Genomic DNA, 72,089 nt, shown 5'->3' with positions numbered 1-72,089 from the left:
ACATTTGCTAAAAGCAAACTCTGTCTACTTAGATTTACCTTTTGACAAGATGCTCGTTCATACTTCCTGATTATATCAGCTATCTCCGAACATTCCTGTAGAATTTCCCTCGCAGACTATCATCGGCAAAAAACAAATGAGAGACTCTAGGGGCGCCATTGCATATTTTGGCCCCATGAATTTTGTCCTCCATAGATGCTTTTGCTAAAAGAGTAGAAAAAGCGTCAACACATAGCAAAAAAATAAATACGGAGAAATTGGTTCGCCTTAACGACGATTCTAGAAGGACATACATTCCCTGTAATGGTGCCATTTATCTTAAAAGAGAAAGAAAGGGAAGCCAGGCAATCCATTATTCTACGCACCCAATTCACATACCCTTTCCAGAATGACCTACTACACTCTATCATGTGCTTTGCTTATATCTAACTTCAAAGCCACCGACCCTTCCCTACCTTCACCATTCTTCTTCATCGCATGAAATATCTTAAAAGCCACAAGAGCATTGTCCATAATTAGGCGACCCGGACAAAAGCACTCTAATTTATAGAAATAATCTTGTCAAAAATCTACTTCAATTACTAGATTAAATGGATCAAATTATGGAGATAATTAAGTTCGTTCATTTGAGTCGTCTTTATATCATAGCTAGAGGTACCAACGATCTTTGTGCTAGTAAAATAGGCACAAGCCCAATTGAACGGATCCTATAAGGTTACATAAAGGGCTTAGATCGAGCACGAGAGGACGAGGCCCATGATGGGCCTCATCCCCTAGTATGGCCGACCATATGGAGGAATAAGGACGATTTTTGGCTTCGTGACTTAGTCTAATTATAATAGGATTATAAATAGACTAACTGCCTAGGGTTTTAGACATAACATTTTATGATCAGTTTTGATCAAACCCTAATTAAAAAACACGAGACCAAACCCTTCTCAAACTCTCTCTTTCTCACGACTCTCTCCTCCCCTCGGTGCCGGTTATGGTGGTTTGTGGTGGCGGTGGTTCGTGGTGGTCGGCTTTGTCCATTAAAGGTAGTGATCGCAGTTTTCCTCTTTCACTTGACCAATCTAGTATTGGTGGACGGCTTGTTCGAGTCCCGTGGACTAAGTAGAGGAGCAACGCTTGGGGATCTGCTCTCTCCCTGATTTTCCAGTCGAATTGCTTTATGGAGATCACGCTTCAAAGGTATGATTATGTGTCTTGTGTTTCAATCATGTGATCTTGGGATTAGGTGCTTAATGAATATGATTCATGTTTTCCGCATTATAGTACCTAATAAAGTCCTAAAGTGGTATCAGTTAGCCTCATGCATGAAAACGCTTGATGATAATAATACGATTATTTGAACTCCATGTTCTTAATTTTATAATCAATCAAGAGGGAGAAATTAATTTAATTATGGTTCAATTATTATATTTAATGTGATTAAACTTTTGGAATTGATTAAATGCGATTTAATTATACTCAAATATCCATGAAGAGGACCGAAAATTTTCTCTAAATTGCTCGAAAATTTCGAATACCCTAACCTTAAATTTCAAATTATTCGAATATTTTAAGCCCTCAAATATGATTTTGTGCTTGATTTTTGATTTAATTTGAATTGTTTTATGTCTTATAATTTTAATTGGATTGATTTGTGCATAAAAATGTTTTGTGTATGATCATAAATTTAATTTTAAGAGTTAGAATTAAATTGGGATTAATTTTATGATGAACCCTAACTTTAAAATTAAATGATGATTTTATTTTATTTGAGGACTGATTTAATTTAACTTTGATAAATGTTATTTTAATTAAATTGAAAACTAAAAAAACATATATGTTTAAGGCCGGCAGCCGCGATTGGGTAGCGCAACCACGACGGCTGCCCACCAGGTAGCGGTCTAAGAGGGAGGGGAAGGGGAGGACAGAGGTCCGGGGTGGCTAGGCAGCAGCTGTGCAAGCGTTGCACACTGCTGCTGTGGCTTCCACTGCTACTGCTTGTTGTTGCCTTGTGACAAGGGTTGCCACTGCTACTGCTTGCTGCTGCATTGCGGTAGTGGATGATGTGAGCCACCGTGGCTAGCCAACCATGGTGGCCAAAAGTCGTAAAGTACACAGTTTTAAAAAAATACTTTATTTTAAATTATTTCAAGATAAATACAATTTATTTTGGGATAAATTAAAATTGATTTGAGATAAAATCTTTTGATTAGGATAAAATCAAATCTTTCAAAAGTTTTTATATTTGATATTGTCCATATTTAATTTGTTAAATTTGGTGTTTATCCATAATTAAAGTATTTAATTTTGGATAATATTGATTAGGATATTCTGAGCATATTAAAAAAGGATAATAATTAATTTAAATAATGTGATAATCCTATAATTAGATTAGGATATAATTGATTCTAAAATTATTTGATTGGCTAATAATTAATTAATTAAGATAGAATCTCCTAAAGTGCTTAGGATAATCATAGAAGATTAATGATTTATTTTTCAATATTAAAGTATGATTTGATTCTATCTAATGCCTAAATTAAAATCTATGATATTTTATAATTGGTCATGAATAATATGTGATATTAAATTATCTAATTATGATTTAAAATATGAGATATTTAGAAAATGCGTTGCTTTAATTATGAACATTCGATGTTGCAGTTTAGACAAGCATGTTGAGTGATTTATTACATGGCACTTTTAAAAAATATATGATATTATCTTGCTATATATAGACTAGTATGACCTATAGATTCCAAATACGATCTGCGCATCGTGATATATTTTTGTAATCTAAATACGGTTTACAAACTGTTAAGTATTTTTGTAACTTTTATTTAGAGTAAATAAATTAGTTATTTAAATAGTTTAGTCCAAAGAAGCTCATGAAGTGAAGGCCCAAAGGAGCAAGGTGGATAGAGATCCATGATGGTTCAAGTGGGAGCATTTTCATTTCTAGTTTTTTTTGGACTAAGGGGACATATTATGTCTTGTTTTATTGCATAAGTAGATTATGCATGTTAGATTTTATTTATGTTGATTGATGATGCACCGAATTTCACTAAAATAATCACAAGATAATAAATTTTTGTCCCAGTAATATTGAGATTGCTTTTCCAATTTAAAAACCCAATAAACCTTTGATATTTATGATAGATAATGCCAAAGCTGGGTGTCATTTTATATCTTGGGAAAATTGGGGTAAATCAAGTTTTACAATTTTAATTGGTTATGCTCAAGCTCAACAAGGTTACCTAAAGCATTTGAAACCTTGAAGCAAAGGGTAATAATTAAACATGTGATGGTTAATTATTCATCCAAGAATTACAAGAGTTGTAATCAGTAAAGAGTTTACTCACCTTGAAAATGTAATGGTTGATGGTAGGGCCAAAGTCCAGTCAATTATTGCACGAATAAAGGATCTTAGAATCACTTAAAATTCAAATGAGATAATTTAATATTGAATAAAGTGCCTTTAAAAGTTTCCAATTTAATTCTTTTATGGTACTTTAATTTTAATGACACATAATTATTAAACTTTGCCTTATTTTGACATAGATGGGTAGCCGTAACAATGATGACAGTAATGCTTTACCACCAACAATGAATACAAGGCTTAATTTTCTCAACTTCAACAATTGGGAAAGTGAACTTAGAAGTGTTATAAGGAAGGAAAACCTCGAATTTCGTTTAGACTTACCAATCAAGGGCAGATTTAGTCTAGGCATGACTCCTGAGAAACATTTAAGAAATGTTTCAAAATCTAAGAGTCACATATGTCATGTTGTCTTCTATTCCAGAGGATTGGGCTAGAAGATTCATGGACTATGAACCTTATCTTTTATTCAAATGCTTACATGATGTTTGTAATGGATTACTGAATTCCCATGTTGATGGGGGATTGGATGGAAACGTCGAGGAAATCATTAACATGGTTCCCAAGAATAACGACTCTTGGATTGGAAATATTAGGTTTGAAACCTATGATATTAATGGTGAGATTATTAATTAAAAATTCATGCCAAGGACAGTCAGTACAAATTCATGTTGACATGATGGTTCAACTATTCAACCCCACATGAGTATGTTAGGGAGACCATTCAAAAATAATGAGGTTCATGTCTGTAGACACCCATTTGTGTCTCCCCAAAACCAAACCCAGTGATGAGTACCTTTCACGTCGACTCATAATCGAATGATGTGAAAGTGTGGAAAGTCTAGTGTTGCGGTTAGTTTTTATTTTTCTCTTTCTCTCTTTTTTTGAAAACCTATTTTCAGAAAACAGCCAATCCATTTTGTCTTGATCCATGGCATGGGTCCAATAGTAGTGTAGTTGGGTCGGGTTTGGAAAGATCTTTCCAACGATATATTATAAGCCCTATTCCGATGAATAATAAGGAAGTTATGACCAAATTATTAAACTGAGCCCGGTTTGATATTTATATGCGGCCCAATGATCTAGAGGAGGGCCTAATATTGATTTATCATTCCTAATGCAATTACAATTGATTATAGTCTTCTAGATTCTTCTAGAAGGTTCTTTTCATTTCTAATTTAATTAACATTGATAAATTGACTTTGGTTGACTTTTTAGAGTTTTAATCAGAATAAAAGAAGTGTTTTAAGGAAAATACGATTTTGCCCTTGTAGACACCCATTTGTGTCTCCCCAAAACCAAACCCGATGATGAGAACCTTACCCGTCGAATCATAATCGAATGAAGTGAAAGTGTAGAATTGAAAGTCTAGTGTTGCGGATAGTTTTAATTTCTTTTCTCTTCTCTCAGTTTTTGAAAACCTATTTTAAGAAAATAGCCAATCCAGTTTGGTTGGTCCATAATACGGATCCAATAGTAGTGTAGTTGGATAAGGCTTGAAAAGAGCTTTCCAACGATATATTATAAGCCTAATTCCGATGAATAATGAGGAAGTTATGGCCAAATTAATAAACTGGGCCCGATTTGAGCCTTATATGCGGCCCAATGATCTAGAGGAGGGCCTAATATGGATTTATCATTCCTAATGCAATTAGGAATGGTTTTAGTCTTCTAGATTCTTCTAGAAGGTTCTTTTCATTCCTAATTTAATTAGCATTGATAAATTGACTTTTGTTGACTTTTTAGAGTTTTAATCAGAATAAAAGAATGTTTTTGAGGAAAATACGATTTTATCCTCCTGTACGGTTAATTTATATATGATTTTTAGAAAACGCGTCAGAAATTTAATTAGCGCCAAATAACGCCAGCATTAGCGCCTGACGCTAAGCTTGGCGCCTGGCGCTAACCTTGTTTTTGCGCGTCAGAACGCTGTTTTGATTTTCTATCTTTTTGGCTGATTATCTCTATAAATAGCCTTCTAAAATCTCCGTTTTCATTCATCTACAATCTACAACCATCAAATTTTCTCTAAGCTAAAGCTTCTCTCTCTCTTTTCTAAACCTACCCTCTTTCTTACAAAATTCCGCATTCACAAGACCTAGATACACCTAGCATTATTCGAAGTTACCTTCGCCCTAGACGTGAAAGGTTTTAATTTCTGAGGGTTTGGTCCCAAATCTCTGTTTCAATTATTTAATTTAATTTGTTTGTTTATTATTTTCCTTGAAATTACTAACGCGTGTATTTTGTTATTAGAAAGAGGTACGAGGCATCCAAGTAAGTGCTTTAATTGATTTATTGATATTATGATATAGAAATCATGTTTAGATTGTTATTTTGATTCCTAGTATCATGTTAGTATGTTTTATTGATTTCTAGTATCATGTTTAGGGTAACAACTATAACTTTAATATCAAATATGACAATTATGATTCCTGTGATGCTTCCTATTTTCTTTCCTAATATTCATGTTAGTATCATGTTAGGGTTGAAGATTTGATTTGTAATGTTTAGTGACATGCTAGGGTTTATTATTAATCTTGTTAGTATCATGCCTAGGATCTTACTATTATTATGCTTTTATATGATTATTATAATTATTATAATAATTATTATTATGATTATTACTATGTTGCTTGGTTATATTTATTGTTATTGCTTGATCACACCTTTTATGCATGTTAAAGGGAATTTTTACTTGTAATCATGCTTAATAAGGTAATTAATAATCTTGTTTGTGGTTAATTTGATTATAATTCAAGTGATTTCCAATAATAGTTTGTTTGTGCATTAATATTCAACCAACATAGATGAACAAGTTTAGGGCTAAACCTATTGATTGCATGTTAGTCAGAAAGCGCACATGAATACGATCAGAATAAAGTAAAGGCCTATAATTAGGGCAAGTTCAATCTCTTTTAGGTTGGATTTGTACCTTCATCCCCGAACTACCAGTCATGGTTCCAGACCTATTGGAGTTAACGATCTCCTGGATCGTTAAGGGGTGTAACCTTCACCCTGTGAACGGTTTACAAGTTCCTAAAACTAGTTGGCGACTTTTTTGCTCTATCTTCTTTCCCTTTGAATGCCACCGTACTTTAGTGTATGATCACAGTGGGGTTCAAGTTTGGGGTAATGCTTGAAATATTCCCTACAGTTTTTGGCGACTCCACTGGGGAGGATTTCTATTTTAATTCCTAAAATTATTTCGGGAATGATTTAGAATGAGTGGATGAGACTCAAAAAGTTCTAATTATCTCATGTGCGTAATTTTGATTAACATTATTGTCATATGCATAAAAAAGATCTCATTGGAAAGACCATCCGTATTGAGTTAAAACATAGGATTATTACACGTAGGAAATTTGAGGAATATCTTTCACAACTAGGATCGAAATAACACTGCGCGAAACTGAAAAATTTTATAGAGTACAGAAAGCTGCTGAGGCATGTAGGAACTACGTCAGCAAACAAAGATTAGCGCCAGTATTTTGACTTTAGTGCCAGACGACAGCCTCTGTCGCCAGGCGCTAAATCCAAAAAGTGGCGCTGGCCTCTGTTTGCTGGCGCCAAGTTCTTCCAATACCGAGCTAGAAATATGCGTTCTAATTTCGACCAGTTTTTAGCATTGTTTGCTCGATCCTACTTCGTGATTAAGTTTTTTCTCACTTTTCTGAAACCCTTATGTGTTCTACATTTGGACATAACCCTCTGGGAATTCATGCTACTGATTGAACGCTCTGAGCAACAAAGGATACATCCGAGAATGTTGAATTCACCAAACCATGGAAGCGAGTTTTTCTAAACTCGCGGTTCCCATCCACTCGCGCCAACCCTTCACGGTTAGGCTTCCGCACGGTGCATCTGGACAATTAACCATGGACCCTCTTTGACTAACCTATATCCCGAACTTTAGAGAACTAGAGCCATGGTTAGGTTGCAAAATCATTGCATCATATTGTGCCTACTTGACTAACTGTGCATTATTTGTTGTGCATACTCTATGTGTTTTTCCTAACCATTTGTTTGACTTGTGTTAAGACTAAATAAACTACTTAATGGCTAAAAAGACTTTGCTTAATTAATTAATTAATTTTGGTTATTAGAGTCTAATAATTTAATCAGAGTTGACTTAGTACGACTTTAGGTATACCCTGTAGAGATCAACGAAAGCAGTGCCACTCTGTGGAGTGTAGCGCCTGGCGGAAGCTCTGTCTTCTGGCGCTACACTACACAGTGCGGCGCTAGTCTTGTCATTTTGGCGACAGTTCGGTATATTGCTCGAGTCATCACTTTGTGTCTAATTGAACAGTTTGCTAATCAATTCGATTATTTTTTATTAATAATAATGTCTCATTCAGTCTTTAATTGAATTTAGTCACATGGTCTAGCCACATGGTCATGACACGAGTCTTAGCATGTCACCTACACTCACTAGTCTTAGCACACACTTTGTACATACTTTTTTCACACCATGACCATGTCTTAGGTTCATGCATGAGTCGGTTTTTTCCGTCGTGCGAGTTGAGGGTACATTCTATTCCTAATTTCTTCATATCTCTCCATCTACATCATTTTTCTTCACATCACAATCATCTTTCTTCACTTTCTCCATCCATTGCATGTTGAATAGAGTTTGAGTCAAATAATTAACAATGGATATCTCCAAATTCCTTTTCCACAGTACTTGGTCGTGGAGAGAAGGGAGATTAATCAAGGACAACCTCTTTGTTCAAGTCTTACTTTTTGATAAACCGATTCGTCAAAAGAGGAAAGCTAAAAAGATAATGGCAACTCAAGAAGAAGTCAACGAACTTAAAAATCAATTGACTACCGTGACTAAGGCATTGAAGGTTTTAACCCTAAAAATTAATGACCCTATGAAGCAACAACAGATGGACCTCATGCAAGAAAGTTTGAGCAAGTTGTCTAGTGACTAAAAGTTTCAAGGCATTAATTCACAAGGGGTCTTGGTGGACAAAGAACTTCTTCCACATAAGTTCAATGCTAACGACATCCCAATATTCAAGGCAACAGATAATCCTTACCTTCACTTAAGAGCCTTTGAAACTATGATGAACATTAAGGGGATTGATAAGAAAGTCTTTCATTTCTTGTTTTCCTTATCTCTTGAAACCGTTTGACAACAATGGTTCTTCTCCCTGGACATAGAGAAAACCTCTACCTGGGAATCGATGGTAAACGCTTTCATTGATAGGTATAAATGCAATATCAAAGTCGAAACTGATTATAGACAACTTGAAATTCTAAGACAAAAAAAGAATGAAGGCTTTACTTCTTTCTTCAATAAATGGAGGGAAACTTCCGCTAAGATGATTGAGGTCCCCACCGAAAAAGAGTATGTGAGGATGTTTATCAAAAAATCTCCAAGAAAATTATTCAAAGCACTTAAAATATCAACACAACTTGAATACTTTCAGAGCCGTCTATGACATAGGTATCGAAATCGAAGACGACCTCGCGAAGAAAAAAACTACTAACAATAGTAACCACGGTGGCTGGAAAGGAAAGAAGAACGACAATCTTTCTTCTTCCGAAAAAGCCCACTCTAGTAACAATGTTAGTACCTTTGATCTCAGTGAAGTTTTAGCCATGGATAACCAAGGATCTAAGAAGCAACTAAGGAAAGACTTCACCTCCCATTGGGATGAGCTACAATACTGCCTTCGATCGACTCCATGCCAAAGGACTCATTACTCCCATTGGACCTATTCAAGATCCCGCACCTGAAAAGAGATTGCCTAATGAACACTGCAAGTACCATCAAGGTAGGGGTTATGCTACTGAGAGCTGTTGGAAGCTAAAAGAGGCTATCCAACATTTGATTGATAATAACAAGCTTCCCATGCCTCCATCTAACAAGAAGAGCGAGTGATGATAAAGCAAACGACACAAGACAAGAAGCGAGCTTCAACGACAAGATCTCGTGACCTCTTTTTCTATCTCTTCATTATTTACCCTTTCCCCAATAAGTCTAGCATAGGCACCTTTTTATTCCCCTTAGATTAATTTTGTAGATTCTTTCTTTTTTCCTTTTAATAAAATGAGCATTTAATTTCTTGCATATGATCATTTCATTACATTGCATCAAAAAAAAAAATCCATGTCAAACTAAGCACAAGGTATACCAATGATTTGAGGCACCCCTTGTAGCCACATAATATTGCCTTTCACCACTACCACAAAATTAGGAATAAGTAACACACTATACACAACTGTCAAGTTACATAGGTGTTCTCTAGAATTATACAGAACGCCTATGTAAGATAAACGCTTAGTATATTAAATCTATAGAGCGCCTATCAAAGTTAACCGCTCTATTTGATATATGCAAAATTTTAACTAGACAATATAGAGCGCCTCTCCTGGTTAACCATTCTATAAGTAAAAAAAAAAAAAAAAAAAAAAAAAAAAAAAAAAAACCTTGTATACCACTAAGTCACTAACCCTAACTTCTTTCCTCTCAATCAAGCCGTCACTTCTCTAATTTCTTATTTCATTCCACATCTCCCTCCTCTAACCCTTACTCCTTCTCTGAGTTCTCTCTCCTCTAAGTTCTAACTTCATCCCTCAATTACACCATGTTCTATTGCCATCATCACCTCCAAGGCTCCAACCCGCAGTAGATTAAAGCAAATCAAAACCCTCGTTCATCACCATCATGGCAGCCCCTTCAACCTTGGTTTGTCTGAGGTGGGTTGATCTAATTCTTTCCACGAACTAACACCGTCGATCGATTCGGAGAACCCTAATTTTGTGTTCGAATTTCGATGTACAAATGTTGCAATAAAACTCATTGAGAAGTGTATAGATGCAATAAGGTATATCAAGATTAGTCTCATTTGTGTTCTAATTTCAATGTTCAAATTCATTTTTGGCTGTTTTAAAGTGATTGATATGATTTTTTTTGGCTTATTTTCCAATCTAAAGTTCATGATTTCATTCTTTTTCAGATATCTGATCTGATTTTCATTTTAATATTTCGTTTTACTTCTCAATTGTTTTAGATCTGTTGGTTTTTGGTGCGGTTTCTCTGTGGGTTTGGTTTTCAAGTTATAACCTCTGATTTTATCAATTTTCTATCGATATTTTACTTTAGATTTTATTCTAATTTGAATTTCTGTTTTTCACTTTATCATTTCGTTTTAAGTATCCATTGTTAATTTTAAATCTCAAACTTCTGATTTACACCTTTAGATTTGGTTTAATTTTTATTTTTTATTAAGTAAATTGGAGTACTCACAATAGGAATAATTATGTATCATTTTTTTTAATTGCAGTGCTGATTCTTGGTTGTTTTGATTTTTGGGTGGTTGATTCGTGAGCAGGGGTGTGGGTTGCGGCTGCTCTGATTAAAGTGGTGGTTGTCTGAATTGTTGCTGGATAAATTAGACGCGGGTGCAAAGGAGGTGGTTGTATCGCTGATTGGGGCGGTGCTCGGAGGTGTTGCTGGCTTTTGGTGTTATATTAACTGTTAATAGCAGTGGTGGTCGTCTAAAATTGTATTAGCATTAAAATTGTTTTATAATTCATTATGGTGTTTTTATTAATTTTCCATGTGTAATATACTAATATAGCTTAATTGTATCAATATTCCTTTTTTTTTTAATGTAATAAATATTTCGTATGATTTTTTTATTAAACGATGTAATCAAATGCGATTTGAGTATCATACTTCGTATATACAAGTACTAGTCTTTTATTTATCACTGAATGCAGTTATTATTGTTATTACTAATTATTAATTAATTAATAAATAATAATATTATTAATATTAGTATTAATATTATTATTATTTTTAATAAAAAATAAGGAAAACAAAACTGTCATCTACTATAGGCGTTCTGAAACCATACAAATAGAGAACGCTTTTCTTAAGATGACAGTTCTATTTTCCATGTTGTTTATATATTTTGTACATAGTATAAGAATCGTCTATTCAAGATAGGCATTTTGTATTGTAATGTATACAGAACGCCTCAAATAGGCGTCTAGTATACTTTATAAGGCACCCTAGTTGAAGAACGCCTCTAAAGTGTTCTATATTGCCTAATGCCTATTTCAGGCGTTCTCTTTTGCGTATTTTGTGGTAGTGCACCCTTCTAATTTACAATCCTTTCTTCATAAATCACTTTGAGCCTCGTCTAACGATAGACCTTTCATTTTTCAACCTACAACTACCTAAACTTGGGATGGGATGTTGTGTGACTTATGTAACTTCAAAAGCTTGAGTGAATTCAATAAATAAAAAAATAATAAATAAAAGTGTACAAAAGGGCAAGTGTTCCAATGTCTTTGACATGAACATGCCTTTGATATGAACACGTCTCAGATTGCGTCTCTTATCGAGTGCTCGGTACCGTGCCTGAGAAACATGAATGCCAAGTGAGTGATAGACCGCATGATCGGGATCGCCCACACTTATAAAAATAAAATAGATGCTAAAGCAAAAGAGAAAAGAGAGTTAAAAAAGAGTTAAAAGCCTCAAGCATAAAATATAAAGATTCAAAAGCAAGGTTGCACACCTTGGGGGCTTATCGAGGGTCTTGAGCCTTTATTCCCTTCTTCTATAACCTTTAGCCTAACCACGTTACAACCCTTAAAAAGAATTTTTTGAGGTATACACACACTTGTGCGAGGTTCGGCTAGAGCTACGTTAGGCCTGATTCTTAACGGATACGTAGGCAACCTCACATCGAGGTGCGGCCGTAATAAACATGCATTCATATTCACATTCACATTCACATTCACACATCATGGTCATATCGAGGGATCTCCTATGCTCATCCCTATTTACTTAGATCTAGAATTGGGGGCTTCATCCCTACATCATTAGCTTACCTAGCCTAAGAGTCACCACCATTTGACTCTTTTCAATATATTTTCCCACACACTTAGCCCTTGCGGCCGAACTTTAGTATCACTTTCACACACCTCACAGATACATGAACAAATATACTTCCCTTAGGAACCCGTTGTCATGGAATCTTAACACAACGCTGAAGCATGCCTTGTCATGTCAAAATCGCTCATCAATCATAATTGTCATTGCATCACGAAATATGAAGTGCTTAGCCTCCGTGCCTAAGTTACCCAAATACTTTCATCATTGAGTCAACCATTGAGATAGCCTAGGATGGATTAATCCTTGCACCTTGAGAGATAGTATCAAACAACATTTAACTAAGCTCATTCAACATGCATTCGAAAACTTCGATTCTTTTTTCGCGTCTTTCTTTTTCGGGAGAAAGTCGGTACCCTCCACAAAAATGATGGAAATTTTTTGCTTTTTTTTTGCATTTTCGAGTCGCATGATCACATTACAATGCACACACGAGTCATGTACACGTCGAGTCATGTCGTGTCATATCACCTTGATTTGAGTCTAACACATGTGTCAAACACTTTGAGTTGAGTCAACCTCGAGTCAGTCAATTAGCGATCTAGTTTATTCCTTGAGTCATTCAAGTCAATGAGTCAAGAGACACTAATCCTTAGGTCAACTCTAAGATAATTTAAGAGATTATCAAATCCTATAGTCAAAGATATAAATGCAGGTGTATCCTAGCAGGCGGGGACATTCCCGGATTTTTTTTTTGAAAAAAATCGCGAATATGACACAGGAGATTCCTCCAAGATAAGAGGAATTACATTGATCAATAAATTAGAGATGAAGAGCTTCAATTTACAAAATACTTGAGCGGACTTGGTTGAAAGGAAACGACCAAGCTCAAAGTTTGGAGCAAAACCGAGCAACAGCGGCAAAAAGCAGAATAGGGAAGACTCGACTCCAGCGCCAGACAACGACATCCAGCGTCTAGCCATAGATTTCAGCGCTTGGCGCTAGATCCCAGCGTTTGGCGACAGAGAAAAATTGCGGCGCCAGAGATATTTCAACAGCGACAGAGCTCGAAGCCTCGTACAACAATTTCAGGTTCCTTGGTACGCCAGTTAGCCCCTATAAGCAATTTGACATGTTGAGTAGTCGATTTGATTACAACCGCAAATAAGTGATCGACCAGATGAAAGATCGTCTCACTTAGCTTAAAGCGCCTAAACATTGGCTCATCACAAAGGCACCGACATACGGGTTCAGAAGCACCGACGTAATGGTTCACAGCATAGACATACAGGTTCACAATTTAAAGTACCGACATACTGGTTTACAAGCAGCAGAAGCGCCGACGCACCGGCTAAAGCAAAGTTCAAGCGAACTTTTAAGGATCAACAAACATTGGTCTTCGGTAGTTTTCTTTGGAATATTATCGCAGCAACTAAGGGTGACTTCAAGAGAGGTTATTTTTCGACGACATTCGCTAAGATTGTGGAGGTTGTCACCAAGATTTGAGAATACAACACGAGATAGGCTGTCTTCGACGGCATTCTCTTAGATTGTGGAGGTTGTCACCGAGATTTGAGAAGATAGCACGAGATAGGCGGTCTTCGACGACATTCTCTTAGATTGTGGAGGTTGTCACCGAGATTTGAGAAGATAGCGTGAGATGGGCGGTCTTCGACGGCATTCGCTAAGATTGTGGAGGTTGTCACCGAGATTTTTGAAGAGCGGTTCCTGATGAGGCGGTCTTCGACGACTTTTGCTATGATTGGAAAGGTTGTCACTATGATTCAAGAAAAATCTCAAGATGTAGCAACATTGATTGACGGCGTTCCCTAGATAGCGGAAGATCGTCAAAACAAGCAACAAGATGGCGTTCCATATAGTGGAAGGTTGTCACAACAGCAATGCAGCAACAAATTGGTTACTTTCAGAGACGTGTGCTCGACGGTGCAAGATACGCGTTTCTTAACTCTCTTATCTGTTTAAATAACGCTAGTTTGCAGGTATCGGCGTTACAAGAATGATTAAGGATCGCCGAACGTTCTGAATCATTCTCCGTCCCTATCAATACTTTGACTTTTTTTTCGAAACTTGCGTTTCTCCAAACTCAGTTAAAGTGGGGGCTTTTGTAGACACCCATTTGTGTCTCCCCTAAACCAAACCCGGTGATGAGTACCTTTCACGTAGAATCATATTCGAATGAAGTGAAAGTGTAGAAAGTCAAGTGTTGCAGATAGTTTTAATTTCTTTTTTCTTCTCTCTGTTTTTGAAAATCTATTTTAAGAAAATAGCCAATCCAGTTTGGTTGGTCCATGATACAGGTCCAATATTAGTGTAGTTGGATAAGGCTTGAAAAGAGCTTTCCAACGATATATTATAAGCCCAATTCCGATGAATAATGAGGAAGTTATGGCCAAATTACTAAACTGGGCCCGATTTGAGCCTTATATGCGGTCAAATGATCTAGAGGAGGTCCTAATATGGATTTATCATTCCTAATGCAATTAGGAATGATTTTAGTCTTCTAGATTCTTCTAGAAAGTTCTTTTCATTCCTAATTTAATTAGCATTGATAAATTGACTTTTGTTGACTTTTTAGAGTTTTAATCAGAATAAAAGAGTGTTTTTGAGGAAAATACGATTTTATCCTCCTGTACGATTAATTTCTATATGATTTTTAGAAAACGCGTCAGAAATTTAATTAGCGCCAAACGCCAGCATTAGCGCCTGACGCTAAGCTTGGCGCCTGACGCTAAGCTTGGCGCCTGGCGCTAACCTTGTTTTTGCGCGTCAGAACTCTGTTTTGATTTTCTATCTTTTTGGCTGATTTTCTCTATATATAGCCTTCTAAAAACTCCGTTTTCATTGATCTACAATCTACAACCATAAACTTTTCTCTAAGCTAAAGCTTCTCTCTCTCTTTTCTAAACCTACCCCCATTCTTACAAAAATCCGCATTCACAAGACCTAGATACACCTAGCATTATTCGAAGTTACCTTCGCCCTAGACGTGAAAGGTTTTAATTTCTGAGGGTTTGGTCCCAAATCTCTGTTTCAATTATTTAATTTAATTTGTTTGTTTATTATTTTCCTTGAAGTTACTAACGCGTGTATTTTGTTATTAGAAAGAGGTACGAGGCATCCAAGTAAGTGCTTTAATTGATTTATTGATATTATGATATAGAAATCATGTTTAGATTGCTATTTTGATTTCTAATATCATGTTAGGATGTTTTATTGATTTCTAGTATCATATTTAGGGTAACAACTATAACTTTAATATCAAATATGACAATTATGATTCCTGTGATGCTTCCTATTTTCTTTCCTAATATTCATGTTAGTATCATGTTAGGGTTGAAGATTTGATTTTTAATGTTTAGTGACATACTAGGGTTTGTTATTAATCTTGTTAGTATCATGCCTAGGATCTTACTATTATTATGCTTTAATATGATTATTATAATTATTATAATAATTATTATTATGACTATTATTATGTTGCTTCGTTATATTTATTGTTATTGCTTGATCACACCTTTTATGCATGTTTTAAGGGAATTTTTACTTGTAATCATGCTTAATAAGATAATTAATAATCTTGTTTGTGGTTAATTTGATTATAATTCAAGTGATCGCCAATAATAGTTTGTTTGTGCATTAATATTCAACCAACATAGATAAACAGGTTTAGGGCTAAACCTATTGATTGCATGTTAGTCAGAAAGCGCACATGAATACGATCAGAATAAAGTAGAGGTCTATTATTAGGGCAGGTTCAATCTCTTTTAGGTTGGATTTGTACCTTCATCCCCAAACTACCAGTCATGGTTCCAGACCTATTGGAGTTAACGATCTCCTGGATCGTTAAGAGGTGTAACCTTCACCCTGTGAACGGTTTACAAGTTCCTAAAACTTGTTGGCGACTTTTTTGCTCTATCTTCTTTCCCTTTGAACGCCACCGTACTTTGGTGTATGATCACAGTGGGGTTCAAGTTTGGGGTAATTCTTGAAATATTCCCTACAGCCCTCCTATATGGTTAAAATTTATCAAATTAAGAAAACGCGTGGAAACTGTTGTTTAGCGTTTGACGACAGAACTAGCGCCAGGATTGGCGTCTGGCGCTAGGCTTGGCGTCTGACGCTAATGTTTGGCGTCTGGTGCCAATTCGTTTTATTTTCTTCGAAACTCTGATTCGTTTTTTTTTATCCATCCGACTGATTTTCTCTATAAATAGCCTCCTAAAACCTCCATTTTCAATCATCAACAACAAACAATTCTCTAATTCTCTTCTCTCTCTAAGCTAAAGCTTATTCTCTCTCTCTCTCTCTTTTCTAAACTAGCCTTTTGCATACACAATTCCGCATTCACAAGATCTAGAAACACCTAGCCAAGTTTGAAGTTGCCTTTGCCCTAAACGTGAAAGGTTTTAATTTTTGAGGGTTTGGTCCCAAATCTCTATTATTTAATTTAATTGTTTATTTTTATATTTTCCTTGAAGTTACTAATGTGTGTATTTTGTTTATTGCTTTCTAGTATCATGTTTAGGGTAAAAACTATAATTTCTAATATCAAATATATCAATTGTGATTCCAGCGATGCTTCCTATTTTCTTTCTTAATAGCATGTTAGTATCATGTTAGGGCTATATATTTGATCTTTATTGTTTAGTGACATGCTAGGCTTTGTTATTAATCTTGTTACTATCATGCCTAGGATCTTACTCTTATTATGCTTTAACATGATTATTTTAATTATGATTATAATTGTTATAATTTATTATGATTATTTAAATTATTATTGTTATGATTATGTTGCTTGATGATTATTATTGTTATTGCTTGATCGCACCTTTTATGCATGTTTAATGGGAATTGGTCATTGTAATCACGCTTAATAAGATAATTAATAATCTTGTTTAGGGTTAATTTGATTATAATTCAAGTGATCGCCAATAATAGTTTTGTTTGTGCATTAATATTCAACCAACATAGATTAAACAGGTTTAGGGTTAATCCTATTTATTGCATGATAGTCAGAAAGCGCCCATGAATACGAGAAGAATAAAGTAGAGGCCTATTATTAGGGCTGGTTCAATCTATTTTAGGTTGGATTTGTACCTTCATCCCTGAACTACCAGTCATGGTTCCAGACCTATTGGAGTTGACGATCTCCTGGATCGTTAAGGGGTGTAACCTTCACCCCGTGAACGGTTTACAAGTTCCTAAAACTTGTTGGCGACTCTTTTGCTCTAGCTTCTTTCCCTTTGGACGCCACCATACTTTAGTGTATGATCACAGTGGGGTTCAAGCTTGGGGTAATGCTTGAAATATTCCCTACAGTGACATAATTTTGCATTCTCTACATGATGGTTTTGACCATGAGAAACTTTCTCAAGATGATGAGGATTCTATAGTCAAGCTAGTTGATTTACTCAAAAATCATGTAGAGAATTATCTGAAAGGAGAATAAGCAAGTGCTTGAACAAGGATATCCTCACTAAGATGAAGTGACAGGTAAGAGTTACCTGATATTCTTGTTATAAACTTTTTAACTTTCACTTAGGGTATGCGATATCAAGTTGCAGTGCTTAACATTATTAATGTTGTACATAAGCAGCAAAGAAGTGAGGCTAGCAAGGAAATGGAGCTAACGGGTGCACAAGAAGTATTTGAGTGGCCAAAGTTAGCTTCATAGTTTTAAAATATGATTGTTTTATGATGATTTTAGACTATTTCTGGTTTTTCATGAAATAATATTTCGGTTTTCTTGTTGAGATACTGATTTGGTTTACTTAGCTTGGACAAGTGTTGATCCATGACCAAGATAATAAATTGTTTTCATTTTATTGCTAGATAGGAGTTAATTTTGTTTTATGACATTCATATAAGTAGATCATAAAACCAAAATTAGATGATTTAAGACAAACTTAATTAAAACAAATTAAGACTAGGTTACATAAACTATTTGCACATCCAAAATTACAAATGGCTGAACTCTTATTATTATTTGATTGTGAATCATTTGAGAATTAAAAGTCATGCTTGATAAGGTAAAATGACTGAGTCGCCTTTTAGTTGAAAGGGTGAAAGAGCTAATGACCTTTTGGAACTCATACATATGATGTGTGTTGACCAATAAAATCAAGAAGTAGCAAAGAGATTTAACTATTTCATTGCTTTTACTAACGATTTAAGTAAATATATCCATAATTACTTACTGAAGTAAAGCATGGATTTATTGAATTTAAAGTTCCAAAATGAAATGTAAAATCAATTTGAGATAAACAATTAACACCACAATGTGATTGTTGTGAAAATAATTTAACTCAAAATCAATGATCATCTAAAGGGAATTGTTTAATTAATTCATAATTCAGGAACACTACAATGTGTGTTGAAAGTAAGAATCAAACTTTGCTTGTTATGGTTCAATCTAATATTTAATGATTTACAAATATCGTTTTGAGGATATACATTAGAACAACAATTGCGTATATACTAAACAGAAACTCAACCAAAGCAATTGAAAAGATGTCATAAGAGTTATGAATTGAAAATGTTCCAAAAGTTGTCTTTTCTAAACAAGATTGAGGGCTATGAAATATGTGTAAAATATTTACAAAGATGACATAATGCACCCTAAATCAGATAAATAAGTTTTCGTGGGTTTTTCCATAGAACCTAAGAGGTATTATTCCTACAATCGCATAGATAACAAAGTGTTTGTTGCTCACGATTGTCTTTATAGAAAGAAATCTTTTCCTACAAAGCCAAGTGGGAGTAAAGTTAGATCTCGATGAGATTCGAGACTAGCAAAAATGGATGTGGATAACACTACATCAAAGACGAGGGCGTATGAAATCAACTAATTTGATAAATACATGTGTCGAAGCAAGCTAATTCAAATAGCGAAGCTTCTATCGTCCTACTTGAATGAAAAGCTTCAAAGAGTTGAAGAAAATAATTCTATTGTTGCTTATAGTTATGGAGGCCACTGAGAAAATGGAATCACAAACAGTGGGATTCTTTGAAGTGAGAGATCAGATAAAGGAAAGAAAAAAAAATAGAAAGTTAAAAATCAAATATACAATTAAATATTGTATATCTGCTTTAACGTTACCTTAAAATGCTCAAAAATTACCTTATAATGATGTAAGTTACCCAGATATAATAAAAGTTATTTAAGCTTAGCTTTAAGGACAAAATTTACCCTAAATTCAACAAAAGTTACCTCGATCTACAGTAATATTACTGTACATCGGATATATTCTAAAATCTTTGTTGTTGTATTTAACCTTGATCTTTTAGATTTTAGTTTTATTTGTTTTATTTTTATTGGATTAAATCTATTAGATTATTACTTGGTATTATATTATGTGTAATGTGAGTAAATATATAAGAGTTTACTAATGTCTAATGTCTATGTATTCGATTCTACAATACTATGTATGGACTAATTCCTCACAATTTGAGGATATTCGTGGTGATTTCACTTTTCATTTGTTTAGTTAATGATAATTAAATGAGATTAATGCTTCGTAATATGTCAATTTTGTAACTCAATAACAAGTTTCTCACCACCGGATCAATTGAATTGTTTAGTTAAAATACTAAATTAAAAATTGTTATTTTGTTATGGTTGTTAATAATTTTTAATGTTTTGTTAATTATTATAATTGAAATCTGTATTTACACATTATTCTAAGCTTTGTAGTTTTTAAAAAACGACTTGGTAATTGATTAATATTTTTCAATACAATTTAACTATGAAATGTAAAATAGTTCATCTAATTCGAACATGTCTAAGCAATGAGAACTCGACCCAATCTCTATCAATTCATGTTTATAAGAATGAAACTGTAAAATTATGTAATTATTTTTCATCTTTCTTTGATCGTATGACTAAGCTTTTGGGATTTTAGGCTTTTAACTTTTAAGTAATAAACATTTTATGAGGTTAAGGATTTTTTAAAAAATATTTTTCTCAAATTTTGGACGTTTGTAGTTCGTACCCTGGTTGAAAATCTTGGCTCCGCCACTTCCCCTACCCTACTTCTAGCCCCCACGCCTTACATACGCTCATGTGCCTCCATTACCACACCCCCCACTCTCCTCATTGCCCCACTCATGCACCACCAGGTGCCCTTGTAGGATTTTATAGGTACTATAAAGCGGAAAATCATGAATCATATTTATAAAGCACCTAATCCCAAGATCGCATGCATAACACACAAGACACATAATCATACCTTTAAAGCGTGAATTCCACGAATCTATTTGACAGACAAACCAGGGAGAGAATAAAGCCCCAAGCGTTGCTCCTCTACTTAGTCCACGAGGTTCGAACCAGCCGTCCACCAATACTAGATTGGCCGAGTGAAAGGGAAAACTGTAGTCACCACCTTTAATGGACTAACTGACCACCACAAAAGACCACCACCACGAACAACCTTGAGAGGCACCGAGGGAGGAGAGAGAGCCGTGAGAGAGAGGGAAGTTTGAGAGGGCTTGGTCTCGTGTTTTCTAACTCAGGTTTTTTATCTTCCTAATCAATTGAATTCTCTTGTCATGCAAACCCTAGGCAACTAGTCTATATATAACCACATTATAATTAGACTAGGTTAGGAAGCCCAAAACCCTCCAATCCTTTCCATATGGTCGGCCACTATAGAGGATGAGGGCCATCATGGGCCTCGTCCTCTTGTGCTCGATCTAGGCCCTTTATGTGACCTTATAGGATCCGTCCAAGTGGGATTTGGCCTATTTTACTAGTCCAAAAATCATTAGTACCTCTAATTATGATATAACGACCCAAATATACGAACTTAATTATCTCCATAATTTGATCCATTTATATATCTAGTAATTGCACATGACGAAGACATAATTCCTTCAATCTCCCACTTGACTGAGATAAGTTTGCAATATTCAAATTCCTTAAGTCAATATGTGGCTATTTGATAATATGATTGCATCACATGTCGAGATCATATTAATCTACAAATCGTTTCTTGAAATCTGAGTTAGAATTACAAAACCAAATGATTACTGAGTAATGCGTTTGAACGTGGCCACGTATTCTGAATTCTCCTTCTTCAAGCGGCCATGACACAGTCCCTAATTTAATAGGTAGACTCAATCCAATCTTGTAGTAATAAGGCTCCTACTCAACTTTTGAAACAACCAGGAAACATCCTTTATAATCTCCACTTCTCCAGTTACGGGAAGACGTTTGAATGTACCATAGTCAAAACATCCATTGAATGAAATCAATGTTCCACTCATGTCAAAAGAATCCACTAATATATCTGGAAGTTCTATACTTGAACTTCAAAGTAGGTTAATAGTTCGATCATGCATCATTCATGCATATCCAAGTGACTTACCAAGCATCACTATGCCCCTATAGCCCATGAAACTGCGCTATCCAATCAATCTTACATGCTAGTCCATTTATTGAAATCATTTATGTCCACTTTAATGATTTTGAACTAAGAACTAAAATAATATATGAATTCTGTTCACCTCTGGGGTTTCATTCACCAGGTCATCAACTTGATGAGCCCATCAATTCATAATTATTTTGGAAATTTATATTTCCAAAACCATAATTAAATAAGAGAAATAATAATTTTTGTTTAAATGTAATTCTGCAAATATATGCATTCCTTATGTAATATGTTTTCTCAAAACATACACAACTTAAATTACATAACTTGCTTCAATCCAAGTCTTTAATATGACTCTCATATCTTAGTTCATGGAGGGGTTTAGTGATTTCTCACTCATAATAAAATTTTGCAGATTACGACATTCCGCTTGTCATTGATCTTATAGATTAGGTGATATCTCATATTTATTTGCTTGGATTTGTTATGTGATCTAACCTTGGCTCCTTTGTTTTGGCAAAGTTGTCCTTTCAGTCACAAGACAATTTGATCCAAACTTCCTCCTTAACTACTTAGACTGTAGCTAAAACACATATTTTGACATTGAGTATGCGACGACATTATTCTTTGAACTCTTCAAGCATACTGTCCTTCTCCATTTAGACGAAAAATGTATCTAGATCAATATCTAAAGTCATCTTGCCTGTTTAGAAACTTTCATCTGTATAACCTTTTGACAACTTGTTCACTCTTAACACCATAAATTAGAAAAATTCCTTAAGTGCTTCTTAAGTACTTAAGGATTGGTTCTTAATGGATTTCAGTATGCTTATTCTGAATTTACTTGAAACCTTCTACACATGCTCAAGTCATATGTAACATCTTGCTTTGTACATATCATGGCACATACAATGGACCCTTTTGCAAAAGCATGAGACACACTATACATACAAATCAACTCTACTAGCTTTTAAAGGCACTGAGTTTTACTAAGCATAATACCATGAAACGTGGGAAAACATCCTCTCTTAGAGTCTTGCTTCATGAACTTGTCAAGATCCTTATCAACATAAATCTCTCGATGTTGTCCAATCATTCTTCAAGGTTCACTTCGTGGATCTTGATTCCCATTATGCACTCAACATCTCCTAATTCTTTCATATAGAAACAACTCCTTAACCACTGCTTGATTGATTCAAGCATTGATATGTCATTTCATGTGAATTGTACTGTATGTCATCTACAGACAAGACTAAGAAGATCAACTGCTCCCAATAAACTTCTTGTCTCTATAAGATTCCTTTTAGTTCTTTGAGGAAGTCAAATTGTTAGATTTCCTAATTGAAACAAATGTTCTAACTCCCTGATGCTTACTTCAATCCATTAAATGAATTTCTAAAGTTTGAAAAACTTTCTATGATTTTTGGATTTCAAAATTCTTAGGTTGTATCATATACATATCCTCCATCAAGAGCATTTCAAGAATGTGATTTTGATATCCAATGCTAAATTTCGTAATCGAAACCAACAATCACTAGAAGAATCAAAATAGGCTTACGCAACTAATAGGTTTAACCCTATTTGTAAGACTATCATGGACTAGCACATCTTTACAGACATAGAGTCCATTCTTGATTTCATGGCCTTAAGCTACTTCCTGAGTTGGCACTTACCCAAAGCTTGCTTGTAGGCTATGGGTTCTAACCTTTCTAATAGGAAATTTTTTTAATCCACCATTTCTCATAATTTCAAAAAACTGTTTGTTTTAATCCCAGGCGACCTACATTAGGTATAAGCAACAATATAATTATTCTCTTCAACTATTTGAAGCCTTTCATTCAAGTGGGACGATAGAAGCCTCGCTAGTTGAATTAGCTTGCTTCGACATATGATTTATCAAATTAGCTGATTTCATACGCCTTCGTCTCTGATGTAGTGTTATCCACATCCATTTGTTGCTCGTCTCAAATCTCATCGAGATCTAACTTTACTCCCACTTGTCTTTGTAGGAACAGATTTCTTTCTATAAAGACAATATCGCGAGCAACAAAGATTTTCTTATATACGCGATTGTAGGAATAATACCTCTTAGTTTCCATAGGAAAACCCATGAAATACAATTTACTTGATTTAGGGTGAATTATGTCATATTTGTAAATATTCTACATCGCTTTCATAACCCTTAATCTTGTTTAGAAAATACAACTTTTGGAACATTTCCAAATCATAACTTTTATGACGTCTCTTCAATTGCTTTGGTTGAGTTTATGTTTAGTGTATTCGCAATTGTTGTTCTAATGTATATCCACAAATTGATATTTGTAAATCATCAAAGCTTATCTAGGATCGAACCATGGCAAGCAAAGTTTGATTCCTTCTTTAAACACATATATTAATTGTAATGTTTCTGGATTGTGAACTAATTAAACAATTCCTTTTAGATGATTATTGATTTTGAGTTAAATATTTATCACAAAAATAATATTGTGGTGTTAAATTGTTTATCTCAAATTGATTTCACATTTCATTTTGGAATTCTTAAACATTTCAATGATTCAAAGCTTTACTTCATTAAGTAATTATCGATATAGTTACTTAAATCGTTAGCAAAAGTAATGAAATAGTTAAATCTCTTTGCTAATTCTTGAACTTATTGGTCCACATACATCATATGTATGAGTTCCAAAAGGTCATTAGCTCCTTCACCCTTTCAACTAAAAGGCGACTTGGTTATTTCACCTTATCAAGCATGACTTTTAATTCTTAAGTGATTCATAATAATAATAAAATAAAAAATAAATAAAAAAAAAAAAAAGAGTAAGAGTCCATCTAATTGTTACTTTGGATGTGCAAGTTGGTTATGTGACCTAATCTTACTTAATTGTAAGTAAGTTTATCTTTTAATCATCTAAATTGCTTTTGTGATTTACTTATATCAATGTCATAAACAAAATTTTAGCTTATATCTAGCAAAATGAAAACAATTTATTACCTTGGTCATGGATCAACATTTGTCCATGCCAAGTAAAAACCGAATCAGTATTCAAAATAACACTGAAAATTGTCTCATCAAAATCGGAAATTGTTCTAAAATCATCATAAAATATTCAGAAATTAAAACTATGAAGCTTTCTTGGTCACTCAAACACTTCTAGTGCACCTTCAAGCTCCATCTCCATGCTAGCTTCACTTGTTTGCAGTTCATGCGCAACATTGATAATGTTAAGCACTGCAACTTGGTATCACATACCTGAGTGAAAGTTAAAATTTTTATAACAAGAATATTAGGCAACTTTTACCTGTCACTTCATCGTAGTGAGGACATCCTTGTTCAAGTATTTGCTTATTTTCCCTTCAGGTAATTCTCTCTGCATGATTCTTGAGTAAATCAACTAGCTTGACCGCAGAATCCTCATAATCTTGAGAAAGCTTTTCGAGGTCAAAACCATCATGTAGAGAATGCAGAATTATATCATGAACCTGATGATCGTTGTATGGCCTCCCTAACATAATCATGCATTCATGCGGTTAAATAGTTGAACCATCATATCCACATGATTTTGTACTAACTAGCCTAGCATGAGTTTTCTCAAAATTATCTCGCCATTGATCTTGTAGTTTTCAAACCTAATATTTCCAGTCCAGGAGTTGTCGTTCTTGGGAACCATATTAATGATTTCCTTGACGCTTCCATCAAATTCTCCATCAACATGGGAATTTAGTATTACATTGCAAACATCACATAAGCACTTGAATTAGAGATAAGGTTCATGATCCATGAATCTTCTAGCCCAATCCTCTGGAATAGAAGATAACATGACATACGTGACTCTTAGATTTTGAAACATTTCTTAAATGTTTCTCAGGAGTCATGCCTGGACTAAATATGCCTTCGAATTAAACGAAATTCAAGATTTTCGTTCCTTGGAACACTTCTAAGTTCGCTTTCCCAATCTTTGAAGTTGAGAAAGTTAAGCCTTGTTTTTATCGTTGGTGGCAAAGTATTATTGTCAGCACTGTTACAGCAACCCATCTATGCCAAAATAAGACAAAGTTTAATAATTATGTTTAATTTAATAATTAAAATACCATAAACTAATTAAGGGCCTGTTCTCATACGTTGAAATTCAAATCAAGATCAGTTCAGTTCAGTTTAGTTCAGCTCAGTTCAGTTCAGTTCAGCTCCTAATTTCCTTCTCTTATAAAATATTCATTTCATTTCAGTTTAATTCAACTCAGTTCAGTTCAATTAAGTTCAGTTCAGTTCAGTTCATCTGAGTTTAGTCAATGAGAACAGGCCCTAAGGGCCTGTTCTCATACATTGAAATTCAGTTCAGTTCAGCTGAGTTCAGTCAATGAGAACAGGCCCTAAGGGCCTGTTCTCATACGTTGAATAAATTCAGTTCAGTTCAGTTCAATTCAGTTCATTTTAGTTCAGTTCAGTTCAGTTCAGTTTGTGTCTAATGATATTGCTAATGATATAAAGCCAAATCTCATTCTTTTAAGCTCTTATTACAACGACGATAATAATAATAATAATAATAATAATAATAATAATAATAATAATAATAATAATAATAATAATAATAATAATAATAATAATAATAATAATAATAATAATAATAATGATACAATTCATTGTTCAAATGGTTCTATTTTTTTTATACACATTTCTACTGTTAAACCCATTGAGAAAATTAGAGTACTATACAACTTAAACTAATTTTCATAATCGGTTAGTTCTTCGTCTTTTTCTTGTCCACCAAGCTCCTCCATTATCTCAGCATTCCTCTGAACGGACTCCCATATTTGATCAGTTATTTCTTGTCGTACAATATCCGTAGCTGCTTTTCTGTTAGGATCGTACATAGTATGATCTTCTCTTCGCTCCATGACTTCAACTTGGTGCGTGAATGGAATCCCTAGTTCATGTAAACGAATAAAATTGTGTAGAGTACAACAAGCAACAATTATTTGCAACTGAAAACGTAATTTTATTTTTTTTATTTTTTATTTTTTATTTTTTAAAAAAAAAATTTAAACTACAAAATGTTTTGTGTTCTTTTGTCATAATATTATTTTATTTTTAAATTATATATTATATGTGTTTAAAATGTTTTGGGGTTTCATGTTTATAATATATTTTTCATAAATATTATAATTATAAAGTATATTTTTCATAACTATTTTAATATGTACATATGTATATACACATATGTATAGTAATAAATAATCAATGATCACTAATCCGTAATTAAAAATCACTAATTACTAATTTCGGTTCAGTTCAGTTCAGCTCAGTTCAGTTCAGTTCAGCTGATTTCAGTCAATGAGAACATGCGCTAAATTGGTAACTTTAAAAGCACTTTATTCAATAATTAAATGATCCCAATTGAATTTTAAGTAATTCCAAGACCCTTTATTCGTGCAATAATTGACCAGACTTTGGCCTTACCATCAACCATTACATTTTCAAGGTGAGTAAACTCTTTACTGATTACAACTCTTCTACTGTAACTCTTGGTTGAATAATTAATCATCACATGTTTAATTATTACCCTTTGCTTCAAGGTTCTAAACTCTTTAGGTAACCTTGTTGAGCACAACCAATTAAAACTGTAAAACTTGATTTACTCCAACTCTCCCAATATATAAAATGACACCCAGTTTTGGCATGACCTATCATAAATATCAAAGGTTTATTGATTTTTTAATTGGAAAAGCAATCTCAATATTACTAGGACTTAAATTTATTATGTTGTGATTATTATTTGAAATCTAGCGCATCATCAATCAACATAAATAAAATCTAACATGCATAATCTACTAATGTAATGAAACATGACATAGTATGGCCCCTTAGTCCTAAGAAAACTAGAAATGAAAATCTCCTACTTGAATCACCATGAATCTCCATTCACCTTGCTCCTTTGGGCCTTCACTTCATGGGCTTCCTTGGACTAACACTATTTAAATAACTAATCTAATTATTTTAAATAAAAGTTACAAAAATACTTAATGGTACGCAGATCGTATTTAGATTACAGAAATACATCACGATGTGCATATTGTATTTAGAATCTTATGGGCCATACTAGTCTAAATATAGCAACATTTTTTTTGACAAGTAGCAACATAATATCATATATTATAAAAGTGTCATATAATAAACACAAACTTTTTATTAAATCGGGTGTTCACTATTTTAGTGAAAATCGAAAGGAAGCGTGAGTGTGGTGGCCCAATTTTCGCAAGGAAAAAATAAAATCTTATTTTCTCTCTCCTCTTTATTCTACAGATTCTCTTTCTTCTTCAATCTTCTTTTTCTCTGTTTTTTCTCTCTCCTCTAGTTCTCATCTTCTTTTGTTTTTTTCTCTCTCCTCTAGTTTCTGGTGATAATCGATGATGTTGATGTTTCTGCTCTAGGTTAGTATTGTACTTTTTTTTGTAAATTTTTCGTCGCTTTGCTTAGTGAGATAGTCGGAAATGGTGGAATCAACAATGGTTTCAACGCGATCGGCGTCGCTAACGGTGGTTCCGACGGAGACTTTTGATTTGTTTGAGTGATTGTTAGTTTTTTCATGACTATTGTTAATTTTTGTGTTTGTTTCGTTAATTTTGATACTTTGTTTTGCATATATAGCTTAATTACTTTTGTGAAAAAGGTCACTTTTATGAAAAAAGGGTAATTTTTGTGAAAAAAAGGTCACTTTTGTGAAAAAACAAAATCACTTTTGTGAAAAAAGGTTATTTTTATGTAAAAAAAAGGGTAACTTTTGTGATAAAAAAAGGGTCACTTTTGTGAAAATATGGAGCACTTTTGTGAAGAAAAAGGGTCACTTTTGTACAAAAAAAAAGGGTCACTTTTCGCAAAATGTTCGATGTACAATAAAATTATTGTAAATCAGGGGCATGCAAAAGTTTTTGTATAATAAATCACTCAACGTGCTTGTTTAAACTACAACATCGAGTGTTCATAATTATGGCAATGCATTTTCTAAAATATCTCATATTTTATATCATAATTAGATTAAAAAAAAATCGTATACTATTCATGACCAGTTATAAAATATCATATATTTTAATTTAGGAAAAGGATATAATCAAATATTATTTTCATCTATAAAGATAAATCATATTTAATCTTCCATGATTATCCTAACAAATTTAGGAGATTCTATCCTAATTATTAGCTAATCAAATAATTTTAAAATCAATCATATCCTAATACAATTATGGGATAATCATATTATTTAAATCAATTATTATTCTTTTGGAATATGCTTAGAATATCCTAATCAATCTTATCCAAAATTAACCACTTAATTATGGATAATTACCACTTTAACAACTTTAAATATGGATGATATCAAATTTGACAACTTTTGAAAGATTTGACTTTATTTTAAACAAAAGATTTTTTATCCAAAATAAAAGATCATATTTTTAAAATATTTGATTTTATCCCAAAATAAATCATATTTATCTTGAAATTTTTTTGTTAAATAAAATAATTAAAATTGTTTTAAAATCGTGCCACACACACTAGCCACCGTGGTTGGCTAACCGGAGCTAGCCAAGGTGGCTGGCCGCTTTTCCAGCAGCCATTGCCGCAAGGCAGTAGCACCTGTCGTGTTGTTGGCCACCGTGTGTGACCAGCTAAGGCTAGCCACGGTGGCTGGCCGCCTTACGGTAGCCACTGTCGCAAAAGCAGCAGCAACAACAACATTGTAGCAGTGGCAGCAGCTATGCAACGCTTGCACACTTCTGCCCACGACCATCGAACCTGCTGCCCCCCTTCCCCTCCCTCTGAACTAATTACCAGGTCGACAGTCGCCGTGGCTGCGCCACCCAACCGTGGCTGCCAGCCTAAATAATTTTTTTGTCTGTTTTTTTTGTTTTTAATTTAATTAAAATAACATTTATAAAATTAATTTAAATCAGTCCACTAATTAAAATTAAATCATCATTCAACTTTAAAATTAGGGTTTATCATAAAATTAATCCCAGTTTAATTCTAACTCTTAAAATTAAATCGATGATCATACACAAAACATTTTTATGTAAAATCAATTTGAATAAAATTATGAAAAATAAAAAAATTCGAATTATATAAAAAATCAAGCACAAAAATCATATTTTAGGGCTAGGGTTTTTCGAAAAATTCAAAAATTAGGGTTAGGGTGTTCGAAAATTTCGAATGAACTAGGGCATAAATCGGTCATCTTCATGGCTATTTTGAGCATAATTAAATCACACGACTAAAATTCGGCCGAATTGCGACCGTTTTTCTACGACCGTCATGAAAACGGTCGCAAAAAATGATATTTGCGACTGTTTTTAAAGCGGTCGCAAATTTGCGATCGTTTTTTAAGCGGTCGCAAATTTGCGATCGCTATTGGGTTATAAATCGGTCGCAAAGGTACTTAAATATATTTTTAAAACAAAATGCATGTGAAATTTTATTTAAAATTAAATTAATTCTGTTACGACCGGCCATACCGGTCGCAAATGTGTTACTTACGACCGTTTGCGAAATGGTCGCAAAATTACGACCACCGTACCATACCGGTCGCAAAATGTGTTAATTGCGACCGTTTGAGAAACGGTGGCAAAATTATGACCGTCTTACCGGTCGCAAAAGTTCTATTTTAAATTTAAAAAAATAAGGGTATAAAAGGATATATCCACCCAAACCCTAGTATTAGAAGAGTAGAAGCAGTCGTTCTTCTACATCTACTCTCTATCCCCTCTCTCTCTCTCTCCTCTCACGCATCCTCTTCTCCTCTCTTTTTCTCACACCCTTCTTCTTTCTCTTTCCTCTCTTTCCTCTTTCCACCTCCCAGTGAAGTAGTGAACGGCCCCTCTCGCATCTCCTCTCTTCACCAACCCAAAATAGAGCAGCCACCGTTAAAAGAAACGTACGAAGTTTGGTGTTTATGGTCAAATTCGACCTTAAAAATTCCAGATCTGGAGTTTTCTTCGTCGAATTTGACCATATTAACCTAAAGAGGAAGATATATTATGAAAGGTATGTTTATTTCTTTGAAAATTTTGTTTATTTTTGAATTTTGTGGTTGAATTTTGTTTTCCGTTCGAATTTGCATGTTTGTTTGATTTTGTTATCGATTTTTGTTTGAGTTTTTGTTAATTCTGTTCGAAATTGTTCTTTATTTGTTCTTTATTTTTTCGAATTTAGGTTCGATTCATGAGGGTTTGATTTCATTTTTGTTTGATTTTTTTGTCGAATTTTTTGTTCAAATTTGTGGGTTTAATTGTTGTGGGTTTTTTTTTTGGGTATAATTATTGGGTTGAATTTTTGGGCGATTTTTTTATTTATTTTTGTTCATTTTTTTGTTTAATTTTGTGCATTTTATTTGTGGGTTAAATTATTTTGATAAATTTGTTCGAATTATGTCTTTTTTGGATTTTTGTTCGAAATTGTTTGATTGTTTGATGATGTTTTATTTCGTTTTTGTTTGCTTTTTTTTTTCGAAATTATGTAGGTGATTTTTATTTTTACTGTTTTTCTGGGTTAATGGTGGGTGAGTGGTGGTGGGTATTGGTGGTTGAAGGTGGGCGAAGGTGATGGTGGGTAGTGGGCGGCGGAGGCGCCTATTGGTTGTTTAGGGTGGGCAGTGGGCAGTGGTGGTGGTTTGGGTGGGATATGGTTTGGGTGGGTCTGGGTTAAGGGTGGGTGGGTGGGTGGGTGGGTCTTTTTGTTTTTTTTTTTAATACTTTTAGCGACGGCTTATGACGGTCGATAATTTCAATATTTGCGACCGTTTCATAAGGCGGTTGAAATTTTTAATATTAGCGACTGTTTATTTAACGGTCGTTGAAGTTAAAATGACCGTTAAAAATCTACGACCGTCAAACGATCGTAATATTTTTTTTTGCGACCAAGATAATAACGACCATCATGTTGCGACCGTTGACGGTCGCAATTATGCTTTGCGACCGTTTTCTCTATTTTTTGCGACCGTTTGCGCCGGTCGCAATTTGACCAATTTTTAGTAGTGTCATATTCAATCAATTCCAAAAGTTTAATCACATTAAAATAATAAGTGAGCCATAATTAAATTATTTTCTCCCTCTTAATTGATTATAAAATTAACATGGACTTCAAATTAACATATTATTAAATTATAATCTAGCGTGTTCATGCAAGAGGCTAATTGATACCACTGTAGGAATTTATAGGTACTATAAAGCAGAAAATCATGAATCATATTCATAAAGCACCTAATCCCAAGATCACATGCATACCACACAAGATATATAATCATACCTTTGAAGCGTGAATTCCACGAAGCTATTTGACGGGCAAATCAGGGAGAGAATAGAGCTCCAAGCGTTGCTCCTCTACTTAGTCCATGAGCTTCGAACGAGTGGTCCACCAATACTAGATTGGTCGAGTGAAAGGGAAAACCACAATCACCACCTTTAATGGACTAACCGACCACCATGAACCACCACCACCACCTTGAGAGGCGCCGAGGAAGGAGAGAGATCCGTGAGAGAGAGGGAAGTTTGAGAGGGTTTGGTCTTGTGTTTTCTAACTTGGGTTTTTTTATATTATTGATCAATTGAATTATCTTGTCATGCAAACCCTAGACAACTAGTCTATATATAATCACATTATAATTATACTATGTTAGGAAGCCCAAAACACTCCAATCCTCTCCATATGGCTGGCCAGGCAAATTATAAGATGCACCATGGTGCATATAGTTCTATGTGAACCACCAATTAAAATATTACCTCTATTCTCTTTCCTCCTCTACTTTCCTAATTTCTTATTTTGCTCTCTTTTATTTTCTCTCTCCTCTATTTTTCTCTCTATTTTATTTTTTATTCTCTTGAATTCGTTCATCATTCTTTTAATTGAATTCTTTCATATTGTTAATTACCATAGAGTGAATTTCTTCATTATAATAGATTAAATTCAAATTTTCTTTTCTTCAACCTTCGATTTGAAGCTTTGTTAATGGAGTTTTACAATGAAGTGAAGCTAAAAATGGCGTCGTCGTCAAATAGAAGATGGTAAAGACAATGGTGAGATTTTTTTCATGAGATTTCATTATCTAAATCACCATGGCTAGGTTTGAGTTTCGAAACATGTAGCTTTTATATTCTTTTGATTTTTTAGTAATAATTGTGCATTTTGTTATGAACAGTTCTGTATTTGATTATATTTTAGTATTTTGAACATTTTAAGTTAAAAATGTGAACGTATGATACATTTTCCATAAACACATAACATGTATTTTTGGAATTTTGAACATCTTTATTAAAATTTTGAACATGCGATAAATTACTTATGAATTTATTTTTGTTTTAAATCTACGTATTTTTAATTTTATTAAAAAATTTGGCATTCTCTGCGTTATAATTTTTAAATCTGAACATTTGGCATTCTGAGCAGTGTCTTCAAGTGTAGAAGTTTTTGAAGGGTGTTCAGTGGTTTGTGGTTGGGGTTCAGAGGTTCATCTAGGGCGTTTAGTGGTTTGTGGTTGGGGTTCATAAGTTTAGTTTTTGTAGGGTGTTCAGTGGTTTATGATTGGGGTTCAAAGGTTTTTGTAAGGATTCAGAAGTTTTTAAAGGTTATTCAGTGGTTTGTGGTTGGTGTTCAGAAGTTTTGTAGGGGGTTCAGATATTTTTGTACGGTGTTTAGTGGTTTGTGGTTGGGGTTCAGAAGTTTTTGGGGGTTCAGAGGTTTTTGAAGGGTGTTCAGTGGTTTGTAATTGTGGTTCAGAAGTTTTTGTAGGGGGTTCAGAGGTTTTTGAAGGGTGTTCAGTAGTTTATGATTGGAGTTCAAAGGTTTTGTAAGGGTTCAGATCAGAAGTTTTTGAAGGGTGTTCAGTGGTTTGTGGTTGGTGTTCAGAAGTTTTGTAGGGAGTTTAGAGATTTTTGTATGGTGTTCAGTGGTTTGTGGTTGGGGTTCAGAAGTTTTTGGGGGTTCAGAGGTTTTTGAAGGGTGTTCAGTGGTTTGTGATTAGGGTTCAGAAGTTTTTGTAGGGAGTTCAGAGGTTTTTGAAGGGTGTTCAGTGTTTTATGGTTGGGGTTCAGAAGTTTTTAACAATTGGTTTTTTCTTAGATACATCATCGAATTTCTTCTTTTTTTGGTGTTCTGATGTTGAACATTTGACTAATTGTACAATTTAAAACAAATTGCGGGCTTAAACAATAAATTACTTACATATATTTATCCTCTTCGGTAGGAGCAGATAATTTTGATTTTCAACCAAAAAAAATTTTTAAAAAAATAATTTAAAAAAGTCAAAAAGATAGTTATATAGTAGAATATAGTTTCAATTTTACAATTTGTTGAATTATTTTAGCAAATTTATTTAACATGAATATATGAAAATAAAAAAAGTTAAGTATTGTTTATTTTTTTGAAGGTGTTTTCGTGTGTTTTTTGTCTTTTATCATGGTAGATTGCAGTTTTTAGAGAGGAAAAAATGGTGAGAGAAGAGAGAAAATACAAAAGAATTCATTGAGGAAGGTTTTTAATTTATGAAAAGAGAGAGAAAATTTTTTAAATGAAATAAAAATAGATATGACATTTTTTTTAACTTAAATAGATTTGACAGTTGGAGAAAGGAGGAACTATTATTAAAAAAATTAAAAAAAAAAAAAAAAACAAAACAAAACTTCGTGGGCTTCTTTCATTTGGGCTTCTTGTGTTGGGTGTGGATTGGGCAAGGTGCACCTATTTCTAGGTGCACCATGGTGCACATAATACTAATTGTGGCTGGCCACTATAGGGGATGAGGCCCATCATGAGCCTCATCCTCTTGTGCTCGATCTAGGCCCTTTGTGTGACCTTATAGGATCCATCCAAGTGGGATTTGACCTATTTTACTAGTCCAAAGATCGTTAGTACCTCTAGCTATGATATAACGACGACCCAAATGTACGAACTTAATTATCTCCATAATTTGATCCATTTATATATCTAGTAATTGCACATGACAAAGACATAATTCCTTCAATCCCCCCCCCTTTGTATTTCCACTACCACCATTATTATGAACAAATAACCCCACATTCTACTTCGCACTTGTGACAACCCCCAATCCATCTTGAGAGTCTATTCTTCTCTCACCATATATCCCCTTGTGCACATTATTTTCTAAATTTGCAATGCCTTCTAGATGAAAAACATGTTTTTTGTTTAAGGATTAGTCACTGTAGACACCTAAAAATGTCTCCCCCGAACCAAACCCGATGATGAATAACCTTTCACCGCCATTATTGGTCAGGTTGAGTATTTTAATATTTAGAGTTCTTATTAAATCCATGTTCAATCCAATACATTTCATAAACCAACCCAATTCTTTGGAGTTCTTAATTTAAACAATTTAGTACATCAACACTAGGTTCATTTATAACTAGAAGCATATTCATATAATCCAATTCCTCCTAAATAGCTCTTATACAAGTATAATATTCATTAGCGGGCATATTATCTTGTTTAGTTTCAAATAGTTCTTTGCTGAGCTTGTATTTTCTAGATCCATTAGTCAATGAAAATCGTTTTTCAAGATTTAGCCAGATTTCTCTAGCAGATGTCATGAACATGATAGATTTCTTAACAGTATAAGAAACATTGTTAGTGATCCAGGCAATTACCATATCATCGTATGTGTTTTAGAGCTCAGCCTTGACCTCATCATCTGCTGCCTTATTAATGATTGCTCCCATCACAAATCCCAGCTTATGTTTGGATGAGAGATTGATCTCCATAGATCTACGCCGAGAACTATAGTCACTGGAGCCCTGCAGGTTGTCTACTTGTACATAATTAGAACTATCATAAGGGTGAATAAAGAGAGGGCATAATATATCATGAAAGGATATCCTACCACCAGCAGCCATAGTGATTAGAAAAATAATTAATAGAATTAGAAGAAGAGGAGGAGGAAAAAGAGAAGAGAGTAGAAGAGATCAAAGAAGAAGAAAAGATCAGAGAGAAGAGAAGATTAAAAAGAAGAGGAGGATATTTTAGTATTCAACTGTTTTGTTTTCCATCACTGCAATGAGGAGAGCTCTGATACCGTGATGACTAAATCAAATCAAATATGAAATACTCAACGCAGGGGAAATTTAGTATTAGATCAGAGTGAATTAAGGATGAAAGAAGAGAGAATATTTTTTTATTGCTTGAAAGAGAAGATTCCCTTGCTTATTGCTAACATTTATGTTATGTTCATAATCTCTCACAATACCTTTTAGTTTATTTTATAAAGTTATTAATGGTATTTGAATCACTAGGTGGTAAGAATTTAAAATTTGGAATCAGGTCGGCCAAGAATAAAACAAAGATAATATGATCAGTTTGAAATGGAGAACTTATTAAAGAAAAAAAAAAAAAACCCAAGGCTCTATTCTCTTCACCTCATTTCTACTTATTTTAAGGGTTTACAAGTTCTAGTAAGACAAAAAAGGGCTACTAACCTTTGTATAAGATAAAATAAGGATTGATAACTATAATAAGTTTAGATAAGATATAGGGTAAGACCAATAATTTATACAAGATGAGGTCTATATATAGGCCCTAGTAAATGGTTATTAACTAACAATAAGGTCTAATAATATAAGATCCAACAAAACAATTGTTTACAGTAGTACCTATGTCCGTGTAAGGTTTTAGAATCCAATAAATAATTTTAATTTTATTTTTAGAATTTTTTTAGAATTTTCATTTAGTAAACTTAAATAGCTTGTTGGAATCGTCTCAATGAATAGCTTGAACTTGTTTGGATCGGTTTTTGATTTTTTTTTTCTCTATTTTTTCACAATCCTGATTACAATATGAAAAAAAAAAACAATATATATAAGAAAAATGATTGTTTAAGGCATATGTTTAACGTCTAAAATAAAATAGCTCATAATATAAAATTATTTATAGTATATTTAGGTAAATTAAACATTATTGAAGTTTATTTATAATTTTAAACAAAAAATTGGCCTGGTATAAAACCAATTTTAAGAGGTTTTGGACCAGACCAGGTTGAAGAACAATGTTTTACATTTCACGACTAGGAGACCGGACCGATTTCTTCGATATGGTCTTGTCCAGACCTATTTTGAACACCCCTAACCTAACTTGGATTGTACCCGATAGAGCAAGAAAACAACCAATTTAGGAACGTAATAGTGCTTTACCTTACCATACTTGGTACAATTAAGCCCTTCAACTCAACTTGATATGTATCGACACACCACATAGGTTGCTAAACCGCTATAAAGTCTTGAATTGACACCTCTAATTTATTTATCCCAATTTCAGATAAGACTTACCTTTTACATTCTCTCTTTATCTATAAGTGTTAGCCACGTAACAAATGTATTAAAGGAGTTTTGAACTTATCACACAACCCTAATTTGTTTGAAGGAATAATTTGATCTAGTGTAAACGCTAGGGCTTCTTGTTTATGCGACCACATAGACCACTTTTGCCAATTATCTTCACAATTTTTTGAGAGGGAAAAAAAAGGTAGGGCTTTTATTTTATGTAATTATATATATATATATATATATATATATATATATATATATATATATATATATATATATATATATATATATATATATATATATAAAAGTATAAAGAAGCAACTCAAACATGTTTTCCTCCTTCCAAATTGACAATACTTTTTAGTCAGCATAATCCAATGGAAGCAAAGGAAGGTTAAAAAGGGTGACAACAAGGACGTGAGAATCATCATTTTTTAACATCCGAATTGCGGCTTCCATTTTATTTTTTCCATAAACAATTATGAACTTATTATATATACCTCCCTCTTTTGCTTAAATTTTTGATTAAAAAAAATTAATTGTATATTATTAGTATTGATAAGATGGCACAAGAAAAGCAAAACATACCTATTGCCATCATGTGGACCCATCAAAGCAAAAGAAGGGTGTTCTAGAATTTTTATATTTTTATATTCTAATTCTAATTTAACGGGAATCGTAAAATCAATTTAATATAAATTAACGGTAAATTTTCACAAGATGAGTGTGATAAAAGTTAAATGTGTCAATTAAATAGGATCAAAGTAATAATAGGGAAAAAAAATTAAACGTTATTAAAATAAGAATGGTAAAAAAAAATATAGGTATTAAATTACTCCCCCTCCCCCTAATGTTTTTACTTTTCATTAAATTTTTTCTTTTTTTAATATTTTTGTAAGAGAAAAAAATTTCCATTTTTATGCTTACTTCACCATACAGTATACTTAAATTATAATCTACTTAATTATATCATAATAAAAGTTGGTTTTAAAAAAAAATATATCATAATAAAAGTAATATCGAGTATTTCTTAATACATTACTCCATAAAAAAAAATAAAAAATAAAACATGTTTTCAAAAACTTAAAATAAGAGACTCATTTTACTCTCTCATAATTGCTTTGATTGACATTGGTACCATATGTAAAAAGATTTTTTTTTTTTTTTAAAAAAATAAAAAAATAAAAGGAAAAAAAGTAGAGGTAGTATAATACATAGAAAAAGGTTTAATCTTCTAGTAACTTGCAAAAAAAGTAATCCTTGATAGTTAAATACCTAAAGAAAAATATTTTATTGGTAAAAAAAATGAACATGTCTAACAAAAGATATTTGAAAAAATGAAAAAGAGCAAGTAAAAAAGAAAATGAAGATTTAAAAAATTATTTAGTGCGACCATGTGGCACTAATTGAAGTTGTCTGAAAATAGAAAAAAAGTTACGTGAGAGACAAAAGGTTTACTTAGTAACATGGTTAGCATGTGATTGTTTACTTGCATCATGTGGTCATCCATGTGTATTAACCCTGGATTTTATCTGTCATAAAAATTATAACTTCTAACCAAAATTTCCTACCACTTCACCACCAACTAATTAATTATTTATTTAGTTTCAAAAAATAATTTATGTATTTATTATTGTTATTTTGATGTAGAATAATAAGTTATTATCCCTTTACTTCATCTTGAAGAGAAGTTATATGTGTCATCGTATAATTACAAAATCGATTGTTTAATATGGAACCCACAATAACTCAATAAGGAGGGTAGAAATAATAATGATAATAATAATAATATTATTATTTGACTTAACCTTAGTTTGCCCATCTAATTAAGTGGGGATAGATAACCCCACATAATGTAACCCCACATAATTTAATGCATATGAATGAAAGAGTGATTATGACTTCTTACCTTGATTAAGACTCTTACCATGACCTAATTTACATGCTAAATAGTACTTATACAGTATAAATTAGCATCAATAATGCACAACAATGTATAAATTTTAAAAATCGAGTGGTCGATTTATAGTAATTTCATTTATGTAAGGTCATTATCCTATCAGTAATTCCGTGTTTGCATTATTGGTAACCTCATTTTTTTTTTTTTTTGTAATTTACCGAAAATCAGCAATTAACCTTAGCTTATTATGATTGTTATCAAAATCTAATTTTGATTTCATCACACCATTATCTAATGACATAGCATATCTTATTTAAGAATGTTGTTTTGTTATGCTTCACATAGATGAAGTATATCACGTACATGAGGTGGTAAAAATTGTAGTTTTGGGGGAGGGGAGGGTATGTTCTATTCACCTGGTTTTCATTTATCTAAACTTATTTTAACTTATCTGAAGTTACATGAACTTATTAGACTTTATTTTAGTTATAATTTATACATAGGTAACCCTTATTAGAATTTATAAAACCTGAACAAAAATTATCTAAACTTATTACCATATCTCCAAACTTGGGTTTTATCCATAATTTTTTTTATTTGGTATCACCCTTATATATGTTGATAATGAATATTAAAAAATATACACTTCGTATTAAAAAAATAATATTTTGGGATGAATTGATGTTATCTCAGGAAATAGCATAAAAGTTTCATTATTATAAATTACAATAGATGCACAATTCAATTGAATCCAAATATGTAGAGTATTATTTATAGATAAAAAAAAAACAGGGTTTAAAATTTAATTTGTTGCAAATGAATTGTGGATATGTTCATTTGACATATTTTATAAATTTTCTCAAATTAGTGGTATATTATTATATTGAGTTATATTTAAACTCGTGTGCTGTCTTGTGATATGACTGAAAAACTTAAGCTTATACAAAGTATATATTAATTATATAATTACAAAGTTTAGTATCAATGATACTCCATTCGCCCAACAATATAATTTTCATTACCCTTGGGCACATTATTTGTCACACAAATTGGACCATCATCGTATATTTATTTTATTATTCATTGGCAAAATACATAGACGTATTATATATTAAAAGTTTATATTGACATAAATGCAATAACTTTTTGTAATACTCCGTAATATTCTTTGGTTTTATACAAATAAATGATGCAATAAATTTTTTGGTTTATACCTAATTAAAATTATTACTCAGTTTATCAAAAAAAAAAAAATTATTATTACTCCGTAGTAAATAAATTTATTTATATAAATAGTGTAAAAGGTCAATATAAAGGTTCTGTTTATTTTTATTTGGACATTTTGTGAGAAACTACCTAATAAAAAAAATATTGTAAGAAACTACCTAATAAAAGATAAATGTTGTAATATACTACCTTTGACCGAAATTCCACAGTTAACTTAATTTTAGAATGTTGATCCACCTTAGAACACCCCCAAAACTACCGTTAGGGTTGGTTTTCAAGGTGGTAAGGTTATTTTCGAGGTGCTTGGAGGATATTTCGAGTTGGTGAGGGTAGATTAGTGCTTCGGGATAGTGGTTTTTAGGGTTAGAGGTGGTGGTTTTGGGGTTGAAAGGTGCTTTAGATGTGGTGGAGACAATTTCAATCAAGTTGTGTTAATTTTGGGAATGAAAGCAGTGGTTTTGGTAGTGTTTTGAGGCCGATCAACGGTGAAAATTCGGTATAGGTAGTATTTTACAAAATTTTACCTTTTCTTATGTAGTTTTTTACATCATTTTACCTTTATTAGTAGTTTATTACAACATTTTTTTAATCAGGTAGTTTCTTGCAAAATATGGATTTTATTAGGTATTTTTTGACAAAAAACCCTTTTTATTTTTATATTCTTCCGTAGGTGTTGGCATGGGGAAGGAATAGTCTGATTACTCTGAAGAGATAAAAGAATCCTTACAAGTTACAAAGGCAACCACTTGGTGGTTCTATCATTTGCTATTGTGTTGTGTGTACTCAATCATCACTTATGATATGATTATTTACTTAAATAATAAGAGATAAATTAACTTTCACAAAACATAGAAATGTAATGTAATGTAAATTTATTTAAGAGCATTGTGTATAAAGTCACATGTGTAACATCATAAAAAGTTACATGTAAGTGTCAGACATTGATATAGTTAAATGAAAATTCTCAAAGTATCATACGGTTTCAGATGAAACTCACCGCCCCTTTGTGACTTTGATTAATTAAAATGGAGCCATGCCCAATTAATTCCCCAGATAAATAAAATTGGGGTGTAATCGTCTTTTGAAGTACCATTGGAGGGGTACGTGCGTCTTTTCATGTGTAATTTCCTAAATGCAAGTTGCAAACAGTAATTGAACAGATAACCAAAAATACTGAATAAATGACCACGCTTTATCAATATATTTACTACAAAAATGCCACCAGATTAACCAAAATTCATTTATCTGACAGATAAACTTGTATTTTCCGATTAAAATGGTATGATAGATCTCAATCTAGCTTTCTCAATCGATTTACCAAACCCCTCCCAAAAGTAGAAAAGAAAAATCTTGAACAATTAATTGGTGCTAACAATAGAAGTACATACTCTCATTCTATCACCTTCTCAAATAATTAATCTAGCATATTGCATATAGTATAGTCTATAATTTCATAGAGATGGGTACATGTTACGTTCCCTACAATGAAAGCACGTTCACATGCAATGCTACGGCGTTAGCCAGATAAGACCAACTAATTACAATTAATTTCATACTCTTTTGAAATAAATCATTATTCATACTACTACTACTATTACTTTTCTAGTTACCCATTTATTTCTTAACTGTTGCTTTCTTCACCAGCTGTATGTTCGTTTCTGTTATTCCCTCTTTTATTATTTACAATCATTTTATCAACTTTGGGTTAATATTATTGTCTCATCTTATTATTCATTTCCTAGACAACATAACGTTGTGTGCCATTAACTCTGTCGTCCGTCGTATAATAGTAGTTTTATTATTAGTTTAAGTTACGGTTTGACAATATTGATCTGTGTTTGTTTAATTTTTATGTGGACGTCATATTACTATTTTATGATTAAATTGACGTAATACAAGTAAAAAAAATATTTGTTACTTTATATGAGACAATTGTTTAGTAAGATAGATCGAATTGAATTGAAGTACTTATACATTAGAATAAATGGTACGGTGACTTTTATGTGATTGCGAGTGATCTATAATGAAAAATGAGGTTATATTATATTATTATATGTATTCAATATAACCGTGATATGCATGCTACATACTTATAATATATATATAAATATCAATCCTAATCTTATAAAACAAAATAAGTCAAGATATATAAATTATTTAATTCTATTTTTAATTATATATTGCCTCTCCTTGTTACCGATGGGATTGAGGACGATAATAGGGATACTAAACACAACACTCAAGTTTATACTCCTACTGTTTTTATAATCATAAATAATACAAGTAATAGATTAATACTCCCTATTTATTTTTCCTTACGACCTTACTACTTTTCGCTGTAATTAACATGTGTAAAAGACTTTCTTACAAATAAAATGGAACGAAGAGTGTGGATTAATAATAATCATATACGAGTATATATAGAGCTGAGTTTTGCATCAAAAAAATGTATAGAGCTGAGTTTAGTACTGTACGGTTTTTTTTTTTTTTTGGAAAGAAGTGTAGTGTGTATTCAAATAATGCAAAAACACTTGCGTGAACCTGGTCCACAATAATATTATTGTGGACCCGAGGTCTATACACACGCAACTGACATTATATTGAATATAGTGACCAATATTTTTAACATAGTAACCTTATTTTTAACATAGTAACCTTTATTAAAACTACTACAACGTTTAATAATATTGTGAACTTGAAATACGACGCTATTACCCTAATTTTAGCATAGTGGCCTTTATTATTCATATTGATTAGTATATAAAATATTTCATTACAAAAATAACCACTTAGGCCTATATATTACTAAAATGATTTTTATTTAAACATAGTGACCTTTTTTAAAATTATAGTGACCCTTTTTTTTGTTAATAAAACAACCATACTTTCTCTAATGTTAGTGGTCCACAATAAATTAGTGTGAACCAGGTCCATTTAAGAATTTAATGTGAGTTATTGCTATAATATGGATAAAGTATGATTAATTGATTATAATACAAAAGCTAAAATTTTGACTTTTTTGGACCGCAATTTTTTATATTTTTACCCATTAAATTTTGTGAAATAATAATACAGCTCACTCTCTGGGTGCCCTAGCGTCATATATGTATACTATATATTAAGGTCATGTTCACTTTCCCTTGAATAAATAATATTTAGTAAAAAAAAATCATTTCATCAAAAATAATTTTAATTCAATAAAAAATAACTTCAATTCACTAAAAATTAGTAAACTTAAAGAAGAAATATAATAAAAATAATCAGTAAAAATAATTGAAGTTCAGCAAAAAAATAATTTCAGTTCAATAAAATTAATTTCAATTTAGTAAAAATAATTTAAGTTCAGTAAAAATATGGGGAAATATATTAATAATATTTACATATAACATAAATACCCAGCCCGACACCTAGCTAGCTTAGGTATCCTCTATTAAATTTATGTACTTGGTAGGATTTATATACAGTAAAAAACTTTATGAAATTATATCTTATGAAACAGTATGCTTATAAGTATAAAGTATTGTAACAAAAATTAAATATTAAGATAGTTTTGGAGAAAATAATGGCTGAAGAACTTTCCTAAAGATAATGAACACTCTATTAGGAGTTGTTTTGTTTAAATATAAGAGGCATTGTATATTTGTATATATGATAAGGGAGGTGAGTTGACTGAATATTGTTGGAATAAAGGAAGAAAAAAACAAGTTTAAAGGAATAGTTTTTAATTTCTTGCTTGCCATGGCTGCCAGGGCAATTCCGCCCTGGAGGGCGGAAGAAGGTAGAAACTAATTTTCAAGAAAAACGAACATTTCTCTTGTGTCCGGGTAGACCGGGCAAGCTCGCCCGGTCGGGCGCAAGAAGCATTTTTGCTTGGCGATCTCGCCCGGTTGGGCGCCTGGTCCGGGCACGTGGGATACCAATTTCTTGAGCGTCTTTTAGCCTTCTTCTAGGATTCCTTTCTTGCACTCTTTTGATTCCTTATAACCCCCACACTTAAGAAGATGATTATGGTGATTAAATCATCATCTTTATTCTGATTTACTCACCCTTTATTGGTGCTTGAGATTCTTCATATTCCTCCATCCATCTTTATATATTGAAGAATCATTTTTCTGAAAAGAGACACTTGATAATAATAATCAAACACAATAGCTTAAACATATTTTCTATATTGGGCATAAGTTACTTGGCTCCAACCTTCCACCCAAAAGTGACTTTCGATTGATACCCAATTATTATTTTCATGGCTACTAATTGGGTATCAATCGAAAGATTAAATGTGCAAAGAAAAATAATTTTTGAAGAAAATTTATGTTCACGTTTTTCTGGAAGCAGTCCCAAAGATGGTCCCCGATCGAAGGTCTTTTGTTGTCGGATTTGGATGAAATTTTGTGAGCTCATTTGGGACATATGAGGCTTCATTTTCAATGGTTGGATCGTTGATAGCTGCTCACGTTTGGGAGTTACGGCTTCAAAGTTGAGCTGCATTTTTTTTTTTTTTTTGAGAGGATTTGTGGGCATACTACGGAGAATGCTCATCTTTGACACTTAAATTAATTCAAGGGAGGTTCTTTCTAAACTAATCTTAATTTGATTATCCTTAGCATGTGATTTTAATTCTAATAATCATCTTGGAAAACATGAGTGATTTTTGGCATTATAATGTTGGATGATTATTTTGTCCATATTATATTATTTGTTATATGATTATTAGTTTATAGGCTAATGTATATAATTCATGTTATAAATGTGATATTACATGGTATGATTATTTTCTATGTTCTATACTTGTGGTTTGAACTTAGCACTTAGAAATATGTTAATTGGTTTTAATTACCAATTTGTTGATTTTTGAACATATGTGTTGTTTTGTTCATTTTGGGTTATTGCTTTACATTAATTTCTATTATCAATGTGTTGTTGAGTTCCTAATATTTACATGCCTATGTTGATAGATTATTCATGGTTATTTAAGACTTGTTAAATTGTAGATTTTATAAGTTTTACCATGATTTTATTTACAATGAGTATGATGTGGAGTATGATGTAATGTCAAAGTTTATTACTTTTGGTACATATGTGTTGATATATGTATAGATATTTGTCTAGCAGACTTTGCTAATGCTCATAATAATGCTCTATTTGCATAATTCTTCTCAATAACTTGTATTGATTCTATCAGTTTTTAAATATGAGAAGTTTTTGAATGAGAATTATGTGATTATCTTGTGAAGAGTCATATGTGTATTTTATCCATGGAGAATATCCTTAGTGGTTGTTGTTTTTGTGACTCTTAGTTGTGACATAGTTCTTGTCGGAAATGCATGACTACTTTTAGTATTTTTAATATTCTTGAAATATTTTTGGTGACTATTTTTGATTTTTTAGTGTGTTAACTAAGTTGTGTTAACCTTGTGATGAATTTTTGGGAGTATGATAATGCTTGAATTATTATTCAATTCAATGGTTAGATTATTTTACTCCTTTATTTGTGTCACCTTAAGAGCGAGTTTTCAAGAGTTACTAATTCTTGTTGCACGTTTTGCTCATTTTTGTTCTTACTTGGTTCAATTTGGTATTTTATTGACATTTGTTTAAGGAATCTTTATCGATTTCATTATGTGTGGGAAGTGATTCTTAAGAATTTTTTTTCTTTTGATGCTATGTTTAGTAAATCTCCACGTGATGCCAATATGATTCAAGTAAAGAACATGGATCCAAATGTGCTTCAAATATCTCAAATCACTTAGTGGATGCACAATCAATACAAGTGGTGGTCGTTGGGTTGTTCATCATTGGTCGCTAAGGTAAATTATTAGAGGCACCATGAAGGTATGTTCACATATTCTTTCCTCCATAATCAACTATGTTTTGATTTTAGACTTAACTTTGGCATGTGGGGGTTATGATTCTACGAGTGTATAGAATTTTGTAGTAGGAATTTAGTCCTTGTATGCCCCATGTGAAAGGATTAGAGTTTACCATGTCTAATTTCGATACTTAAGTTGAAGACTTCTATCGTCCAATGTGGGGGAAAAGTATATGAGAATAATGTTGGACTCAAAGTCTTGGTTTAATTGATATTTTGGATTTTCTTTTTAAGCAATTGATAGTATGCTCCATGACTTTGTTTGTGAATGTTGGATTGTCTCCATGTATCATAATATTTGGCAATCTCCATGCATCACAATTGAATTATCTCCTTCACTTTTAATAATGTGTTTTTAGCATTTTTATGCATTATGTCGTGTTTGGGTGATTGACTATGCATATGAAATTCTCAGGTCTCTTGATTGCTATATTCCCATATATGTATTTATTTTGTTTATTGAGTAAACAAGTTGACTATAAGAGGAATAAGAGGCATCATTTTCAGCTTCTCTTCTATTTGATGCAAAGCATGAAAGTGACTAGTCATGCTAAAGACTATTATTTATTTGTCTTGATTTGGTTTCTCTATGCAATGTGTGAAGAGTGTTTCCTTAACTTAATGAATTGATGACGTGAGTGATTGTTTATTTTGGAAGAAACTATTGAGGATAAGTAGATATTTTCTAACTTGCCTAGAGTTCTCCTATCTTTTTATGGAGTGTGTTTCCTAATATTTCTTCTAAAGTCTTTTCAATGTCAATTCACTAATTAAGTTTTGTTTGGAATGATCAAGGCTAATTTGTGAGTAAAGGTGACTTTGTCTTTCTTGTCTTAATGGAACAATGTAGGTCTTACTTGGATGACTTAATTTTTTCGGATCTTTAGTCTTTGATGATAAGTTTCGTTCTAGTGGTTGAAGTTTGTTAAGCCTTCTAAGTGATGACTTAAGTGGGTTGGTTGGTGAGTTCCATGTTGAAGATAAGAAATGCGAATTGGAAGTTCAAGTGTGAGTTATAAGTTCAAGTATGAGTTGACTTGAGATTATTACCTATGGAGTGGTACAAGAGTGTGGTTAGTACGTTGTGAGAATCTAATACTTGTGATTAAGTTTGTTTCTCACTACTTGCTTCAAGGTAATATATATTTTTTGTGTTATTTCTACAATGTGAGTAATGTGGTGGTGTTGAGAATCACATGCGTAGTTGTAGCAAATAACTTTCTTGAACTTCTTCTTTTTCCAATTTGTTGAGCAATCTTTCACGAATTTGAATATGACATGTGTTTTATTATTTTGAGAATAATAATTATTATTATTATGTTTTTGGTTTTTCCAAAGTGTCATATATGTTTCGTGATTGGAAAGTTTTTACGATGATATGTTATTTGTTGTTCATGTCATCATTTGAGTAGAATATGTTTTGTATTAGCATGAATTATTATGTGTACTTTAAAGAGGTCTTAAAGTATGTTTTGAGTGGAGTATGCTAATACATACATTTAGCAATGTGATAGTGATATGCATTGCATTTATTTTAACATAGCATATATTTGTGAAATAGTTAAAGGGCAATATTTTACAAATTTAATAGTGAATGACTAACGTTGTTGTTTAAACTTGCTTCATCCTTTACTAAGTATCTTTTTAGGTACGAAGGTTATGAAATACACTAACCTCCGGGAAAAGTTGTTCAAAAACCTTTCGGAAGGCAAGTGTTGGTGATTGATGGTTGATGAAGAAAGTTCACTAATGCGGCTATGTTATTTTCAAGAATTGGACTTGATTAAGGTTTTGAAATTTCAGGTCTTGGATTCGTTGTCTTATTACTTATTCATCTAATGGTGAAAATTAAGTGATATATTTTCTAACCACTCGTGCAAATTAAGTTGATGTTGGTAATATGCTAGTTTTCCTTATTGGAAAAATAGTCTAGTAAAATAATTTTGCACATTGGTAAGAAAATTTGGGACATGTAACACAATCCTTGATAATTTGTGGAAATGTCGAGGGGGATAGGCATTAAGCCCATGTGGAAAAGCATCACTTTCCTATCCATATGGCATGCGTTGTAATGCTTGATTGAGGTTGAACTCTTTTGAGTTCTTAATGGAATAACAAACCCTTTTTGGTTGGTGCTATTTGAGACGCACTGTATTAATCCACCGTTTGAAGTTGAGTCCTTTGACTCTTAATGAATCCAATTGTTTGAGTGGACGCACTAAAACTTTGGATCACCGTTGTTTATGATTATTGTGAGGTTGAGCGTCAAGCTCTTAATGAATACGTGGTCTTGTGGGAGTTAATGGCTACAATGTAGCATTTGTTGAGTTCTTATGAACATAATTTAACCCCATTGACTAAGTACTTTTGAGAAGTGCTCATGATTCACCTATGTGGTTGTGAAGACTAGCCATCTTCTATGGAAAACTTGGGCGGATTTTCCTAGAGCTTCCACTAGACCTAAGGTGAATATGCTTGGCTATAAAAGAGCATATCTCTTCGCGGAGTTCAAGTAAATTTTTGGAGTGATGTATGTGTTGTGACGGTCTTGCACTAAATCTTGGAGTTTCAAGGTTCGTCCACTCCATGATCAAGAGTCTTAAGGGTTTCAAGGTTTGTCCACCATTAGAATTGTAGTTCATTGCCTCATTTCACACTACTAGAAAACAGCCCATTTCTGACGGAAAAATTCTGTCAGAAACACCCTGAATTCCGTCGGAAAAGGGGTTTCTGACGGAATTCCGTCGGAAGTGGTTGTCGGAAACACCGTGGTAGGAAAAACCACCTCTTCCGACCGAAATTCCGTCGGAAACACTCTTCCGACGGAATTTCCGACGGAATTTTCCTTCGTAAAGCAACTTCCGGCACCGGCAAATTCCGTCGAAAATTTCCGACAGAATTTACATTTCGGTCGGAATTTTCCGACGGGAATTCCGTCAAAAAATATTTTCGGGAAATTAAAAATATACGTCGTGCCACCACCGGCACGGCGTATCGCCACCTCCAACCACCCAAAAATCCCCTGTCAACACCAACCAAACCAACTTCAAAACCATATCACCACCACCAACCACATCAAATCACCACCACCGCCACCATACAACCACCAAACCTTACCCGGAAACCACTAAACCTAACCCAGAAACCACCAAACCTAACCCAGACCCAAACCGGCACCCACCACCACCTCCTAGACGACGACCCACCCAGATCTGAACCCACCGAAACACCCTAACCCAAATCTGCACCCACTAAACTGAAAACAACTCCGAAAACCAAAAATTAAAAAAAAAACTCAGAAACAAAATCAAAAATTTAAAACATACCTTAAATTGAAAATTATGCTTCGAATTTCACCATGGAAACGATTTAACAAGGCCAAATTTGCCCATAAAAAGTCTAGATCTAGGCTTTTAATGGTCGAATTTGGCCTTAAAAAACCTTTAAAATATGAAGAAAAAAAATTCAAAGGAGAGACTGTGTGTGGTAAAATCGTCGGCATGGAAGCTCCGGTGGGTGGTATTCTTGATGTTTGTGGCGGTTGTTGGTGTGAGATAGAAAGAGGGAAAAAAGGAGGAAAGGGGAACGAAGAGAGAAGAAAACAGAAGAGAGAAGAGGAGGAAGAAGGAGGAAAGGTGAGAATGAGGGGAAAGAATAAGGGGCGGAGAAGAAGAGAGGATGAGGGAGAAGGAGAACAGGAAGAATAAGGGGAGGAGAGAGAAAGAGAGGAAAGAGAAATGAAGGGTAAGGGCGGCTGCTAGCTGTTTAATTAGGGTTGAGAAATTTTTTTTAATTTTTAAAATTTAAATTCTGTCGTAAACACTTGCAATTCCGTCGGAAATTTTTCGACGGGCTTAATTCCATCAGAAATCACTTAATTTCCGACGGATTAATCTGTAGGAAATTTCCTACGGAATAAAATCTGTCGGAAATTAAATATTTTCCAACGGAATTTAAGTCCGTCGGAAATTTCCGACGGATTTTCGACGGAAATTCCAAATTCGTCAGAAATTTCCTACGGAAATTAAATCCGTCGAAAATTTTGTATTTTCCAACGGATTTTCATGTCCGTCGTAATTCGACCTTTTTCTTGTAGTGTCACTAAGAACTAGATTTCAAATTACTTATGTAATATCTAAGTGTTAAGTACTACATCTCCTCTTATGCCCATATGTTGATTCTCAATTCTGTTGTTGGCTTTTCTTTTCTCCCTTTAGTAGGGGATTGTTGGAATAAAGGAAGAAAAAAACAAGTTTAAAGGAATAGTTTTTTATTTCTTGCTTGCCCTGGCTGCCAGGGCAATTCCGCCCTGGAGCGCGGAAGAAGGTAGAAACTAATTTTCAAGAAAAACGAACATTTCTCTTGTGCCCGGGCAGATCGGGCAAGCTCGCCCGGTCGGGCGCGAGAAGCATTTTTGCTTGGAGATCTCGCCCGGTTGGGCGCCCGGTCCGGCACGTGGGATACCGATTTCTTGAGCGTCTTTTAGCCTTCTTCTAGGATTCCTTTCTTGCACTCTTTTGATTCCTTATAACCCCCACACTTAAGAAGATGATTATGGTGATTAAATCATCATCTTTATTCTGATTTTTCACCCTTTATTGATGCTTGAGATTCTTCATGTTCCTCCATCCATCTTTATATATTAAAGAATCATTTTTCTGAGAAGAGACACTTGATAATAATAATCAAACACAATAGCTTAAACATATTTTCTATATTGGGCATAAGTTACTTGGCTCCAACCTTCCACCCAAAAGTGCCTTTGTGTGGAAGTGGTGTGTTAGCCTTAGGGAACGTGCCGGCGAATACAATTGTGCACCTCGGTTGCGCCGGAATTTCGTTTTCAAGTCAGTGATTTGCATCACGACACACCGTACTCTTTCATTGTCATAAGATCATCTTTTCGATCTTATTTCTTTAATTTCATTATAGCCTTGGAAATTCTTCTTATATTACAACAAATATATCCTCTTCTATTGTACTCGTAAATGTTTGTCTAAATTGATGCTTTATTAAAAAAAAAAAATAATAATAAACAAAATAAAGAAACAAAAACAAAAATTATTGGACATAAAATAAATCCATTTAATTTGTTTGTCCAATTATTATTCTTACTCCGTATTATTTATTTATTTTACATTTTTTTTTTTTTTTTTTTTTTGTGAAATGAAGAATAATAAATCAATAGCTTACAAAAACAAATTCCCTCCATCCCTTGGTCCCATTTAAGTTTGATGCTTTAATTTCACCCACTATATAGTATATACCCATTTAATTTTATCAATAAACCATTGGAGAAATTGTATACTACTGTACGTATTGATAATGTTACAAAAGCATGTCTTAACTTTTTTGATCTCCAAATAATTAATAATTTTCATTTTCGATGATTCAAATTTTCCCATCAAAGTTGTAGTTTTTACTGATAAGGTAGAATGTGATATAATATGGAGTACAATCATTTTTATTTACAATGTATTTCATTTTCTAGACGTATTATTCTACTTTTTTTTATAGGTAAAATGAAGAGCTTTTTCAGGACTCAAACTCAACCCACGTTAGTGGGTTAAATAATCTTGAAGCATGGGTGAATGATAAAGGAAATTTCTCTCAAAGTTGGACCAAAAAGGGTAAAACTAAATAAGGATTTGAATATCGAATCAAAGGAATCTAATTAAAACTAACATGTCTTTTTTTTAAAAAAAAAAAAAAAAAAAAAAAAAAAAAAAAAAAAAAAAGGAGTATATAGTTTTATAAATATATAGTTTTCATTCTCTATAAATAATAATGTCAAAATTAAATGCAATAAATAAACCGGAGTATGAAGTACTCTGTAAAAGACAGAAAAATCACTCGTATAAAAGAACAGAGATAATGCGAGTTTATTTGGAAGGTGTGAAAATTAAAAAACGGAGGGCCCGAAAAGCCAACGGGGTCACGTTGTGGACCAAAGAATGTAAATGTAAACCCAAAAACCCAAGTTGAGAGCAGTAATTGGAATGAATTGAGTTGCCCTAGTAGTTGGACATGACTTTAAAATGGAGGGGTCCCTTTTTGCTCAAGGTAAATGACCCTTTAACAGTATTCATAAGAGAAAATAGCGAAAGTGATTGACTATTGAATGCTGATGCCCACTTTAGGTATCTTTTTCGTTAATATTTAACCTTCTCACTCAATTAATTTTCTTTGTGAATTGTGAATGAATGAAATGAAATGTCCACTTTGATGTGAGGTACATAACAACATTACTGGATAAGCCTTTTTAGTCGTTTTTCAAATCAATTTGACCCTCTTGTGTTCACTTTTTTTTTCTTTCTCCCCCGACCTTTTTTGTTTTTAACTTTTTCTATTTAACATTACGAGATGAGAATAGCAGCCATAACAAAGTCCCAAGAGTCAAATATGTCACTCATTTTATACTCTATTCATTTCTGAATAATTGACACATTTTGACTTTTTTTTAATGTTTATTTTTAAATTATCACTTTAAGCATACCTTTTTTGTAATATATAATCATTACATATTTTACTTGAATATAATCTTTATCATACGAATAAAAAATAAGTTAAAACATGAGCCATAAGGATGCACAGCTCTAGAGTGGCTCAAATCACTCCCTACTTTGTCCAACTTCAACCAATTTTGTGGAGGCAAAATGTTTTACTTCCATGTTTTAGGTAACATAAGCCATAAGAACAACCCATCATTGACATGAGGGTATCAGCTTGCAGGATTGCCCACAAGCGCTACAAGCTCAAGGGATCTTCGTCCACGAGTATGCAACAAAGCATTCAGGAAGGGCAATGCCTAGAGACTTCAGGTCACATATACTCGCTCTATCTTTGTTTTGCATGTTGGGAATTTCATCCAAATACCACATAGAAGAAATAGCAAGGTAAGGAGCTATTTATACACTAGTACAAGGCTATTTGGAAAGGAGCCCAAAAACAAAACCGTGTAGGCTTGGCCTAAAGCGGTGAAGAATACTCCACCTTCCAAGTTGCATCCATTCTCGCAAATCTACTTATTACAACAGTACAACACAAATTAGACTTGCCCAAATAAAAATGAATTTTCCGAAACAATGTTTCTTAAGAACAAAATTTGTGAATCTGAGCAATTTTCTCTACAGAAACACAGTGTAATAGAAATGGCATAAGTAGGGAACTTTTGGATTTCTGCTAGTAATAAGAGGCTTATCTACTTTGAATTCTTCTCTTGTTTGATATTACATATAAACTGATCAAGGGGGCCAATACAATCATTGCCTGTCACAACATCTCGTTGATTCCGATTCTCCATTTTCGTGAGGTTCATATTGTTATCGTTTGAATACAAATAAAAGCAAGGAACAAGCATCATATTCTGTCTAAGCCTAAGGTTATGTTTGGTTCAACTTATTTAGCGTGAATTTATATTAAATTGAGCTTATTTTCACCACGACAGAACTTATGCTTCCCACAACTTTGTTTGAGTTCATAAAACAGATCCTAAGCTAGCAGAACTCAGTGCCTATTTAAGTTATATTCTGAGTAAAATCTTTAGCAGCTATTAAAAAATTAAGTAAAAGCAGCAGAACGAAAGTGAACAAATTAAAATGACAGTTGCTCTTATGTAAAAAAAAAACAAAAGTGAAAGCTAGAATTTCATTTTTAGAAGCTAGGCTAACTTTAAAGGCTAGCTTGAAAACAACATATGTAAAGCAAAGATCTAGTCTAAGATATCATTAGGCTAGGACGTTGAAACTTACTTGCTCGTATCGCATCAAAGCAAATTAATACTGTACTGATACACACCACACAAGTACTAAGCATCAGCAAGCTGCAGACTTACCAAATTTGGTCGGTAGGAGAGGGTTTACAAAGATCCTACATTAGATACGAACGAGTTTCAAGTTCAAGAAAAGAGCAGATAAAAAAGTTGAAATCATGTAGGCATACTGAAATGAAACATTTCATATTGTTCATCGAGGATGATTATTTAAAAATTGAACACATGAAGCACATACTGAATGTGGCCTAATGCATACTGTCCCTCTGATGGAGAATAAGACAGGAGAAGGATTGGATACATTTGTTTATACCCCTCTCCTCCTCCCTTAGCTTATTTCTTTCTAGCTAACATTGCACTAGACCGCTAGGCCGGAACAATTACTTAGCAGGCAGTAATATTCTCTTACTAAGGGCATACTTGGATCAAGGATGAAGCAAAGAGGTGATAATAAGAGACGAATATAAAAAGTGGTAAGGTGGTGGTGATTGAGGAGGGATATATGGAGATATCACTACCCTTTGAACGGATGTTAGTTCAGCACCACCCACCTAGTGTAAATTACTATCCCCAAATCGATGGTAAATTGCTAGGAATTTCTACATCCAAATTCATTCAACAACTACCACTTCTATCCATCTTCTTTCTCGTTATTTTCTCTTTACTGCCAACCCAAGGATTCCTTCAAGTCTTCAAGAGACAACAAAGTAATGAACATGATCACAAAAACTAACATAAAACTAACCAATCATTGTTCTCGACTTCTCCTTTTCATCCTATTTTGTCGCTCCACTCATAATCCAATGGATGTCTTTCAAAATCCCGAAACTAGCTCAATACCTCTGACTCTGTCAAATGATTGGAGTCCAGATCATGTTTTGGTGTGGAACTGAATACAACTTCTGAGAAAATCAGATCAGTAACATCTGCCCTATTTCCATTTTCCAGATTCACTAATTTTTGCTGCTTATTAGTTATGTTTTGTAATTCTTCATAACAATTCCTGACTAAATCCTACAAAATTAAATGGTATCATGACCATGTACTTTTTATATACCTAGTTGATGCCCATAAGCAGTTCATTAAAATATAGCACAAGTTAAACCTAGCAAAAAGACTCAAGCTCAGATGACTACTCGTAAATGATCCAGCTTGGTGACCAGATACAAACTTCATTCAATCACATCAAAGTGGTAAGGACATAACCAGAACAAGTAAATCAACTCTGAATAAAAAATCACATCACTTCAATTATTAGATGATGAACACAGTCCAATGATAAAGAGAAACACTGAATCATGCCTTCTAGATGGACATACAAACACATGAACTATATGAAGCCAATCTATTGCCTACAACTTTAAAATCTTTTTACTTAAAACATCAATAAGTATTTAACTGTAACACAGGATGTTTAAGCATCCTATCACAAGCCAAAATGACCAAAAATGATTCCCCAGTATAACATATTACCCTGTCAGTAAATTTGAACATTGTAAAAATGACCATTGCCATCAATGCAACTACTGTTAAGTACTATGATGCATCAAACTTGTACAAAAACCAGTCAACTACATTATACCAGACATATGTCCTAATTAACCTTTCAGACATGACTAGTGAAAGTAACAGGAGTTACAGGACCCTAAGAAGCAGGAATATGAAGCAAACAAAAAAAAAAAAAAAAAAACAAAAAAAAGATGAAACAGCAGTTAAATTGGGCATACCTTGTCATAGATAGATATTAGATAGCCACATTGATGTGGTACCTTTTAGCTCACACTTCTACAGCATCTGTCCAAAAAGCAGAAATGGCAAGGAAATTGTACAAAGAAAACATGACATTTACACACTCGTGTGTTTATAAATGAAACTCAACAAGCAAATTGCAAGAATTGTTTGGTCAAAACATACCGAGGAAACTCAAATACTACTAAGGGGGCATTTGGTATAGTAGTTTTAGATGTAGGAAACGGATTCAATTAAGTGTTTCCATTTCTAGTTGTTTGGTATGAATTAAAAGTAACAAATACCATTTACGAAAGATAACAAAATCCCCCAATTTGTTACCCTTGACAAACTAGTGGAAACAAAATACGTTTTCTTACTTAATCACAATCTCCTCAAATTGTTTCCATTCCACTAGGATACCAAACATATAGTAAAGGTAACTTTTATTATTACTCTTTCCCTTACTTATTTGAATCCTTCCGTTTCATTTACAATGTTTATACCAAACACCCCCTAAATAAGGAAAAGGTCACAATCTGTTGCCATTGGGCAAGAATAGAAACAGGAGTTGTAAAAACAACCATTAAGCAAATGCAGAATAGACAAAAAGTGAAAGGGGAATAACAAGACAGTATACTAACTCAAATGGTTTCCCAGGATGCTCAGCTCCCCCTACACCCCCCCTTGGAAAGAGAGGGGTGGGGGTGGGGTGTTCTTCTGAACTAAGTTACTGCTCAAAATCAACAACATGCATGCATTAATCTGAGTAAATATCAATTCACCGATGGTAAATGATATAGGCCACTTGCTGATGACAAAGAACACATGTTACCATCCCCAAAATTGCACGGGAGATGTATATCTTCAAAGTCATCATCATGAAGAGATAGGTATGATAAACCAAGACATCAGTGTGAGAGAAAGGATATATTCATGTTAGCACAATATACACATGTTAGAACACCTCTCACCCAAAAATTAAAAGAAAGATGCAATGGCAAATGGAAAACATTATGTAGCAAGCTAGTACCATTAAGTACACAGATACTTGATAAAGGCACTGCAATTATCCTCTAGTCAGGTTAAGCTCTTAGCAATAACAGAATGTCTGCAGTCCAAGATGCCTGACCAAAAGAGATGTGCTACACCATATTTCTAGTCAATAGAAAATTTCTCAACAAAAAAATTAGTTCTTAGAACTGGTGCTCATTTCCATGCGCTTCAATTCTAATGCTATACGATCATTTTCAAGCTTCATCCTATCATTCTCCATCTTGAGTTTTTCCAGCTCTCGATCTTTTCTCTTACAGAACCGCTGCCACTTGAGCCGCTGTTTCTCCAACTGCAGTGCTTCTGACTCAATATGTATCTTCTGCTCTTCCAATTGAAGTGCTTGTGATTTCAACCATTGATTCTGCAATAAAGCTGCTTTCTGACTTTCAGGTAAAGGTGCATGCATATCAACACACGGATTTTGTGGTTGCAATTGGAAACCCTTGCTGAAGTCCTGAGTAGATTGAGGCCTAAAATTGAAATTCTCTAGACTTAGGCCTTGTTTCATTCGTTTTGAAGGGTCTCCAGAGAGAGCATATGCCGCCTTGTTATAATTTTCTCCATAATCTTCATGATCATCACTATCTGCACCATCATCATCCTCGACAGCATCATCATGTGGATGCCTTTTTAAATCAACGTCATTATCATCTCTACTTCTCAATGCCAACTGCAAAGACTGCTGAAGTGCTGGATCAGGGGGTAGATGCAGTCGATTATTGTTATGATATGAACACAACTCTTCATAAAACAAGTGCTTCGAGCTCAGAATTTTCCTAACCTCCTCTTTTGATTTCTCAGAAATGTGATCCATCATGTCTAAAATAGCTGGTTTCTCAACAACCTGACAAGAAGTGCCCTTACCAAGAATTTCATTGAGTTTTTTATATCTCTTATTCAGGTCATTGAATTTATCCTCACACTGCTGGGGTGATACAAAAAAACCCCTCTCAGCCATCACTTTTGAAATCGATTTCCACTTACCCTTCTTATGCAAAGTCAAATATTTCCTTCTTCCTTGAGAACCCTCAAAGAATGCATCTTCACTTAGGTAAGAAATAGCAGTAATCAAAAGCTTAACCATCGAATTGTTCCATTTTACGCGATGCCATTGAGGCACATTCTTTCCCTTACTAAGATCACTTTGTCCATCCATTCCCTCCCCATTAGAACTATGATCCTCTTCGTCCGTTTGTGAATTTTTCACCCTTTCCCCTTTATTATAATCAGCAATAGAATTTGGTTGATCACAACTATGACATTGTCCCATTTTCAAAGGCAAAATTTCGTGCAACAACGACGGGTGGTTCATCAAGCCTTGACCAGGCTGCAAGGTTCTAGGGTTCTGATGGTGGTTAACCCTCATTGATCCTTGCAATTCAGAACCCCCATAAACAGAACCACCACCACCAGGCATCATATTTGCTAATGACAAATTATTATCCATCAATTTCACCAAACATTAACCTTTGTTCAACACTTTCAACCTATCTTTTCAAAGGCTAAAACCCATTTATCAAAACCAATGTTGCAAACATAAAACACACCCAAAAATTCAAGATCCTAACTTTAACCCCTAAAACCCTTATTCTAGCTAAAAACCCAAATAGATAATTATAAAATTCACAGAAATTCCATATATAAGAAACCCAAATCACTAATAATCACAACAAAACAGACAGAATCTCAAACACCCACCAAATAAAATTATAGAAAAAGCAAAATAAAGGGCATAAATTTGATAAAATTAAATAAATTAATTAAGATTAGAGAAACTTATTTGTGCTCCTCCTTGTTTCTGTCAGTACCCTCTTGTAGAATAAGCAATAAGAATTTGGTAGAAAGGCGGAGATCTAAATGTTGCAATTATATGTGACGAAAAAAAAAGGGAAGAAAATAAATTTATTAATTTGAGTAAAAATTATTTTAGAGAAATGGGGAATATATTTGAGAGAGCCAATGGCAGAATATGCAGTTACAAGGTATGGGAGTGTGTGTGGGGAAAGCCGCTAAAAGGCAATTTGGTCATTTTCAAATGTCATAAAAAGGTTTAATTATAAAGATTTGACTAAATAATTTTGATTACTTTATGGTTTAATTGCATATATAATACTAATTTTATGCTTAATACTTTGGTTCATTGGTTGTGGAATTGTACAAAATAGAGAATATGATCATGTCTAGACAAATTTGACGTGTAATTTTTGCTAATTGATTATGGGTATTTGTATAATATAATGTGATGTGACTATGAGAATCAATTTAACCCACGAATCATGGAGATGGTTGCATTTTTTTACTAGGTTCTATGTATTCTACTTTTTGTGGGATTTTTAATTTCATAATTTTTTTTTTTGGTGTTTAGAGAGCCACAAGGGCGGGGTGAGAATTGGTTCCAAGATCTCTTAACTTGATTTAAATACTCATAATTTTTAATTTCATAATGCTAATATAAGTAGTTAAGTCTAACTACATTGTTAAAACCATTTATGAGATAACCCAACCTAACAAAACTTCTTTGGGACTTATTTTTTAAGTTTTAGTTCGATTAGGGGTATATACTGTTGTCACCTTATTTTCACTGATTTTAGTTTTAATAAGTTTAATTTAAGAATGTTTCAAAAAAAAAAAAGGTTCAATTTAAGAAAAACAAGTTCGGATAACAATTGCACATGTTCAAATTACAATTAAAATAAGTTTTAATGAGGTCTAATAAATTTAAATAAATAAAAATCAGGTGAATAGAACACATTCTTAACTTGATTTAAATACTCACAATGTGTATTTCAGATTTTAAAAAGTACAGTATGTAACTAAAAGTAGACAACTATTTTTCAAAAGTACATAAGAAAGTAAGGGTGTTTATTTTATGACCTTGAATGTATCGAATGGATTTAATTTGACATTTAATAATTTTCAACGGACCAACATAATAAATCATAACAGATTCTCTATTTAGTTTATACTTTTCCATCTTTGTAGCAAATCACAAGGCGTAAAATCAGGCACAAAGATGAATAATGTGGAAGAGAGAAAATGTGATATAACACGTGTTAAGTTGTAATTAATACATAACCAACGGCGGATATTCCTATGAACTAGTTGAGGCTTGAATTGGTTCCTTTGACCAAAATCTTTGTCTTAAGCCTTGTTTAGTACGGAGTAGTTAGCGAATAGTTGATTGCTAAGAGTTGATTTCATTATCTATTTTGTCTGGTCGATTGTATTAGATATCTTGACTAGCTTATTGTATCTAGGTGATTCAAGCATACATGTACTAGTGTACTACGCAAGTTTTATTTCGATTTATATTCTCTGCTGGTAACTTTGGGCCTTTGGGCACCGTGTGAAGGATTTAGATAAGATTTTGGGCCATTGAGGTAGGTAGGGCCCATTAAACCTTATTCAGAATTTTTAGGCTTATGGTTAAGCTTAGGTTTATAATGAAAATTTTTACCTACATCCCCCTTTAGAGCAATGCCAATGGTGAGCATTTTATTTGCTCATGGGCAAATTTGATGGGAAAATAAAATGCTCACCATTGTAGAAGGTGAGAAAATTTGATCAAGCCAAAAAAAGCCCATGGGCAAAATGAAATTTGCCCAAAGAGTGAGCATTTTCGTGTAGCTGCAGTGAAGGAAGTGGGCCCCACAGCAGGTCAGACGCAATTAAAAAAATTTGGCTGGGCCCTTATCAAAACGACGCGTTTTGATGGAGTGGTCTGAAGGGCCGCTTCCAAAACGCGTCGTTTTGACGCTTAAAAAAAAAAAAAAAAAAATTCGCTGGCAGAGGCGCGTCAGACTTGCTGGCGAATCAGAGCTCGCCACGTGTCTTGCGCAGGGGATTGACCAATGAGAAAATACTAGCCGTTTACAACGGTAATATTATTTGTAACTGATTTTCCGAAAAATATATTTATTAAAAATAAATAAAATTACCAACGGTCATAAAATTAAATTCTCTATAAATAGACATGCATTTTGATATGTTTTGATATAATTTCGTAATCACCTAAAATCCTCCACTTTTTTATTTTCTTAAGCATTTTAAATTTGTAGAAGAATATATTTGTTGCAAAACATCCATATTGAGGTAAAATTTGTTTTAAAAAATATTTAAATTTTTTTTTAAATATTGGTTATTTTTTTAAAAAAAATATATACATGTAGTTATGTATTAAAATTAGTATATATGTGATTTTTGGAAGAAAAAAAAAATATTGTATGGCATGTTATGTAATTGCTTTATGTAATTGAAGAAAGTTGTTGATAATTTCTCCTTACATTACTAAATTTGTAGTAAATATAGTGTTGCAATTATTGGTTAATTTTATTTTAAATATATACATGTAGTTATGTATTAAAATTAGTATATGTGTGTTTTTTTTTTTAAAAAAATATTGTAGGCCATGTACTGTAATTGCATTATGTAATTGAAGAAAGTTGTTGATGTTTTCTCCATACATTACTAAATTTGTAGTTAATAAAGTCTTGAAATTATTGGTTAATTTGTTTTTTTAATATTAAAATTTAGTTATGACTTTAAATTAGTATATATGTGAATTGGTTAATAAAGTTGTTGATATTTTTTTGGATTTGTTGTCATTTTAATTTGTTTTTTGAGTAAATCTTAGTAAAAATATTTATCTTTTGTTTTGTGATGCAGAATCTTTTAATGGATCCAAACAACCCAAATTTCCGTCAACAATTTTCTGGTTTTAGTGATGATTTACTAACTAATCCCGAGTTTCAATTGTTCTTGCAAAGAATGGGCAATACGTCTTTGCAACCACCTCCACAGTGTCAGACACCTACTCAGTTTCCCCTACGAAACCATGTTAATGAAGAATGTACACCTGAAATTGAACATAATAGCAACACACAATTCGATGACAGCGAAGAAGACAGCGTACCAGAGACGCCGCAATATCCTCCACCAGTTCCGGAACTGAAATCCAACCAGGTTGTTGCACGAGCGACTCGAATTTGGTCAGTTGCGGAAGATGAAACTCTGATTGGGTTGTACTTGGAGATCAGCGAGAATGCTATTAAAGGCACGAGCCAGAAAGCAACTTCCCTTTGGCGCGATGTACACGCAGCATATCAACTTGCTCATGCGGAGAAGCCGCATTTACTTCCACCAAGACCTATGAAGAGTCTGACGTCGCACTGGAGAAGGTTGGCAGCAGACACACTACAGTGGATATCTTGCTATGATGAAGCAGGTAGACTTCCGGAGGGAGGGAGTGGTTACAACGAAGCTGACCGTATAAAAAGTGCGTCGAAGCTTTTCCATCTCGCCCAAGGTCGTAATTTCGCTTTTCCTCACGCTGTTGAAATGCTTAATAGAGATCCAAAGTGGAGGCCAAAGCTGAGATGGTCCTTGTCAAAGGAGGAAAGAAAAGTTGTTCGTAATGTTGAGGAGCAAGGTAGTGCTGGAAGTGGGAAGAGGTCCAGAGATGATGGAGGGGATGAAACCCCTACGGATGGTTTTTCATCTGGAGGAATACAACGACCCGAAGGTGTGAAGAAAGCAAAGGCCAAGCGTAAAGGGAAAGAAGTAGCTTCGGACAGTGGTTCGTCTGAGCTTAGCGAACGAATGAAGGAATTGGCAACAATTCGCGAGAGGGAGGCCATTCTGAAGGAAGAGCGGATCAAAATTGAAAGGGAGAAGGAACAGAGGAAAAGGGAGGAACTTGACATTCATAAGATGAAAACCTGGTTTGATATGGTGCAAGCTATGAAGAATTCGCCTACGCCACTCACTCCTGAAGAAGAGTCGTACAAGAATTTCTTACTGGGTAAATTACAGGGCTTATAAGAATGTTTGGTTGTAGTAGGTGTACGCTTGTATTAGTTAAGTTTTTAATTATGCGCAATGTAGTCTTTTAAGTTTTTAATTATGCGCAATGTAGTCTTTTATGTTTAACATGTAGTCACATTTTTGTCATTGTGTAGTCACATGTTTCTGAATTAACTTTGTCAGTATGCTTTAACTTTAGGTCATTCATACCGACATGGTGTAGTCACTTTTGTTCTGAATTCACTTTGTCAAGATTTGTCATTGTCAACTAGCATAGTATACCTATTCCGTGGCTGAAAATTTGAATGCTTTAGTTGGTGTGGTCATTCAGATTTGTAACCACATATTCATTTGATTTATTTGCTATATATAGTAGGCATGGCACATATCCACAACCACACCAATTCAGAAAATTACAATATTAATACATGATGTATTCCAGACCATCATCAAGTTCAAGTTCAAGTTCATCTTCTTCCAATAATGAAGAATATGATCAACTCGTTGATGAACTCTTCACATACCAACCCACATCTTTCCTCATGCCCCAAACACAATCCCAACGTACTTCAAAATCACGTAGAGGGGGTACGAACAGAAGAGATTGGGAAATGGGACATGCCAGGCTGTTCAATGATTATTTTTCCGATAATCCTGTGTACAATACCACCCAATTTAGAAGAAGATTTTGTATGCAACGACCTTTGTTTTTACGTATAATGAACAAGGTCGTTGAAGGTGATGTTTACTTCCAGCAGCGTAGGGATGCAACTGGAAAGTTAGGCATATCACCTATGCAAAAATGTACAGCCGCGATACGAATGTTAGCCTATGGCGTGGCTGCAGACGCTGTTGATGAATACGTTCGAATCAGTCAGTCAACCGCTCGAGTTGCCCTACAACGTTTTTGTGCCGGGGTCATTGACCAGTTCGGAACCGAGTACATGCGAAACCCTACAACTGATGAATTGGCCCGGATACTGCATCAAAATGAACTGCGTGGTTTTCCAGGCATGATAGGCAGCATTGATTGCATGCATTGGGAATGGAAGAACTGTCCAACGGCTTGGAAAGCGCAGTACGCCGGTAGGAACAAGAAAGCAACGCTAATACTGGAAGCCGTTGCGGATCAGGATTTATGGATATGGCATTCCTTCTTTGGTATTCCCGGATCTTGTAATGATCTTAATGTGTTGTACCGTTCACCAGTGTTCGATGAGGTTCTGCATGGTCGAGCTCCTCCGGTAAATTTTACGGTTAACGGCCATGAATACAACATGGCTTATTATTTAGCCGACGGCATTTATCCGAAGTGGGCAACTTTTGTTCAGGGTATCACATTCCCTCAACTGGCCAAAGATAAAATGTTCGCTGACCACCAGGCTGCCGCTCGAAAGGACGTTGAAAGAGCTTTCGGTGTGTTGCAAGCTCGATTTGCAATAATACGAAAACCGTCGCTGGCGTACGATGAGGACATACTGCGGGACATAATGAAAGCATGTATCATTATGCACAACATGATTGTTGAAGATGAGCGCCACAACTACACTCGAGCCGAAGTTCTAAGAGCCTTCTACGAAGAAGATCAACAAGAATCAACACCAGCATCAACATCTACAACGCCACCGTTTGAATTCAACGTAGGCCGACCTACCAACTTTGATTTCAACGCATTTCTACAGCGAAAAGCTTCCCTCCGTGACAGAGAAATTCATCTATCTCTGAAACGTGATTTAGTCGAACATATTTGGCAACACTACGGGCCACGTAATTAGGGAGAAATTAGCACGACTTAAATAAATCCAAGTACTATGGCGTAGCTACTTTTACTTGTTGTGTTTATTTTATTTCCTAAGTTTAATTACGCATGACGTTGCAAATGTAATTGGTTTCTAGTATTGTACCGCTTTTAAAATAAATAAAAACATTTAAGAAATTTTGAGCTTTTTTTAAAAAAAAATTTATATAACGTACTTAATTTTACGACAAATTTTAACGATAAAAAGGACAAAAATAAAAAAAATAAGTTACACAAATTTTAACTAGTTTTTATTTATTTGGAGTAACATTGTTAAAATATAAATGAAATAAATAAATAAAGAAGTGTTGTGTAGGAGAGAGAAAGTAATGGTGGGGTATTGAAAAAGTAAGAGAGAGAGAGTGGTGGGTGGGCAATTTTTTTGCTCACCATTGGGAGAGAATATGTGAAAAAAATTTGCCCATGAGCAAAACTTATTTCTTGAGAGAGAAAGTGGGTAGAGAGAGAGTGGGTGAGCATTTTTTTTGCTCACCATTGAGAGTGGTCTTAGGTAGAGTTCCCTACTCCCCCTCCCTAAACTACGTCGTTTCAATTTTTTTTATATAGTTTCTGTTTTTATTCAGCTTTTTTTTTTTCTTTCCTTCTCATTACTCTTGTTTCTTACTTCCCAAGCCACACAAATAAATTCATGATTTATATACCTAATTTTCTGTTTTTCCATTTGTTTTTTCTTAATTTTCTCTCACTATTTCATTACTTCTCTCTCATTCATGTGTTTTTTTTTTAATTTTCTTTCTCATTCATGGAGGAATCGTTGATTTGTGTTGTTGATCGTGATTGTGAAATTCTGCATTCTTCGATTGGTGATGTTGATCGTGATTGTCAAGTGATTTTACCTTCTTGTGTTAGATTGCTTGATTACTTTGTGGATCAATGTGAGTAATTTTGATTAGTTTTGTTAATATTTAATTTTGTCTCTATTTTAGTTCAATTTGTGTGTTCTGTTTTTTCATTTTGTTAGTTGTTTTTTGTTTATTAATTACTGATTTTGATTGATATTTGTTGTTATTTTCCACACTAGTAGAATAAATGTGATGGGAAGCGGTTCAAACCCCCTATTGGGAAGCGGTTTTGAACCGCATGCCATTGGGGGGCTTGCCATTAGCCTTTTAAATGGCAAGCGGCCATTTGTAGTGAAAGGGCAGCGGTTTTGGCGCCAAACCGCTGCCCATTATGGGTATAAAAAATAAATTTTTTTTTTCCAGTTTTTCCAATTAAATTGAAACAAAAACATTAATATTTTTATTAATTAATTGTTGTAATATTACATTTTCATAAAAAAAAAAATTCAAGCATATTACAACTGATGCTAGCTGCTCTTGTTCACCAGCCGTGCACATACCACCAGCCGCGCGCACCTCCAGCCGCACGCGCCACCAGTCGCCACCACCAACCACCAGTCGCCACCACCAACCACCTTAACCCGTGGTGGTTAAATTGAAACACAAACATTATATATTGAAAAAATAAACAACAATAAGTAACTTAATTTCAGATCTTTTGTGTAAAAAAAAAAAAAAATCAGATATTAAATTATAAACAACAAAATTTTAAAGCTAAAAACTCAAACCAGACCCCCACCCACCACGACCTCCACCCACGACCCTAACCCAAACCAGACCCCCACCCACCCACGACCCTAACCCAAACCAGACCCCACCCACCCACGATCCTAACCCAAACCAGACCCCCACCCACCACGACCTCCACCCACGACCACCATCCACCACGAATCAAATTAAAATTAAAATCAAAAATAAAACTAAAATCGAAATAAAAATTAAAAAAACCATTAATCTAACCCGATTTTGGCTTCAAATTATGGTTTTAAAGGTCAAATTGGACCATAAAACTCTAGATCTAGAGTTTTCATGGTCGAATTTGACCTAAAAAACTTATACACCCACATGCATGCACGAATTTGCTCGAAATTGTTCAAAATTGTTCGAAATTTGGTTGAAATTATCCTCGAAATTAGCTCGAAAATACCCAATTATGTTCAAATTTGATGAGATGAGAAAGAACAAAGAAAAGAGAAAATGAAAGTAGAAAGGGCGAGTTAGAGGGAAGAGGAGAGAGAGGGAAAACGAGAGTAGAAGAGAGCAGCCGAAATGAAAGAAGAAAGGGGCGAAATGAAAGAGGAGAGAGAGAGAGCAGCCCGGGGTAAGGAAGAGGAGGAGAAATAATGGGACTTGTTATTCATCGCCCGCAAATCTCTACATAAAGCCCACATTTTATAATTTTTTGACAAATTTGCCCTTTTTATAATTTTAACCGAAGATAAATTTTTCGCACTAAAAAAATGTGGAGCAGCACCGGATCGCCGAGGATCACCGGAGAATCGCCGTCGTCATCGGAAAACGAGGTTCGTAACGCATCGTAAGGACGAAATGGTGGCTGGCGCCTAGCCAAAAGGCCATGCCGTGGTTATGGCGCCTAGCCAGGACGCCGCCACCGTGGTAACGGCGCCTGGTGGAGAAGCCTCGACCATGGTAGTGGCGCGTGGCCAGGACGCCAGAGCCACGGCCAGGGCGCCTGGCCAGGACGCCGCCACCATGGCGGCGGCGTCCTGACCAGGCGCCCCGGCCGTGGCTTCGGCGTCCTGACCAGGCGCCCAGGCCGTGGCTCCTGCGTCCTGGCCAGGCGCCACTAGGGGAATATATTTTATTTATTTTTTTTTTTTTTTATTTTTTAATTTAATCCCTTTTTTTTTTTTTTGTTTTGTTTTTGTTTTTTTTTTTATTTGTTTGTTTGTTTTTATTTTTGTTTGTTTTTCTTTTTTTTTTTTTTTTTTTTAATTTAATCCCTTTTTTTTTTTTTTTTTGGTTTTTTTGTTTTTTTTTTTGTTTTTTTTTTATTTGTTTGTTTGTTTTTATTTTTGTTTGTTTGTTTTGTTTTTGTTTTTTTTTTATTTGTTTGTTTGTTTTTTTTTTGTTTGTTTGTTTTGTTTTTGTTTTTTTTTTTATTTGTTTGTTTGTTTTTTTTTTTGTTTGGTTTTGTTTTGTTTTTGTTTTTTTTTTTTTGGAATTTTTTTGTTTTTGTTTGCTTGTGTTGTTTTATTTCCTTTTAATTTTTTTTGGAGGGAATTAATTTTTTTTTTTAATTAAGTTTTTTTAATGCATCTTTTATTTTGTGTTTGTTTTTGTTTTATTTTGTTTTATTTTGTTTTGTATTTGTTTTTTTTTTTTTATTATGGTTTTTTTTGTTTGTTTATTTATGTTTGATAAATTTGAAATGAAATGTGTGTTATTATTTTGTTTTTTAAATGTATTATGCGTTAAATATAAAAATGATATTTAGAAATTTAAAATTTAGAAATTGCGTTTGTGATAATTTTGTGTTAAGTGTATTAATTTAATCTTAATGTAATTATATTTATACGTTATATGTTATTGTTACAGGATTATGGTGGAGACGGAAATGATTACAGTGGGATTTTTGTACATGATGGCCTGTTCGAAGATGCTCAACAAGCGATTGATTGGGCAAAACAGGTTGCAATTAGATCAGGCTTTTGTTTAGTAGTAGCAACTCATAAATCTCAACGGGATGGTAGAATGGATCGCATTTTGAGATGCGACCGTTATCGCAAAAGAGAAGAACGAGATTTCAGTAAAGCGATTCGGTTTGACTCAAAGCGGAAAGGTTGTGGGTGTCAGTTCCGAGTTAAGGTTCGACAACATCAAAGGCGTGACGGTTGGGAAGTGAAGGGTTACGGCAAATGGGGATATCACAACCATGAGCTGATAGCATACAAAGTGGGGCATCGGCAGTTAAGCGGCCTAAGTCCAGCTGCGAAACTAGTTGTAAAAGAAATGAGTGATGCTCAAGTGAAGCCCGCTAAAATATTAGCGTCTGTGTTAGAGAAATTCCCCGAAGACCAGCCAAACCGAAGACACATCTACAACGTCAGACAGAAATTGAGGTTTGAACGGTCAGAGGGAAGGAACCCTATACAGCAGCTTCTGCACCAGGCACAAGCACGTGGTTACCTTTACTGGTTTGAATCTGACGAAGACACATCGGAGGTAACTCATTTGTTCCTTGTCCATCCTGATTGTGCTGATATGATTTCGTCTTGGCCATCTGTGATTTTGATCGATTCAACGTACAAGACAAACAAGTACAAGTTCCCACTGGTTGAGATGGTTGGGATGGCTCCAACGAACCAGAACTTTCTGATTGGTTGCAGATGGTAACTGCGGATTTCGGGTTGTCATTCTTGAACGGGTGGAATGATGTCATTGCAGATGGTAACTGCGGATTTCGGGTTGTGGCGGATGTGTTTCAAATGGGTGAAGACAACTACGGTTTAGTGCGGCAGTTGATGTACAGTGAAATCGCATCAAACCGAGATGTGTATGGCCATGTGTACGGCGAGGACTTGGATAGGTCTCTGCAGCGTATCCGGTGGGGAGGGGGACCTTGCGATCAAAATCATTGGTTCGATGCGCCACTTGATCTCTTTGCCGTTGCAAACATCTACAAGTGTGCAGTCATGCATTTCGGCCTTGGTTTACATAGTCGAGCCTATTATCCATGTACAACGGTTCTGCCCTGGTGTTCGCGCGAGACCGTCACCAGACCGGTAAGGGACGTTGCTATTGGATTTCTTGGGCCGTCATACAGACATTTTATCCGATTAGACATGTCACCCGATTTTCCGGTCCCACATATCATACCGAAGTGGTATGAAATTCCTAGAGCAAGCGTGGAGGGTTGGGATGCTTTGTACCATGCTCGCGTGCAACAGTGGAACAATTTAATTGCCATGTAGTTTTTGTTGATGTACACCTACCTTTTACTATGAGGCCTTGTATTGTCAATACTATGTCATTTCTATGTGTTCATTTTTAAAAGATAATGTTTCATTTTAAAAACTAACAACAATAATTTCACAATATTACAAACTAAAAAGATAATATTGAATTTTAAAAACTAAGAACAATAATTTCAAATATTACAAACTAAAAAGATAATGTCTAATTTCAAATATCAGTAATCCCTCTGTGACGCCCACTGCCACTGCTCAAGGGTCCGTTCCAGATCGTCAATAACAGCTCTGCCTGATCACTCGTCATGCAGTCCCTTTCCTCAAAAAGTCGGTGTCCCAACTGCATAATCTTGCCCATCCACTACACAAAACAAAAAACATGAAACGACGTATTATACATATATATATTAAAATAAGAGAACAACAAATAAAAGATGAGACGTACCGCATAAGAGGCAGTGGCAGGTGGCACATCGTCATCATCTGCGTCGTCGATGTCTTTGATCAACCTCGGGTGCGAGTGCCGGATGTACCATTCCATGTAGTGCTGGTCACACATGGCAGTCACCCCACTTGGCGGCCGCTGCAGCTCCGCCGTCCATAGGCGGGCAACCATCGGAAACTGCTCCCACATGGATATCATGTTTGCCGGCCATTGGACGACGTACTCCTTCGACGACGCAGATCGTACCGCCTTACTGGGCCATGCCGGTGGAGGTGGGACAACTTGGACAAATCCAAGCTGGCGAAGACAGCGCTGCGGCATGTACGCCTCTACGATCTCGCGATACTGAATCAGTCCGGTGTAGAGGGTCCTGGGTACCCTATTACTAGGGTTCTGGCCGAAAGGCATCCAGTTCACCTGCACATTATTTAAAATCAGTAACAGTCATAAAATAAAGCATCAGATTGTAAAAGTAGAAATAATTTAATCACTGTACCTCTAAGGGGGACATCCTGTCAAGCGATAACCGTATGGAGCGCACGCGGTCAACGGACTTCTTCTCGACACGCGGACTCCACGCACAGGCACGTGGCTGGCCATCACCAATGGGAACCGGGTCGCGGTGTGGTCGAAACGCAGGAAAATACTCGTATATCCAGGTCTGTAACAACGTCAGACATCCAGTGATACCTGCTGCATCAGCCCGGCTCGAGAATCCTAACTGGCGATACAGATACGCCAGCGTAGCCGACCCCCAAGAAAACTGGCCTACTCTGTCGGGCTCACACGCGTCAACTATGTCGCGTGGCCTGAGCTTGTTCCCGCTCTTATCCGGAAACAAGGTACACCCGAGAAGAAGAAAAACATATGCAGCCAGCTGTGTGTCCTGCGTCCTAAAAAGCTAGGAATCACACTCCCGTCTATAGGTCCCCCGGCCACCTCACCCCTCACCATCCAAGAATCATTAACGGCCCTCGACCGTTTTCTGCTACCCGCAGACACAGTGGACGCAGATGATGTGCCAGATCTACTAACAAACCTACCATCTCGACCCTTACGCACATCTACCCTATGCGTCTCATACGTATCATCAAGCCTCTGACTGAATGGACCGTAATCATCATATGGTCCACTCTGATCGTCGACATCCTCATCTGCATCATCCTCGTCCTCGACCTCCTCCTCCTCCTCCTCATCATCATCATCATCATCTTGATCGTCCGCAGAACAGTGCACCCGTTCTCTGCGGGCCGAGGCCGAAATACCACGGGATCTAACGTGTCTGGGCCCCGAGCTCTCCATTGAGTAGATCGTACTCCTCACGACGTCAATACTCTTCCCCGCACCAGGTCCAAATTGCGATGCCTAACTCCAAGTAAATAACGAAACATAATAACGAAAACAAATTAAAAAAAGTCGAAAATAAACACAAAAGCAAATAAACAAGTCACGGAAATAAAATTATAAACATAAAAAATATAAATATATACAAGACAATATACATATAAACATAAGAAATATAAACATAAACATATACCAAAAACAAAAAATATAAACTACAAACAAAAAAAAAACAAACATAAACAAAAACAAAAACAAAAAAATTACCAAAAACAAAAAATATAAATACAAAAAAGGACGAAAATAAACACAAAAGCAAATAAACAAGTAACGGAAATAAAATTATAAACATAAAAAATAAAAATATAAACAACACAATATAAATAAAAACATAAAAAATATAAATATAAACATAAAAAAATATAAATATGAACAAAACAATATACCAAAAATAAAATATATAACCAAAAACAAAAAATATAAACAACAAACTAAAAAATGAAAAACATAAACAAAAACAAAAAAATCAAAAATGCAAAGAAAAAACCAAAAACAAAAAACTAACAAAACTTAAAAAATTTAAAATTGCAAAAACTTAAAAAAAGAAGAACATCAAAATTTTAAAGAAAATTTATAAAAAAAAAAGGGAACTTATAATTTTTTTACATACAAAAATATAATTCAAAAAAAAAAAAAATACATAGGAACATAAAATTAAAAATTAAAACTAGAAACAATTTTTTTTTTTAAAAAAAAAAAATAGAACATAAAATTAAAACAAATAAAAAAACAAAATTTAAAAAAAAAAGATAAAAAAAAAAGGGAACATACAATTTAAAAAAAAGAAAAACAAATTTAAAAAAAAAAAAAAAAATTCGAAAATAAAATTTAAAATTAAAAAAAAACAAAAAAAAAAATTTAAAAAAAAAAAAAGAGAAGGAGGCGCCTAGGCAAGACGCCCGTACGGTGGTGGCGGCGCCTAGCCCAGACGCCACTACCACGGCCGTGGCGCCTAGGCGCTTCCTCCGTGGTGGTGGCGTCTCGCCTTGGCGCCCCACCGTCGCCGGAGGTTTTTTTTTTTAAAAAAAAATTACAAAAATTTAAAAAATTACCTTCTGGCCGGCAAACCGCCTTCCGCCCACCGCCGGTGCCGCCACTTCCTTGCCGGGCCGCCTCGACATAGCTCTGGAAATAATTTAGAGAGAGAAAGTGGAAGTAGAGAGTAGAGAGAGAAATTGTGTTTTTTAGTTTGAGGGCAAAAGTGTCATTTCACTCTTATTTTGTGGGCTTTATGTAGGAATTTGCGGGCGATGTTTAACAGTTCACGAAATAAAAGAGGAGGGGTAAGCGCTTTTAGGGTTTTTTCTTTAATTGGCAAGCGGTTCGCGCCAAAACCGCTTGCCATTTCATATTATAGGTTTAAAAA

General features: G+C 34.1%; 4 protein-coding genes across 4 annotated transcripts; 2 read left to right on the top strand and 2 right to left on the bottom strand.

Moving 5' to 3' along the window:
- Positions 1 to 56,322: 56,322 nt before the first annotated feature.
- LOC110725873 lies at positions 56,323 to 58,609 on the bottom strand. Its single transcript, XM_021905335.1, has one exon. It carries the CDS (start codon positions 57,927 to 57,929, stop codon positions 56,616 to 56,618), a length of 1,314 nt encoding a protein of 437 aa, XP_021761027.1. The 5' UTR covers positions 57,930 to 58,609; the 3' UTR covers positions 56,323 to 56,615.
- Positions 58,610 to 59,950: 1,341 nt separating this feature from the next.
- LOC110725872 (glutathione S-transferase T3-like) lies at positions 59,951 to 63,072 on the top strand. The gene is made up of 2 exons (XM_021905334.1): positions 59,951 to 60,574; positions 61,148 to 63,072. Exon 2 carries the CDS (start codon positions 61,157 to 61,159, stop codon positions 62,300 to 62,302), a length of 1,146 nt encoding a protein of 381 aa, XP_021761026.1. The 5' UTR covers positions 59,951 to 60,574; positions 61,148 to 61,156; the 3' UTR covers positions 62,303 to 63,072.
- Positions 62,713 to 64,059, top strand: LOC110725517 (putative nuclease HARBI1). Its single transcript, XM_021904983.1, has one exon. The coding sequence runs from the start codon at positions 62,713 to 62,715 to the stop codon at positions 64,057 to 64,059; it is 1,347 nt and encodes a 448-aa protein (XP_021760675.1).
- A 4,996-nt stretch (positions 64,060 to 69,055) lies between these two features.
- Positions 69,056 to 69,680, bottom strand: LOC110725871. Its single transcript, XM_021905333.1, has 2 exons — positions 69,323 to 69,680; positions 69,056 to 69,238 (listed from the first exon to the last, which is right to left on the bottom strand). Exons 1-2 carry the CDS (start codon positions 69,641 to 69,643, stop codon positions 69,092 to 69,094), a joined length of 468 nt encoding a protein of 155 aa, XP_021761025.1. The 5' UTR covers positions 69,644 to 69,680; the 3' UTR covers positions 69,056 to 69,091.
- Positions 69,681 to 72,089: the final 2,409 nt, after the last annotated feature.

Source organism: Chenopodium quinoa, unplaced genomic scaffold (assembly GCF_001683475.1).
Source record: "Chenopodium quinoa cultivar QQ74 unplaced genomic scaffold, ASM168347v1, whole genome shotgun sequence".
Classification (NCBI taxonomy): Eukaryota; Viridiplantae; Streptophyta; class Magnoliopsida; order Caryophyllales; family Amaranthaceae; genus Chenopodium; species Chenopodium quinoa.
Note: the sequence above shows the minus strand (reverse complement) of the source record. Positions and strands in the feature narration are given on the sequence as shown.

What these genes read in the sequence shown, in the direction of transcription:
- LOC110725873 (XM_021905335.1), bottom strand. Translation starts at nt 57,929, where the DNA reads ATGGATAATAATTTGTCATTAGCAAATATGATGCCTGGTGGTGGTGGT.
- LOC110725872 (XM_021905334.1), top strand. Translation starts at nt 61,157, where the DNA reads ATGGATCCAAACAACCCAAATTTCCGTCAACAATTTTCTGGTTTTAGT.
- LOC110725517 (XM_021904983.1), top strand. Translation starts at nt 62,713, where the DNA reads ATGATGTATTCCAGACCATCATCAAGTTCAAGTTCAAGTTCATCTTCT.
- LOC110725871 (XM_021905333.1), bottom strand. Translation starts at nt 69,643, where the DNA reads ATGCCGCAGCGCTGTCTTCGCCAGCTTGGATTTGTCCAAGTTGTCCCA. An exon ending in CTGCCACTGCCTCTTATGCG is followed by an intron (nt 69,239 to 69,322) that starts GTACGTCTCATC and finishes TGTTTTGTGTAG; the next exon opens with TGGATGGGCAAGATTATGCA.